The following is a 72,089-nucleotide window of genomic DNA, read 5'->3' on the forward strand; positions in this document are numbered from 1 at the left end:
GGAAAGCAATAGCCAAATTTTGAATATTAAGAACAACGTTTGGTTTGTTGAGATTTCTAATATTTAAATAAATGTAAAATTTAATTAGTATAAAAATAATTTAATGCATACAAAAAAATAACAGGTCAAAGCAATATTGACAGTGAGACAGGGTCTCCAGTAGCAAAGGCATGTTCCACGATCACAAATAATTTTGATTTTCCTTTGCATTTTTTATATGACATGATGCGATTCCCATCTTAAAAAGTAAAAGAGGTTATCATCGCTGGCAAATTCTAGCCGTACCACCACCGACACTCATCAATAAAAACCCTGACCACTGTTGTTGGGTTAGGCGTAAGAAAAAAATATCCTTGTATTCCTCACACTGTCGTAAATGAATTAGCTAATGGATATCACATGTGACAATTTTTAAGAAAATTATTTATTAAATAAAAATATAGTTTGGCAATTTTTAAAGATATATATATATATATATATATATAATTTTTTATGTATAAGTTTAGAAATAAATATATATAATAAAAAGTAATTTGAAATTACATAATATAAAATAATAAGATTAAAAATTATAATGTGATTATATAAGAAATGTTAGTTGTGAATGTATTATTACTCTATTAAATACAAAATCTTAACAATTATTAACGTTTGTATAAAACACTTATAATAAAAAAAAAATTCAAATTTCAAAAATTACATTTGTGGAATTATAAATATAGACAGAAAAAAAAATCCTGAGTTTGAAATCTGGACAGAAATAAAACGGACTTTATTACCTGAACCCGCCCAATTAAATTTTCTTCCTCCTTTCGCCTGCAACTTACTCATGGATCAGAGTTATATTATATTAGTTCGTAGTATAATTTAAAATAATAAATTCAAAAAACTCCTTTCATATTCCTTACCCCTTTTCTTTTTGGGGGAGAAAAGCAGGGCACCAGTATAAAATACCAACCTAAATTACACTTTCTTGCTTTTAAAATATATATATATATATATATATATATATATATATATTTATAAAAAGACCACGAAAAGAAATAAAAAGAAAAAGAGCATTTTACAGATTCTCTAAAATCCCAAGATAATCCTAGTCCTCTTCATCGCCGACATCCTTCGACGACGGCAATGACGACAACGAGGAACTCGAGTTTCTGCAAAACACGGTGCTTTCCGCGTCGTGAACCTCACTCGCAACAAGAAAGTGCCCTAACGAATCCACCAACTGAACCAAATTCTCTTGGCAGAGAAATTCGTCGCTGAAAACCCTCTCCACCTCTCTTCCAAAATCATGGACGAAGACGTGGGTCTTGCCAGCCTTCGTGCTCCGGGCAAGAACCGCCGCCGTGAAGATGGCCGACATCCTCCCGGGCGCCGCCGGAAAGTATCCTCTGGGCCCGTCTACGAGAATGACGTCCCACGCGACTTGATAAATATGGTTGGGCAGATCGTTGATGGCGAGCTTGCATTCGGAGAACAAGAGGTTCTGGACAGGCCGGCAGTCGGCCTGGGTCTGGGAACGGGCCTGGGAGAGAAGCTTGGAGAAGTCAGAGACTTTGGTGGTGAACTGGACGTCGTAGGCTTCGATGCCGGGGTTGGATTGCTCGAACTTGGAGATGGCGTATTCGTTTTCGTCGAGGAAGACGGTGCGGCCCTGGTGGTTGAGTGCGGCCCAGAGAAGGGACTCGTGAGTGAGGCCGAAGACGAGGAAGTTGGGGCGCGGCGTGAGGAGGAGGGCTTTGGAGAGGGCGGTGATCTCCGCGGAGGACATGGGCTTGGCGGTGGTGTTGGAGGCGGCGGCGTAATGGAGGAGGGCTTTAGAGACGGAGGGTGGGAGAGTGGAGAGGGCGGCGGTGGAGGTTGAGGTGGCGGTGGAGGAGATGGTTGTGGTGATGAGGGTGCAGGTGAAGATTAGGGTGAAGAAGAGGAGGAAGAAGAATAAGAGGGAGAGGCGGTGGGAAGAGAAGAGTGTTGTGGCGTTGGTTGGTAGAGGGCTTTGTTTGTGAAGGGAAGGGTGGAGGAGTATGAGCTTGGTGTTGTTGGAATTAGTCTTCATTTTGGAGAAGAAGAAGAAGAAGAAAAGAATGTGTGTAAGTTTCTTCACTTGTGGTGGGAGTGACAACAGATATGAGATGAGGAAGGTGCATTGAAGTTAGGAAGGGACAGAGGAATCGCGGAATGAATTAAGAGGGTCACACGTATCCCCAGACTCCTGCCATAGAACTGTAAAGACCTTGGTCCACTCTTTGTTTAATTTAAACACTACCAACAATATTTTCAAAATACTACTACAACCTAATTAGTGAATTACTAATATGGAATAAGATAATGCATCTTTGAAATGTGTCTGAAACTGAGTTAATGCGATGCATATCGTGCTTAATTGTGACAAAATTGAGCATTATCAACCTGATGGCCGGCAAAGTAAGGAATAATTATCGTTAATGGTTAATGATACAGATGTTGGCAACATTTGGCGTTATCCGTATCAGTTGAAAATCATATGCGCTACCTAACTGCTATAATTTTGATAACCACCTAGTGCCGGAAGTAAAGCGATGTTGATGGCATTGACCAATAACTTCACATTCGCATCCCAAATCACGGGATCCTATAGTTTGAGGATTAGGGTAATCCTGTGGAGTAGGAAACACACATTAATAAAGTCTAAATCTCCTGATTACTATTTGAATTTTGAATTTCATTATTGTTATGGCGCCAATCAAGGGGGAACTTTAACAAATTCTCATTAGACCTTTTAATACATTTTTGTTTGTTTTCTTCACGTTCATCCTAGCAACCTTCCTCCAAGCACTATGTCCTTTTACTCATGTTTGGTTCAACATTAATGGAAGGGTAGTCTTTATTCTAAGTCACATATTTGCACCTTTTCCCACCGCTTGACCCTTTGTTTTGTTCTTCTAACTTTCCTTTATTTTTTTTCAAAGGATCTTACTTTCATTATTCATAATTCACTTTTCTTTCAAATGGATAAATTAAACTGTTTCTACTTTGGAATAAACATCATTTTGAGAATCAAACTAACTAACATATTAAAATATTTAGAATGTACTTCCTCAAAATATTTAAAACTTGTCTAAATGATCTATGTGCTTATCTAGACTCTTTGATGAGAATCAAATAAAGGAGATTTTTATTAAGGGAGGAATAGGACATCCACCCTCACATTTGAAGTTCTTCCTTCTAGTCTTCTCAAAATTAAAAGAAGACATAAAATAAAGTAAGGATCAAGCCTAAAGCCAAAGAAGTCTACAAGCCGTCAAAGAATGTGCTTCAAATAAATATCTCTCTTTATAGTTTCTTTTATAAAATGTAGAATGTTTAAATATATAGTTTTTAGGAAGGTGCTTAGAGGAAACCTTAGATACCTCTTTTGTAAAAGCATCTTTAGGCATTAGTTTAGAATTTTCTAGAAGGTGACTCTTCATGCTTCACTTTAGGTGCTAGAAGTGAGTAGCATGCAAGGGACTTTTGGTTAGCTTGTTTTGTAAGCTTCATGACCAGCCCTTGCTCCTATAAAAGGAGGGCTTAGGTCCTTCATAATGCAGATTTGGAATTTGTAGTAAAGAAACTCTCCCAATTTGGTGATTGAGTGAGTGAGATTTGATTTCTCCTCTTCCTAGTCTCATCTTGAGAGCCTTGGTTCCCTCAAGTGGCGGCAATTCACACTTATCTTGGAGCAATCACACTTCAAGTGGCGTGTTCATCAACCAAGTTCTTCATCCACATAAGTTTCCTCTCTTCTCCATTTAGTTCTTCCATTTCCATGTCCATATGAACTCTAAAACAAGTGTAGTTTCTTTTATTCGGTTCATCTTCCTTTTCTTGCACTTTAGTTCGGTTCTTTTCAATTTCTTACTGTTTTAATTCAGTTCAGTAGCTCATTTTCATGTTTTGTTCGGTTCAATTGCTTTCTTTAGAGTTTCAATCGGTTCGTTTACTTTCTTGTTCAATTTAATCGGTTCAATTGGCAAGAAATGGGTCTTCCATGTGAGTTTGGTGTTTGGTGCAAGTTTTGGTGAGTTCTTGAAACATAGAACATTGATCCATTTCTATTAAAAGTTCCTATTCATTCTCCAACTCAAGTTGATTCCATAAAATGTCAAAGAATCATCTATATCTTGCTATTGGAATCACATCACTCTTACTTTATATTAAAATGTCATCAAAGTAGACGATAATAAATAAATTTACATATATAATTTCTAAGAACATGATTCATTAATCTTATCAAAGTGTTAGGAGCATTCATCAAGTTAAAAGATATGATTAACCATTTATACAATTCAAATTCAGTCTTAAAAGCAAGTTTTCATTCATCTATTTCTTTAATCCATATTTGGTGATAATCACTTTAAAGATCAATTTTAGAAAACATGATTGTTGAAAATGAAGCTTTGATGCCTCCAAATCCATGAAGACAGCTTGAAGACTTTGTTACTGTGTTTAGGGTTTAGTTCTAGGTAATTTAGAATTTGGTAGATCCACTCTTAATCAAATTCACAACTGAATCAATCTGGTTTTAAAAGAAAAATGTTTTTCAAAACTAAGTGAAAAACAACTTGTTGATTTCTCGTTTTAATCGGTTATTTTTCCCTCAGCCTGTGTGAAGGGTTTTTGAACTGTTTTGGTTTTGGTTGGCTTAACTGTCAAACAAATTCAACCGGTTATATCTTAACAGCTTTTCATAAATCTGTTATATTTGTTTTCAGTTATTTACAAACTGGTTTGGCTCATGTTTAACTGATTAAAACGACTAGTTTGATGAACTATAAAGCTAGGATCACCCTTCCTATTTCACACAGAGAGAAAAGTTATTCATAATACATTTTTGTGAAAGTTTAGATTCAAGAAAGCAAGATTGCCTTGAGTTGTGCTTTGGTTAAAAAGTGGATTAGGAGTAACTGTGATTTCCTGTAATCAGGTGTAATCTGTTCCATATTCTCTTGTAATTGTTTTTCAGTTTGAATACTTGTAATTTGTGTATCTGTAAAGTCAGAGGGTTGTTTTGACTGTGTGTGTTAGAAATCAAAGAGGATGTGTGTTCTTGAGTGGTCAAGATCACCTCTGTGTGGTTGTGGTACGTTGTAATCTATTGTTGGTTACCTAGTGGAATACCCAGTGATTTTCTAGGGACTGGATGTAGCTCTGGTAAGGAGTCAACCAGTATAATTGTTTGTGTGATATTCTCTCTCTCTCACTCATTTAAAATCTGTTTGACTTGTGATTTCATCTTTGCTGCCATAAACAATCGGTTAAATCGTATTTTCAACCGATTGTTTTTCTGATAACAGTTTTAATAAATTTGTTTTCTTGGCTGATCTGATTCTTTGATCTGTAAATCATCACTAATCTTCATTCTTAGCCAGTATTTGCGAAAAAACTTTCTTTAAACAATTCACCCCCCTCTTGTTAAGGTCGTTAATTCTAACAATGTTCGCCCCACACAACTCGTCCAACATATCATATAACATAAGGATTGTGTGCCTATATTTTATGGTGATGTTGTTGATGGCCTTATACACATTCTTTAAATCTCGTCTTTCTTGGGATCAACAACATGGGAACAACACAAGGATTAAGATTATTTTATACCCAACTTCTCTTCATCAAGTCACTAACTTGTTTCTCCATCTCTGTTCTTTCTTGGTGGTTAGTCCTATAAGTTGGCTCCAAGAACTAAGTCTATCTAATGCTTTATTCTCCTCAAAGGTGGTAATCCATGGGGCACCTCCTTAGGAAACAAATAACGAAATTTGTTTAAAATATTTTTAATCCTTTTGGTAGAAACCCAAGTTCGTGAATTGTGGCAACATTTATTTTCTTTTTTTTTTTCAAAACTTTTTGTTGAACAACTACATTGGAGGAGATGTAAACCTCCAAACTCTTTTCCTTTTGTCCCTCTATTTTTTTAGAGAGATTTTGACTTAGTTATTTTTCTCTCTCTTTTCCTCTTCTAACTTTGTTTAGACTTATTTGGTCCTCTCTCACTTCTTGAGATATGACAGGACACAAAAAAAAATTCTTCTCCTTGTGATTGAGAGTTATTCTATTGATGAGGCCATCAGAATAGATTGTCATGGTCTTCCAAGTAAGATTTTCCCAACCTCTATAGGGACAATGTCAAACAAAGTGGTGTCTTTATAATGACATGTGGAGATGGTATACTTACTTGTTCTTTAACTACTATTACCTCATCATATTTTATCCACTAAAGTTTGTAAGGTTTAGGATGAACAGTAGCTATTAGGGCTAGCTTGTCTACCAACTCGAAGCTACAAAATTTATAACAAGAATCGCTATCCACAGTCACTGAACAAATGTTTCTAAAAACTTTACACCTTGTGTGTGTTAGAATATATGGCCTTAAACAAGAGAGGGGGGAGGGGGTGAATTGTTTAAGAAGGATTTTCGCAAACTTTGAAGGTATAATGAAAGCCAATGAAGAATCACAGAGAAAGAAACTAAGGAAAGAAATGCACAAAGCTGTTTTAGTTTATTTCCAGAAAATCAACCGGTTGTTTTTGCGATTCAATTGGTTGTTTTTATCAGCAGTTAATAAAAACAACTTAAAACAAATATATGAGAGATCAAGGAAAGAGAGAATCACACAAACAGATTTATATTGGTTCACTCTTACACCAAAAGCTACATCCAGTCCCCAGAAACCACTGGGTATACCACTATGCAATCAAAACCAGATTACAAACACCACACACCAAAGTAATGACCTTGATCCCCTCAAGAAACACACTACCTTTGGCAAATCACACCAAGAGTGTTGATTTTGAACCCCTCAAGAACACACAACACTCTCTGACAACACAAATACAGAAATACAAGAAGGGAATAGAATACACCTAGGTATTACAAAGCTTAAAGTTCAAAATTACAACCCAATCCTATTCAACACACTTAAGAATGATCCAAAGCTCTTTCAAATCTTGGAAAATTGTTTTGATAAACTATTTTTCTTACTCCAAGATTATGCGTAAAACCACCTTTATATAGACCAACCAAGTGGTCAAAAGCATTTAATAAAGGAGCCAAGGTAGTTAGGATCATTTAAAGCATATTAAAACCACTTAACAAAATTCTGTTAAGGTTTTCAGAAAATCAATCGGTTGATTTGTCGAAACAATCGGTTGAATTGACTTGACAGCAAAGTCAAGTTTTTCAAAACCTTTTCAAAAACTACTAAGGTAAAACAACCTGTTGTTTCGAAATTTCAACTTGTTGAAATTTCAACAGCATTTTAGAAAACCCATCTTTTCAAAAGATTAAAGATTCAAATGAACTTGGATCTTAAGGAGTGAATTAAAAAGTTTCAAACAAGTAGACAACACACACCCAACAACAAGGTCTTCAAGCTTTCCTCTTGGATTTGGAGACGTCAAAGCATCTTGTTCAACAGTGTGAAATAGGTTCTCTCTAAGATTGCTCGAGCTCAACTTGTTGGCTTTCAAGTAGCCTTCCCACCATTAATAATTCACCCTCACAAGGAAAAGCTTCACTCTCTGACTTTAGAGATTCTTCTTCACTAGGTGAAAAATGCTTTTCATCTTGGCTCACAGATTCATTATCAATATGGTACACAAGCATTTTATTGGGACACTAGCAACATAGTGTTCCTTTCCCTGACATCTAATCTATTTGGCATTTCTAGATCTAGTGATGGAAACCATCCAGCCTCAAAACTTTCAGCTAAGAAAGATAGAAGATGAGGCCTTAATGAAGAGATTGTAGAGTCTTTTTCTTCTTCTTAGTCATGTATAACTTGCATAGAGTAGTTAGAAATTATTGTACCTTGTATTTTGGGCCAAAGTAGAGTAGGAGTAAATAGAAAAGAGAGTATAGTGCAAAATAGTAAAAGAATGTAGTGGTTGGTGTAGTGTCGAAAATAGTCCTTTTGCCACCATATTTTGAAGGACAACGTCTGGCCATAAAAACGTTGTGAATGTAGTGTCGAAAATAGTCCTTTTGCACTAGTGGCATTAATAATTAGGTGACACTTGTCACACTCTCATTTGAGAGGTTTTGAGTGGCTTTCTACTATAAACAAGTCTCTTGTACATTATTTTTAACATTAATTTGAGTAAAGAAATCTTGTCAAATTTGTTAAAATTATTGACCGAAAACAAGAAGGGGTGAATTGTTTTCATAATCTTTTCGCTAAAGATTCAAGTAAGTCCTGAAATTCTTATAAAATCCATTGATTGAAATAATGTTCATCCGATTAAAAGAAGTGCTTACCAAGAAGAAATAAAAAAAATTAGTTATATTTCTTTGAATTATTTTATCAATCAATTGAATTACTGAATATCAATGAATAACTGCAAGATATTAAAAGTATAGCAATAAATGGAAGGATAGATAGAAGCACATAATGAATTTTATATTGGTTCACTATTGCTCAAAGGTACATTCAGTCCTCAGCCACACTAGTTGATAATACACCAAAAACTAAAGTGATTACAACGTAGTAAAACAAGAAACTAGTTCTCGAACCCTACAAGAACTAATACACAAAATCACTACACAACCCACTATAGAATCTAGACACCATGTCTAAACCAACACAACAATACACACATAAATTTGATTAAGAGTTGAAAACAACTGAGATTCACCAAAAGAACACAGTTTATGGAAGAACTCACATGCACTTTCTTCACAAACACAAGATGATCCAAGAACAAGAAAGATTCTCTCAAAGATTTCAAAATCCAAGTAAATTCATAGTTTTTTTATTTACTGTCGTGATTTCTAAAAACTCATACGATATTTAATTTATATGTTTTTACAAAAAACAGTTAAGACAATTCTAATTTAAAGATAGTGTTCCCACCAGTTGCCCTCGGTTGGACTAGATGGAGAGCTCCGCTGCCAATCTGTCTCCTCTTGGTGCTCTGAAACACTGCTATGCTGAGACAGAGGGGGCTTAAGTATTCATAAGCAATGTACCTTTATCAGGGGTCTCAAGCCCCTTTTAGAGATATCCCATCAACAACTTTTACTAACGAGAATATAATCTCAACATAAAGCATATAATCATAACAGAAAAACCACCTGTTCACGTGCACCTTTTCTTCTCGGTGCTAACAACAAGAAAATATTATGTTACATGTGCACCATTATTCTCAGGTGCTAACCTTATTATTTCCAACTACGTTATTTGTATTTAATTAACATATGTATCATAACCAAAAAATAAAATACTCCTTTTTTGCTAATTATTTTACCCAAGATGACCATCAGCATTTAGGCTGAGCCTACGATATGTGCTCAACCCAAACCGAACTAACCATACCCAAATGCTTGGACCGAGGTCCCAAGCACTTCTGTCCAGTACAGATAGAAACTACTAGTTTTAATAAGTTGTTTTATCAAAATAATTTGTTGATTTCACTTAATATTAAAAATAATAACTTTCAACAAACCAATTTCTCGAAATGATATGTTGATTTTACTCAACAGTAAAAACAATTAATTTTTCAAATCAGATTTTTAAAAACAAAGTTATCTCGTAGAACATTTTCATTTTCCAAAACAAGAATATATTAGAGAAAAACATATATCACAATAACATAAAAACTTAAGTGATTTTCATTTGTTGATTCCATAAACCAATTAGTTAAAATACTCACTATACTCCATAAGACTTTAATTGAGAAAGTTTAACAAACTAATACATGAAACAACTAATTTAAAATTTACTTAGGAGATTTTTCAAAAAACAGTCTGAAACATAAAACTTTGAGACAACTTTGGAACACATTGCATTGTTAAGAAAACAATAAACAAAATACATCAAAATCTACCTAGACATACACACACAATTTTCATCTTCAAGAATGTGCCAACTTCCAATCTTCAAGGGAGGATTTGGATACATCAAATATGAACTTGGCATAGTCTTCAAGGTCTACACAATTGCTAAGACACTTCTACTTGTTCAAAGTTCTCACTAGAGTTGTCTTCATGCTAGACAAATTTTTAGACTCCTCCTAGTAGTATTGGCCTAACCTCACTAAGATTCATCTCATAATTTTCATCCCTTCCAAAATTTCTACAATTCTTCATGCTTTTGCAATATCATTCATTTTTGGTAGAAGATATTAAATCAAAACAATGAAAAAAAAATCTACACATGAGATGCAAAATCGAATTGCATCATAGTAATCATAGCTTTGGTTTAAAATATTAGTTTCTTCTTAAAAAAATTTATAATTTCTGCATTGTTTATATATATTTTTTAATTGTTTTGAATGTTACCGATTGATTTTGTGTTTTTGTTGGATTCAAATTCATTGTTTTTACTTGAACTTTCCGAACTTTTTGATTTTTTTTTCAAATTTTCTTTTCATTTTTGAGTTCAATTGTTAATAGATCATTACCATTTTCTTTAAAGTTAATTTCCATTATCATATTCTTCAAAATTCATTTTCGAAATTTTTTGAAAATTTTCTGTGGTGGGAAAAGAAATCCAGTACTGTGAACAATAATCTGGACCTATTTGTAAAAACTCAAGAGATCTATGATGCGAAAAGAATTCTGGAGGTGCGATCTGAAACGTTTTTCAGGTTTGCTTGAGATTGTTTGTGTACCGCCCTGGTGGTCGGATGCAATGACGTGGCATCCTGTTACAGTGTAGGCGTGTTGACAAGGCGCCAGGTTGACAGTTGGGAAGGAAGTTGGGAGGCACGTGTAGTCGCCGATAGTTAAGTTGGCGTGTTCCGATCTCCAGCTTACCAGAATAGGCGATCGCCAGGTTGAGGACGAAGTCGCCAGATGCAGACTCAGGCGACCAGGCAGTCGGAGATCGCCAGAACAAGCACATCGCCGAAGTTAAAGGAGAAGCAGATTATGAAGGCGGCCGGCGAGACCACAGGGAAGGTGTATGAAGGCCCTACCTCGCCAGTTTCAGTAGAGATCGCACTCCTGAGTTAGCTATGCACTGGGCAGCACCATGCATAGGTAACTTAGCCAGAATAAGAGTAGAAGCAGCGCCAAGTCAGGGAGTCTCCAAGATGATGGCACGTGTACAGTCGGATGCAAGCCACGTGTCCAAGTCTGTAACTGCCAGGAGAGAGAAAACCACCAGGTATATAAGAGTTCCTAACAGATTTTCTAAGGTACGCACGTTCAGTTCATACACTTCACGCTTGCGAGTGACAGAGCTGTTTGTGAGAGAGATTTGCACGGTTCCAGTTCTTAGTATTTGGTGATACCGTCACTGACTTGAGCGTCGGAGTGCGATCGGCCGCAGCGGCGCCGTATCGTTTCTTTGCAGGTTCTTGAGATAGATCCAGAGGAGGAACGGAAGTGAGAAGCGGCGCGCACGTCGATCCTTTGACGAGGCATTCTCCAGCGCTCCGGTCAACAGGCAGATCAGTTTGCGTTTTCATTCGTGTTCGTCAGTGTTGCTGAGATGTTTTTGGTGCGAATCGATTGAGATATTCTTGTGCGTGTTTTTTTCCGTGTTCATCTTGTGTCATATTTGGTTCGATTTGCGGTTCTGTATTTCTCTTCCATTCTAGTTTCCGGTTCAGAAAAAAAAATTATGCTTCTGCGTTTTTACTATTGTGACTGTGCATCGATTCCGAATCACTATATCAAGACATTAGAGTTCATCAGCAGGAGACGGTTTGAAGTCGTGGTGTTAGAACAGTGCCTTCGGTGAAATTTTTCGGTGATATTTGTTGAAGTAATTTGTTTAGCATGAACTGAAAGTGAAACGTAGAGTGAAGATTTTCCGTGAAAATTCCAGTTATTTTTTTCGTTTGATTCTGACGGTGTCGTTTTCGGTTGTTTGTGGTGGAGGAATGACATTCCGGTGATGTACTTTTCGGAGCAGAATCGTTGGCAGTAGACTTCGCTGGAAAAACAGAGGTTTGTTTTCAATTGTTGTAATGCGGGTTCGAGTGGTGAAAATTTAAATCTGTGAAAAGCTGATTTCGCACAGTTTTTTTGTGTGGTAAATTTGAAGTTTCACTATCGTGGCATGTTTGATTTAGTTTTGTGAATCATTCACATGGTCTATATTTTGATTCTGTATTATTAAGTTGAATTTACGGTTCTGTGATCGAGTGAGGAACTCAAAGTGCTTGAACAATTACTGTTTGCTAAAATTACAAAACTACTGAAATTGGTGTAGCTGGAAATTGAAGATTGATTTCGAGTTGCAGTTGTTGCATATTAACCAAATTGGAGACAATTTATGATGCTTTGATCAATCAAGATTTGGAGAATTCGTTGGCAAGCTGATCAGAATTTGGTCTGATAAAACAAATTGAAGCGGTGCAATCAATAATTTGAATATTTCTGCAATTAATGGTCATTAGTGGTCTATGTGGGTTTGATTTAGCATAATAATCTGATAGCCAATGTTTGAATGCCCCTGCTGGATATATTCATAAATTTAATCGTAACAAACAGGTGCTAGTAGAATTTGGAATTGCATTGAAAACAGCAGCTGGTACAGTGTTTTTTTAACTGTAGTAAGTAATTGGTGCAGTTGGCACATTGCATATACGTTTTAATTGGTTGAAGCTAATGCAGTATTTTCCTGCGCCATTTTGAAACAAAGCAGTAGCCAATTTGGTGATTGGGAAAGCAAATGCTGGTGATGTTCTTTTTCGGTGCAGAATTTTCTTAATTATCACTGTTTGTATTGGTGATTCAATTTGGTGCAAGTGTTAGATTCAATTTGGTGAATTTTTCAATTTGAACAGTATGATTAGAATTTCTATGAAAAACGTGAAGTTGAATTTGATTTTGATTTGATTCAAAACATTATTCAAACAAAACAGTAGCTTGGTGCTTGGGTTTTCGGCGCAGTGAAAGTAGTACATTTGAGAAATTGAAAAAATTGTGGGACCCAGTGAGGTGAATCCATCTTATCTACATGATCACGTGAGTTGATATACTTTCTTGAATTTCAGAATTTGTAATGGGATCCACACTAATGACAATTCTTTGACTTAATTTGGTGGAGCTGCACGGAACATAAGTGTTAGAATTGCACGTCCCAGAGGAATTACTTTACTGAAGAGGAGTAAATTGGGCCAAACTACATTGGGCCAGAAATGTTTTTGGTTTCTATGCATCATTGATTTTTTTTTTTTTTACTTTTTGTATTCCAATTCTAGTGCCAGTTTTTAGGTGTTTTCTTTTGAGGGTCTATTTTCTTAAAAGTCATTAATTCTTTTGTTTTTGAGTCTTTTAAAACATTCTTGTAGTTTGTCATAATTTTAATTTCTTGAGTGAACTTTTCTTAATTTTGAGTTTTACTTGATTTTTTGAATTTTATTGGACTCTTGAGATGAAAATTATCTTTACTTGTAATATTTGGAAAATATTAACTAATATTGTTAGATAGCATCTTGGAGAAGAAAAAAATCAAGCTAAGAATGATCACTCTTTAGGTCTGTTTGCTTTAAGTGAAGCATTATTTACCGGGATGGGAGTGCATTGATATCCCTCAATTGCATCCAGTGATGTGTACGGAAGAGGAAGGAAGGAATCAATGTGAACAATATTTCCCAACTCCCTAGCAGGTGTGTTTTTTTTCTTTTTAACCTCGTTTTTGTCTTTGCATGAACTTTTTATTTATTATATAGTTAATAATGTAATATAATGCAAATGAAATAATATTAAAATTTTCTAAATACAAATATTAATTATTACACAAATTTAACTAACACAACTATTTAATGATATTAATAATAAAATGAAATAATAATAATTAATAATAAAATAAAATTTTAATATAACACAAACATATATAGTTATTTATAATAAAAAATTATATAATAATAATAATTATTATTAATATAAATATATTAATACTATTTACATTTAATAAAAAATTATTTTCTAATTATACTTTTAAACTTATAATTATTTAAATTATTTATTTCTATATAACAATTTATTATTTTTACATATATTGATAATTTTACATTTGAATATTTTTTTTTCAAGTAACACGTATTTTATTCGAAAATAATTATTCAATGGACCGAAAATAGTTTACAAATTTTTTAATTAACTCAAATCAACACAACTCATTTCATTATTCAAATATTTTTAAAGGTAAGGGTAAATTTGTAATCTTACATTTTACATCTTTAAAAAAATTCAAAATTCTCTCACAACCATCACATTACTCCCAAACTTTAATAAACTTTCCTCTCACATGCACTCTAACATATCCTAATCCAAACACTCACTTTCTTCACACTTTTATCTCAAATCCTCACACATCTACTCTCTCAAATTCTCACACATTCACTCCCTAATCCAAACACAACCTTGGAGAACAGACAAGTAGAAGCTCAAAATGAAAAGTGATAAACACTTGAGTGGGGGATTTGGTAAGCTACAAAGATCAAACATAAAAGATTTAATTTTGGTAAGATCACATTGTCACGGAACTTTGTGTTAATTTTTTATTTGTAGATTTTGTTTGTTTTGTGATTGGGAAAACGTCTTTAAAGCAATCCCAAAGTTAAACTTTGTAATAGTATACACTCAGTGTTGGGGAAATGCGTCAAGGGGCACAAAGTGTCATTAACATTTTCACTTAGGAATTTCGTCTAGATTTTCTTGCTTTACTTTCTTCTTTTTAATTTCTTGTTTCCTTTTATTTTACTAAAGTCTCTGTGATATCTCTGGTGTATCTCTAAATTTTGTAGTTGACTTTTCTTTGATCTCTAGGAAACCTTGCACACACACATTTAGGGAAAATTGTTTTTGAAGTTTCTTTTCAGGAAAACTGGTTAAGATTAGATATTAGAATGAGCTTTGTCCTTAGGAGACGCATGTACCCTTAGGAGACACATGTACCCTTTGGAATTCGCTCAACCTTTTGATATTTGGATTCCTTTGATTGTTATGGCCACAATCCGCTCAATGTATTTAGATGTGCTCAACATTATTATTATTATTATCATTATCATTATCATTATCATTATTACAATTATTATTATTACTATTTTAATTATTAATGTTATTATTTTTTTTATAAAAGTTTTCATGTTAGGCATTATTATGCAACTTGACATCTCAGCTAGGCTGACACCTCAAGTAACAATAATCATCTGCTATCAAATGAAAAAGACATTATTAAAAAAAAGAGAAAAAACATGGGGTGGCTAGACTAAAACCTATATGTTAACGAAAACGATACATACTAAATGAAAGTTAGACTATACCTATTCATAAAGAATTTGAAGAACATACTAAATGAAAGCCTATTATACCAATGAAATGATTCTCTATGAATAATCCTAAATTAGCCAACTTATTAGCACACACATTCCCTTCACGAAAAATATGAGTAACCCTAAACCTGATTTTCCCACAGTAATTAAGACCAGTATTCCATTGATTACAAAACATCCACGAAATATTAGTCCTAACAGTAAACACAACACAAACCAAGGCAGAATCACATTCAAGCCATACATTAGTAAACCCCATCTTTTGAGCTTCCTCCATAGCATGTATAACGCCATAAAACTCAACAACCATATCAATCTAAACTTCAAGAAGCGCACATAAAGCACCAATAAACTCCCCCATACTCCCACGAAAAATACCTCTACAAGTAGGAAGACCAAGATATCCCCCAACAGCCTCATCAGTGTTAATTTTAACCTAGTCTGGTGAAGGGAACTCCCATCTAACAGGAAGAGGACGAAGAACTTTACTAGTACGAGTATTAATACCAAAAAAACTTAATTACGTTGAAATCCAACATATCATTCTTCATTAAAGCTTTAGACGAATTTCTTATTATACAAGTTAAATCTTTAATTACCGAAATTGCTCTAGAAACATCAATCTTATCCTGAAATCTAGCATAATTCCTCATACGCCATATTATCCAAATATAAAAAGTTATCACAACAAACTTAATCAATTTAACCGAAAGACTATCATCACTCTTAATAAAAGAAAGAAGATCATCCTTATTAGAGAAATGAGAAGTAAGAAAAATTTGTCGAATCCAACTCCAAATATGAAAAGCATTAGAACATTCAAAAAATAAATGCTAAATAGATTCTTCGTTCTTTTCACAAAGCGTACACATAGAACATATATACACACCTTTATTCTGAATATGTTGATATGTAGGAAGCCGCCCATGAAAAACTTTCCATAGTACTAGAGTTTTGGAATGCAGACTATATGAAACTAAATGAATTTACCCCAAGCATAGGGAACTCTTGGTTCCAAGAAAAAAATCCTAGCTGATTTAAGAGTAAAACAACCATACTCATCTAGAATCTAATTAGGAATATTATGTTTCTCCCTAACCATGACATGATTAAAAAAATGAGGCATCTGCTGTAAAGACAATGGAATATTTCAATCATAACCAGTCCAAAACTGAGAGACTGTATCCATAGTGCTAGCACCATCTGATAACCCTGCAATATTTGCTAAAGAAGTAGTAGAACACCATTTATCATTTCAGAAATTAATAAAAGTACCTGTACCAACAGTCCAAGAAGTATAATCAAGTATAGTAGAATAAAATTTCTTAATTCTAGATCAAAGAGACAAAGATCTATAAACCATTCTAAACTCGTATTTTGATTTAAGAACCCTGGTTTTCAGGAGAAAAGACCAAGGTCTGTTGTTATAAACAAAGTTCCAAGCAAGCTTAAGATACACATTATTTTCATGATGAAGGTTAATAATCTTCAAACCTCCATTCTTAAGAGAAAACAAAGCCCAATTAAGGTAGCTATGCCTTTTTTCATAATATCACCAGTCCAAATAAAATTCCAACACCACTGCTCAACTTGCTTAAGAAGTGAAACAAGTCATTTATACATATTAAAGTTATAAGCTAGAAATCCAGTAATCATCGTATTGACCAACTGAAACTGACCTATCATGCTAAGAGATTTACCTTTCCAAGATGCTAGCTTCAATTTGACTTTATCAGCCAAAGGTTGTAGAAATCGACACTTTGGAGCACCAACAAAGATAGGAACTTCTAAATAAGTGAAAGACAAATAATCATGACTACAAGAAAGAATACGTTGAATTTTGGTGACAAATCTTGCATAATTATCCTGGTGAAAAAACTACTCTTAGAATTATTAACATATTGACCAGAAAATTCACCATATGTTTTAAGAAAAATACTCAAATTTCTAAGAGACTTATTATCCGCCCTACAGAAAAAAAATATGTCATCAACATATAAAATATTAGAAGGAGTGAGATAACCTTGCGGACTAGCCTTATGTAGAATCTTCTTATTATTCACAAGCTTCAAGATACCTCTACTAGGAACCTCCTCTGCAAGATAGAAAAGTAAAGGAGACAAAGGATCACCTTGTCTAACACATCTACTACAAGGAAAAAAAACCCACCAAACTACCATTTATTATGATAGAAAGCATATCTGAACGGAGAATTGTACTAATCCAACCGACAAATGAGGGGTGAAAACCAAAGCGTGTCAAAACTAATAATAAGAACTTCCAACTCAAAGTGTCAAAGGCTTTATGAATATCAACTTTGTAAGCCACATTACCTCCTCTAACCTTTTTAGAAATCATGTTAATAGCTTCAGAAGTAATACCAATACAATCCTGAATCTATCTACCTTGCACAAATCCATATTGATTCAAAGAAATGATTATAGCAACCACAAGTGCAAGCCTATCCGCCAATATCTTGGAAATAATCTTAAATTTGAAATTAGCAACAACAATTACCACATTACTGTTCATTCTAGGGATAACCCAGTTTTGTTTAAGAAACTGTTGAACAACATTGCAAACATCTGTCCCAATAATTTCCCAACAAGAATGATACAAAACACCACCAAAACCATTAGGACTAGGAGCACTATTACCATTAAGATTAAAAACAACATTCTTGATTTCCAAAAAATCATGACATTTAATCAACATCATATTTTTCTCAAAGGAAAATAGCTTAGGAATATAAGTACCAATAAAATCTTGCATATTACTTGTATCCTGAACATTAGAAATAGACTCAACATAAAGAATTTTATTGAAGTCCAAAATATGATCCTCAATGAGTTTAGAATCCTCAATAACCTCATTATCAATCTGTAGATGATGAATCCCACTATAATTATTTCTCCTCTTGACCACACCATGGAAAAAAGCAATATTTTGATCCCCATCTTTAAACCATAACATCTTAGCCCTTTCTTTCCAAAATAAATATTGACAGTGAAGAGCATAATCAAGCTCTTCCTTAACAATATTTTCTTGACAGAGAAACCCATAAATATTAGACAAACTACCAGTCTCTAGTGTTTGTTATATACCAAGAAGGAGACCTTGCTTAAGAAGAATTGTATTGTGAACATTACCAAGAGAATTTTTATTCCAGTATCGGAGCTCAATTTTAACCTTTTTTAACTTATATTACAAAATAAACATAAGACAACCAACAACCTTAATAGCCCAAAAATCATGAATAAGCTTCATACATGAAGTGTCCTGAAGCCACCTAGAAAAGAAACGAAAATTGTTAACATTCCTTGAAGAATTACTAGCAAGAATAGGGGAATAGTCAGAACAATTTTTAACAAGAATTTGATAAGTACAAGAATCTCATTCATCTAGACACACTCCATTACATAAAGCCTTATTCATTCTTCTATGAATTCTATGCATTACACCAAGTATAACAAGGTCCAGTAAAAGACATACAAGAAAGATCATTAGTACTAATCCAATCAAGGAATTTATTACAAGAAACCTGATCAGGAGTCACCCCCCTTTGCAGTCATTCGTCGAGAACACAACATTATAATCTCTCGTAATACACCAATGCCCTGTGAAGAAACTAAGATCCCTCCACAAAAACCGTATAACCAAGTATGTGGTAGCACCATGAGCACTTGCAAAGCTAAAACACTTATCATGTAGAAGACAAGTTACAGAAATAAACTAATCATTAACTAAGAAGCTTTGGACAAGATTTGGAACCGACAAACACCAAAGCTTAGCAACTGATACAATCCAAGTAGATGTGAAGATGACCAAGGACTCAAGAAACCATTCACACTATGAGCAGTCATCTCAACAATCAAGTCAAGACCCCACCAAAGATCTAACGGACCTCACCAGAGGAAGAACTGGGCATAGATCAGAACACCAAATGTTCTTTCTTCTGATCTTCTTAAAAATAAAACATGTTGTAAATAATTTGGACTCTCTTTAGGGTCCAACAAGAAAAATAGGCTAGAGTAGGTTCATATAGCATAAAAGGGAGTGTTCTTAGTGAAATGGGCTTGTTCTAAGCCCATTTTTTCAAGACAAGGCATCTAGGTTTAGGAAGGTTGTCCTACCTTCTAGAAGAACTAGCCAAAAGGGTGGTTTTGACCTTAGTCAACCCCTTTGGCCGCCCCACATATTCTTCCCATCATACCTTTTCTCATCTTGTTTTCCAAGACACCCATTCCTATAAATAGGGTGCCTTACTCCATGTATTGACACATTGAAATTAGAAATAAAAAGGAAACTCTGCACAAATTGTGAGTGAAACTTGTGTTCTCTCTGCTTAGGTCTTATCTCGTGAGAGTGAGAGCTCTTCAAGTGGCGGCCTTCATCACTTATCTTGGAGATCCGACACATCCAAGTGGCGTGTTCATTCATTCCTTTCACCATAAGCTTTCCTATCCTTCATCTCTTCTTCCATTTTTCATTACGCCATTTATCCTTGTCTTTATGTTCTTGTCTTGCTTCCATTTTCTCGGTCTCCTTCATTATATTTGCTTCCTTTTATGTTCTTTCATTTCCGCGAAGCATCATCCTCTTCACCATATTCCTTTCTGCCTTTGGAAGTGAACCTTCACACTTACTTAACCACTTGGTTAAGTTTGTGTCCAGTGGGGATCTACCCTAGGTCTCACCCTATAATTGCTAAAATTCAAATCATAAATAAAGTGTCACCATTAAAATGGACAAATCTAAAATCAACTCACATCAGCAACTTTATTAACAATAGGAGATGTAGTCACCAAATGCACATTAACAGGTTTGAAAAGGACATCGAAAGCATCAATGTACGACATCATAGGTTCAACAAGAAAAACAAGGAGGGGTTTATGTAGTAGAAGTACACTAATCAACATCTCCATAGTTGTGTGGTTTCCAAGTCCTCTAACATTCTAGAAAAATGAAGAGACCTTCATTGCAATGTTGTAGAAAGAATTGCCTTAGCAGTTTTTTTAGATTTACTAGTTGATGGAGATCAAGATGAAGAAGAGAAAGAAGCCGAAGATGAAGATGCTCAAAGGATTATTAGCTCACCTTCCTTTTTACCTCAAAGGATTACAAGGAGCAAATTTAAAGAATTAGGAAGTAGTGGTGAAATGTTTTCTCTTTTTGTAGTATCTTTTGTATAAATTTTAAAAATGCTTAATATAGTGTTTAGGAAGGTGCTAAGAGGGAAACCTAAAGATACCTCTTGTGTAAAGCATCTTTAGATATTAGCTTTAGAAAATTCTAGAAAGATATCCCTTCCTCCTTCACTTTAGGTGCTAGAAGTGGAAGAGTTACAAGGGAACTTTAGTTAGCTTCTTTTGTAAGCCTCTTGTACTTTCATGACCGGTCCTTCTCCTATATAAGGAGGGCTTGAGTCTTTCTAATACAGATTTGATATTTTGAGTACAAAAATTCTCCCAAATTGGTGAGTGATTGAGAGACTTGTGTCTTCTCTTATTCTAGTCTTATCTTGAGAGCAATCTTGGAACCTCAAGTGGCGGCATCTACACTCATCTTGAAGCTGAAAGATGAAAGATTTTACATATTATGACATCAATTAAGATCTTTCATAATTCAAGTGTAAAGGAAACTCAAGAAAAGAAAATTAAAGAAAAACATAAAGTCTTATCCTTTAGACAATGTTGTTTTCTCAATGAGCTATAGTGTATGATTAAAGAAATCCACTTGACTTTCAAGATAACTGAGTACAGTAGTGATTTGCAATAGATTGTCCAGATAAAATCTTTTCCCTTCTTAAACTTGGTCTTTTAACTCAAGAGTTCTTGATCCTTTAGAATTCCTACAAAAAGATGAAATCAAGCAACAAGATTTGGTCCCCTTACAAATTTGGGTCCTTTGACATTAATTTGATCATTAGGAACCTTGGAATTTCCTAATTCTGCAGAACCTAACAGAATGACCCCTTTTCATACCATAGAAGCATGTAACAACCGGTTGTTTCGATTTTTCAATTGGTTGTTTTTCTGGCACAGTTGAGAAAGGCTTTGATATTCCATTCTTTTTACTATGTGGATTAAATCCTAAACTAGATTTTCCAAAAACACAATTTTAAGATGTCAGGACAGTCTCAAAGTTGGATTTTCCTTTTGAAAGCTTATCCACAATTTTCAAGAGATAGTAAATCTTTTTTTTCAAGAAATTCACAATTTTCACAAGCAATTGAGTCACACTCGCAAGAAGAGTTCTTGTAAATCAAATCTAGATTTTCAAAATCAATTTTATACTTTTCCAACTCTTCTTCTAGTGCTTTGACTCTATTTTCATGATAATCATTCATACATTTCAACTAGTTGTTCAAGAGAGCCAATCTATTAGCTTCTTCATATGTTTCTTTAAAAGCATTGAAAAGTTGGCTATAATTTTTACTATCAATAGAGGAGCTAGAACTTACACTGCTTGTTTCACTTTCTTGCTTTGTCATAAGACACAAATTTGCTTCTTCTTCTTCACTTGAATTGTAGCTAAGGCAGAAGCCAAAAAGCTCCTGTCGGTCAGGTTTATACGTGAAGCTCGGTATACAACTTGGTTGCCCAATGTCGTTATGGTCACCAAATCGAACGGTAACTGGAGCATCCGCCTTCAGAATCGGGAACCTCCCCAAAAACTTAGAGACAGATTCCTCGGTCGAGAAGGTGGAGGCAATCCAGTCACTTTAAGATCTGCCCAACTAAACTCCACTCGGGAAATAGCTTGCTTGGGGGAGTCCGACCGGTCGACAGCATTGGCTGGATCGTCTCCCTGCAGCACCTTTACAGGGTGCGGCACGTCAACCACATCGACCGAAAAGGAATAAATCGTAGAGGAACCAGAAGACAAAGACAGAGACGAAGACGAAGAAGAAGGATGCACGAGAGGAGGAGAAGGGCGAGAAGCAGAAGAAGAAGAAGTAGGCCGAGACAAAAAAGATATCACTAACCTTACAGAAAGCCGAAACACTGAAACATAGCAATAGGGTGAGGGAATACTTGGGTCTTAGAGTAAATAAAAGAGGGATAACACAGTGTCTAGGCGCTGTTGGGACCACTATTTATAGCCTCCAAAGGCCTCGAGAGATGAAATGTCACAATGATCTCAACTTCTTAGATCTCCCAGATCCAACGGCTCCCAACGCTTCGCGCCCAAAAAACCTCTCATCAATGCGGGTCACATCACGCACGCAGGCGTCGCCTGAAGTCACGTCAGGCATCAGGAACTCCAACATGTTAGGATTAAAGGGCTAACCAAGAGGGGGGTGAATTGTTTAATGAAAGATTTTCGCAAAGGATTGATTAAGAATGAGCCTTTAATGAATTACAGAAAGGAAGATCAGGGCAGCCAATAGAAAAGAGCAATTAAAACAATTAACAAAAAAAGAATCGATTAATGTTTCGATATAATCGGTTGTTTCTAGCACGATGTTAAAACCAAGTATAACAATTTGCAAAGCAAGAATATCAACAAGTTGAAAATATGAAGTAACCGGTTGTTTATGACAGCACAACAAATATCAAACAGTTATTAAAGAGAGAGATAGAGAGATTCACACAAGCAGATTATACTGGTTCACTCACCCCTGAGCTACATCCAGTCCTCAGAAACCACTGAGAATTTCACTATGTAATCAATCACAGATTACAACACATACAACACCACAAAGAGGTGACTTTGAATCCCACAAAGCCTACTCACCCTCTTTGCACCAGCACCCACCTCAAGCCAGAATCACACTGACTTTACAAGATTTTACAATATCAGAATTCAATTACAAGAAACTAAGTAAGAGCAGATTACACCTGACTTTAGGAAATCATAGGGCTCCTAGAATCACTTCTTGAACACTTTCAAAGCCTTTAAGCAATTTTGGAAAAAAAATTTTAAACTTCTCTCTCAAATCAAATTTTAAATCTTTCTCACACTATTTAAAAAGATGAGGGAGAACACATTTTATAGCTCTTAGATATGATCGTTATAGTTAGGTAATCACAAGCCAAAAACAATTTGAAAAGTCAACAAAAACAGGTTTAACTGATTTTTGAAAAGCTGTTGAAGATACAACAATCAACCGGTTGAAATCTCGAAATAACTGGTTGAATGGTAAGTCTGTTGGTCAACCAAGTCAAAGTTAGTTAAAAAAAACTCTCAAACATGTTATGTGTCAAATAACCGATTAAACTGTGAAATCAATCGGTTGTTTATCACTTAGCTTTGAAAAACTCATTTTCTTTTTCAAACAAGATTGCTCTAGCTAAGCTAAGTTTTTTCAAGAATGATATAACACAAAATCTAAACACTAAAAACTAAACCCAAACAAAAACAACATAACATCCAAGCTTCTTCATAGATTTGGGGTCATCAAAGTCTTATGTTCAACATTCTCCCCCTATTTGATGAAGATAAATCCCTAGTTGCTTTGGGATGGTTATTTAGAATTTTGTCACCACTTGCAATCACAAATAAAAGCAGAAAGGCACAAAGTATTTGTTTCCAGAAAAAAAAAGAGCACCATTAAACAGTTTTCACGAACAAACCAGAGTGAAAACCAAAGCATAATATATGTGCAGCAGCATAAGAACAATCGGTTAAAACGCAGGATTAACAGGCTAAAACTATCAGAGAAGCAAAAGTAACTTCTATCTAATGCAGTGATTAAAGCAAAATAAGTGTGCAGATAATAGAAGATTACAACCCAAAAGCATACAAGCTATTTCTCCCCTTATTTTTCTTCACAAATAGACACAAGGAAGGATTAAAAACAGGATAAAGAAAAGATAAATTGTTCATAGAAAAAAAAACCATTTAAAAGAAAATTCTCTAGCCTTAGTCTTCTTTCCCATTTTGTAGCTCAAAAAGTTGATTCTGTACAACTTCAATTTGCCCAAGCAGGTTCAGGAAACGTGCATCCATACCCTGGAATCTCTCATCAAATTGCTAAATCCTGTTTTGACACAACTCATAGAGATTGTTCTAGTTTTCAGCAAGGTTATCCATTTTGTTGATTACTAGCCTCTCAAAGGATTTCATTGAAGTAATCCTTTCCTCTCCAATATCAGCACTTGGTCTAGCATTTTCTGCAGCAACAGGTTCCTCAACATCTTCATCTTCATCTTCAGCTTGAACAACACTAGATGATGCAGCTGGATCTCCATCTTTGCTCACCCAAAATCCATTGATTTTGGTGAACCCCATCTTGCTTAAAGAGCCACTGTTTACCTCACTTGAGGACTTCACCACTTCAGCCAACTCTTCTTCTAAATCCACTTCAAAATACTGAAGAAATTTAGTAATTAAAATGGAATAAGGATAACAAAAATCACATAACCTTGTTGCCTTCTGCATGTGATCCTTGATAATGTGGATCCAATTGAGCTTGATTTTGTTCATAATGCAGCAGATAAGAACCAAGTCTTCCTCTGATAATGTTGAATGATTGCTGCCCCTTGGAGTTAGGATCCATGAGACAATTAAAGCTACCAACCTTTCATTCAATTTTAAGCCTCGAACACCAAACTTTGTTACTCTAGCTTGTGGATTTTTGAGACAATTTTTGTAAAATTGCATTTTGTTGAATTCATCAACAACTCCAGTACCTCTATTAATCCTAAGCCCAGAGAACTTCAGGCCAGTAACGGTTGTCCAGACTTCATTTGTGATTTCCAAGTCTACTCCCTTCACATGAGACACAAGTATATCACCATTGAATTGTAAATTGGTGTAGAAAACCCTTACTAGATCTGGATAGATGTTTCCGGATAGCTCTAGAAAGCGTCTAAGCAGTTGTTCCTTCAGCAATCTCCTCACTTCCATTATTTTTTGTTCCTTCAGCCAGTTGAAGAAGACAACTTTTGGGTGTTGATTACTTTCCTACTTGTTTCATGTAGGTATTTGTTCATCAAATCTGGATCACTTAAGAACCAACTCTCCAGTTTTCCACTCCTTCTCACTGCTCTAGTCTTCATTCTCTTTGAGGAGGGAGGAGTTGATTATATGGCTTGAGAGAAATTAGAATTAGCAATTTGCAGAACATGTTAGTGTAGAGAAAACAGGAAGAACAATTGGTTGTTTTTGTTGTGAGGAAGAACAACCAACTATTTTGAATTTATAATCAAATATTTTGAGAGATCAGTCAAGAATTTTGGCATTTAGTGAGGTAAATTCAAAATAATAAATTCAATGACCATAAAGTTGTTTTCGTTAGACCCAACTAGAAAACACATGCAACCCTTGACCAAGCATTAAAGAATTTTGATTTCCAATACAAGGAAGAATATATTCTTTAAAAAGCTGTAACTGCACAGAGAAACAATGTTCAACATTATAATAAATGCATTATTGACCACAAACGATACTGGGTCAGATTAGAGAATCAAAATCAAATCATAGAGAATCAAAACAGAAAGCACAACAGTACTGTCTGGACTAAAACAATCAATTGTTTCGTAGAATCAACCGGTTGATTTTCTGTGACAGGGATTTTGAATAAGTGAAATCCAAATCCTTCACCAAAGCCCGAAAAACACATATACAGGTTAAGGTACACACCATTTGAATAATATCTGGCATATGCAAATGAGTAACACATTGTAGAAACACAAAATTGAACTTCTGATTGATTGTTCAAGCAAGGAAGAGAGATAAGAATTATTCTTTTTAATAACACTTGTATAGATTTTGACAGACAGTTCTAAAATTCGTAACAGTAGTTCTAACTCAAGCATTTGTACCCATAAAAGTCTGTTTCTACATATTCTTTATTAAGAAAGTACAAAAACTGTTGTAACCATACAAAAAAAAAATCATAACAACATTTTCCAGATATGCCAAGGAGAAAACAATCGGTTGTTTCGTGAAAACAATCGGTTCATTTTCTGAGACAGTATCAAAATATTTTCAAAACAAATAGTCTTTCAAACAATTGTGAAATGCATAATGATATACCTTTGCACAAAGACTATCTCAACAATTTCAGCCAGGAGAAACATGTTTTTAGAAAATCCATTTGATCATGAGACTAATGCATATGATGAGAATATACAACTTACTCTTCATGGTTCATAAATTTTTGATTAGTCAAGACATTAAACATGTTGCATACTTCAGAACCATATTCCACATAATTTTCTTGCTTGAAATAGTTTTTGACAGACTTGCATTTATCCTTTGTCATGTGCTTTAGAACAGCCACAGTCCAGACATCATTATTGATTGTTTTTTGTCAAAGAACCCTGAAAAAAAAAAAAACAAGATCAAGTGGCAAGATTGGTCCCCTAACAAATTTGGGTCCATGAGTGTTAGTAAGATCATTAGGATCCTTCAAAATCTTAGGTACCCATTTTAAAATACCTTTGGGAACATAAACTTTTATTATTTTACAGAATCTAACAGAGGGACCCTTTTTCATGCAGTAGAAACAACAAACAACTGGTTGTTTTGTACTTTTAACCAATTGATTTTTCGTGAGGTTTGAAAAAGATTCTGAAAAGGTAAAGTTTTTGCTTTGTGGGTTAAAACCCAAACCTGATTTCCCAAAAACACACTGTTGAGATGCTAAAACATTCTCAAAATTTGATTTCCCTTTTGAAATAATATCAATAGTTTTCATAGGGTATACAACTTTTTCTTGAAGGGTTTTACAATTTTTACAGCAACTTGAATCACAATTGCAAGAGAAGTTTTTATAAATCAGTTCAAGATTTTCAAAGTCAACATTTGTATTACTTAAATCATTTTCCAAAACTGTGATTTTTTCTTTCAACTTGTTGTTTTCACTTTTCAATCGGTTATTTAAAAAGGCTAATCTTTTAGCTTTTTCATGAGTTTTTTGAAAAACATTTAGAAGTTGAAAATAATTTTCACAATTGTTGGAAGAAGATGCACTTACTTGATTTGATCCAGATTCTTCTTTTATTATAAGACAAACCTCCTTTCTGGATTTTGAAGAGAAAGATTCAGCATTAGATTCTTCTTTGTCCATCAAGACACTCATTGGATTCTTGTGATACTCTTCAAGGGTATTCCACATTTCTTTGGCTGAATTGCATTTTGAAACCTTGAGCAATTCATTAGGATCAAGTGCAGATACAATGATGTTCATAGCTACACAATCAAGATGTTCTCTTTCAGAAGAAACATTTTCAGATGTAGGCATGCGATAGCTATTTGTAATAACATTCCAGATTTTTCTATCTATAGATTCAACAAAGAATTTCATTCTTATGCACCACAGTTCATAGTTCGTACCACAGAACATGGGTGGTTTGTTTAAAAAGGCACCTTCACCAAAAGAAAACTTTTCAGCCATTAAAAAGGATTTAGGATCAAAACTTGAATAACTTTCAAGAACCTTGCTCTTGGTGCCAATTGTTAGGATTAAAGGGCTAAACAAGAAGGGAGGTGAATTGTTTAATGAAAGATTTTCGCAAAGGATTGATTAAGAATGAGCCTTTAATGAATTACAGAAAGGAAGATCAGAGCAGCCAACAGAAAAGAGCAATTAAAACTATTAACAAAAAAACAATCGATTAATATTTCGATATAACCAGTTGTTTCTAGCACGATGTTAAAAGCAAGTATAACAGTCTACAAAGCAAGAATATCAAACGGTTGAAATTATGAAGTAACCGGTTGTTTATGACAGCAAAACAAATATCAAACAGTTATTAAAGAGAGAGAGATAAAGAGATTCACACAAGCAAATTATACTGGTTCATTCACCCCTGAGCTACATCCAGTCCTCAAAAACTGCTGAGAATTTCACTATGTAATCAATCACAGATTACAACACATACAACACCACAAAGAGGTGACTTTGAATCCCACAAAGCCTACTCACCCTCTTTGCACCAGCACACACCTTAAGCCAGAATCACACTGACTTTACAGGATTTTACATACACTTTTACAATATCAGAATTCAATTACAAGAAACTAAGTAAGAGTAGATTACACCTGACTTCAGGAAATCACAGGGCTCTTGGAATTACTTCTTGAACACTTGCAAAGCCTCTAAGCAATCTTGCAAAAACTCTTTTAAAACTTTTCTCTCAAATCAGATTTTAAATCTTTCTCATACTATTTAAAAGGATTAGGGAGAATACATTTTATAGCTCTTAGATATGATCGTTATAGTCAGGTAATCACGAGCCAAAAACAGTTTGAAAAGCCAACAAAAAAGGTTTAACTGATTTTTGAAAAGTTGTTGAAGATACAGCAATCAACCGGTTGAAATCTCGAAATAACTGGTTGAATGGTAAGCCTGTTGGTCAACCAAGTCAAAGTTAGTTAAAAAAACTCTCAAACATGCTATGTGTCAAATAACTGATTAAACCGTGAAATCAATCGGTTGTTTATCACTTAGCTACTCATTTTCTTTTTCAAACAAGATTGTTCTAACTAAGCTAAGTTTTTCAAGAATGATATAACATAAAATTCTAAACACTAAAAACTAAACCCAAACAGCAGCAACACAACATCCAAGCTTCTTCACAGATTTGAGGTCATCAAAGCCTTATGTTCAACACAACAGTCACATTAAACTCAGAAGACCGACCGACACTCAAGATTTAAGACTCTTTCGATCAATTCATCCTCGAGTCTAGGGGGGCAATTGTACTGGTATGAGCCGAACGATCAATACCATGGCTCGACTCCCACAACCGGGTTGACCGAACGGCACACGCCCGTATGGGCCGACCGATACCTTCGGTCCAATTGCGCTCAATCAAGGTCAGTAAAGCTAAACCATCATTAAGAATTAGGTAATACACCTCTAAGTACGATTCACCTCACTAATCCGGTCAAACAAGGTAAGCCCATTAAAATAATATAAATAGTGCACATTCCAAGAAGTAAGTACGTCATTAATTACTGTACTCTGACATCTGAGTGTCGAACCCCCCTTTGCTGACTTGAGCGTCGGAGTGCCTTCTGCAAGTACCCCCATTCGGTATTCTCTAGAAGACCGAGTGATCAAGCAACCGAGACCGGAGGATTAGCGAGGAGTTTAAGAGAGGAAGCTGAAGCATTGACCAACCATCCAATAGGAAGGAGGAAGACGAAGTTTATCAATAGTTTTCTAGATCCCATCTCCATAACAAGAACAATATAGCATAACTACTATAACTAACCTCCATAAATCACGCCTAAACTAACATAGAAGTTACATATTATTAAGCTTAAAACATAATTTAGGTATGCTTTTCAAATGAAACAAGTTAAAGAAGAAGTTAAGTTCTCATGCACGTAGTCATCTTAATGTCACCATGTATTCTAATATAAGATAAACACACTTAAAAATCAAATGATCCAAAATAGTCATACAATCGAAGAACCTTAATAAGATTTGATCAAATCAACCCTCAGATAGCAATTTTAATTTCTATTCATGGAAGGAATATAAATTCAAACTTAAAAATATTTATTTATTTTGATTAATTAGTGTCCAAAAACACTCTTAAAAAACTATCAAAACCATATGTCTTTCAACCTTTTGAGAATTATTCTTGTTCCTGCCATTTGACCTAGCGCAACGTGTTGCCTCGTCACGATCTTCCTCACCAGCTTGACACCACGTGCCCTTCAAGTCCACACCACAGATAACCTCTCTGAGAACCTGAAAACACAAGGTGGCGCCTCTGCGGTCGGTGGCGCTCCGACGCTTAAGTCAGTGACAAGAACACCCAAAAACTGAGAGAAAACTATACTCTGTAGAACCGTACTAAAGTGCACTCAACCTAGAACAATGAGCCGTAATGAAAAACGTACCTCTGCAAATTCTGTTAAGTTTACCTTTATAGCTAGGTTTTTTGTCTCTCCAGGTAGTTACGCTTTGGACGCGTGGCTCGCATCCAACCCTGCACGTGTCACCATCTGGGCTGGGGTAGCAGGTAGTACCCAGCCCTACACGTGTCATCATCTGAGCTAGGGTAACTTGAGCGTTATTTCTATACTGCCAACCCTACATGTGTCATCATCTGGGATGGGGTAACGTGAGCGTTATTTCTGTGTAGTAACCAGTCGCGCGGCTAAGTCTCCTATTCAAGGAGTAATCTAGCACGTAATACACTCTGCAACACCACCTGACAATGCGAGTATCAGATGCAACAAAGTGCACCATCTTTGTGATATCGCTTGTCGCAAATGGCTCCTTACTTATTGCTACGCCATCCATGTTCTAGCTTGAGGAAACCTTGCCACCAGCGAATGTCCACTCTGGGAGTCCTGCCGCTGATGGGCAAGCTGTTCCCTTCAACCCACTCGACCTTCACGCCCCATGCTGTCGTAACAATCGTCTTACTGAACTTACACGCCTGAACGTATTCTTCTGAGCCTCCAACAACTTTAACTAAGTTTACTGGGAGGTCCGGTGATGTGCTCCTCGTGGCAATGTCAGACCACCTGATCTCCCATTATCTAACACGTCGATGACACACAAACCCGGCAACAAACGACCATGTTCACTATAGAATGTCGGTTCCATAAATCGGCGACTATGCTCACTTCTGAACTGTTCATCTTTCTTTCGTCCACATGCTCTGCTGAGCACGCCCCACGTAGTCACGTGCTAGACACGTCATCATACCCGATGGCTTGGCCGGTACACAAGCCCCCCAGTCTTGAGCTGCGACTTGTTCAGCGAAAAGACTAAAGGGTTGAATTTTCGGCGACCTACGTGGCCGTGCGCGTTGGCGCTAATTCTGTTCACTGATTTGACACTTCACCAACCCCTTCGATCATTCGACACGTGGACTTATCAACGACCATTATTCATTGTCGTTTGCGCTTCTCACAACATTCGAAACTCTTCGAAGCTCTTAAACACTTCGCGCCACTTCACTGTTTCATTATCTTCTTCCTCACTCCAAACTCTCGAAACGCTTCAGCGAACGCTTCGACTCCTTCAAACATCCTTTTGTTGAACGCTCTTTTGATCATCAAAAGGTAACTTTTTTCTCACTCCCGTCGATATTTGCTGCATCTTAATCGGTTTGCATCATCCATTAACTGTCTGGAGCATACGTTGTGGGATGTTTTTCTTTGCTTCGCTTTTTTTTCTGCGCTTAGGGTTTCTAACCCTCTCTCTACGAGCCCCCCTTGTTCTTCTGTCTCCTTCTTTTCTGTTGAGTCACTCTATTTACAAACTCTTATCTCTTCCCCTTTTCGTCTTCTTGCAGTTTTTCTGATGGCTCGCTCCAAAGTTACACCAAACCCTCCTCCATCTTCCCGCAACCCTCTGACGAAAACTCGTAGGGCCAACCCTTCCTCCTCCCGCCACTCCCCAAGGGATCCTAACGTCCCTTCGAGCCAGGTCGCGAGACCTGCGTCCTCTCGACCCAGCCAATCGCAGCCAAACCCGCCTCACACCAGCACAGTTGTGAGGTCCCTCCCAGACTACAAGCAACTATACCCTTGGGCCTCTTTAGCTTTGCTGGGTGAGACTTCCTCCATCAACACCGACCGCGACATCCTCCGCCTCCGGAAAGGTGACCAGGATCACCTCTCTTTCAGCAAAGAACACGACGACAAGGTATCTGTGCATCCTTGTTCTCCCGGAGAGCCTATTTGCACTGATAACCAAGGGAGCGACAACGCCCCCTTTTGCTTCGTTTACGCCACGACGTTCAAGAAGGTCAAGCTCCGATTTCCTTTCACTCGCTTTGAGAGGGAGCTCCTAACCGAGCTTGACATAGCCCCCGCCCAGCTTCATCCCAACGGCTGGGCGTTCGTCCGGGCTTACCAGATCATCTGTGAGCATTTGGGACATTCAGCTTCGGTGGATTTGTTCCTCTACCTGTTCAAGGCCAAGAACCCGGGCGATCGTCTATGGGTTAGCTTCAATGGGGTCACTGGGAGGTCCATACTCTCCATCTTCCAACAATCCTATAAGGACTGGAAAGGGAAGTTCGTGCGCGTGTTCTGCAACGACCGAGACCTTACCCTCCTCGACGAATGTCCCTTGTATTGGGTGAACAAGGGAAAGAAAGAGTCTAGCTTCAGGAGGGCTATGGGGCCAGAATAGATGGGGGAGCTCGACAGGGACTTATGTAACTTCTGGAAAGGAGTTGCCTCTTCCAACGTGACCTTGCCCACCTCCTCCATCATCACCTACGAGTTCTTCGAAGGCCAACTGGATGTCCACATAGGTTTGTCTTTAAGTCCTATCCGTGGCTCGAATTCGTCTAACCTTGTTTTTACCTTGGTGTCGTCGTTCTGGTTAGCGCATAGTTTTAACTTATTCCATGCATTGACTTACACTGCTTATTTTCCTATGCCTCATCGACTGTTGAATCTCTGTACTGGTTTGTAATTGTTGGCCTCTTTATGCAGATATGATGCTGGGGAAAGATAGGATGGCTGAGCTGCGCTCCATAGCCAAACTCCACAAACTTGCGGCGGGCTCTCAAACCGTCCCCAACTCCCTCGCAGAAATCGCCGCTGCCCAAGGCCAGTCTCCGCCAGTTGGTCCGTCCAACGCTGCTGCTCTTCCTGCCCCCGAACGAAAGAAGATACCACCCCAAAGGGCTAAGAGGAAACCCCCAGGGTCGTGTCAGACGATGAGGCGGATGAGAGCACCGAGGACGGGCTGATCTGCAAACGCAAAAGGGGAGTTACAACAGAACCACCAGCTGCCGAGGCCGCCCTTCCTGACTATGTCGAGAATCCCCCCAGCGCTTCCACTCCCTTTGAGTCCGCTGGGGACGTTCTCGCCTCAAACGCCTCGGCCGCCGAAGCTGCGCCTGAGCAGCTTGCTGACACCCAAGCTGCCACAGAACTCCCAGCCTCACCACCATGCCTCGAGGCTCCTCTCGCTATCCAACCTTGCGAGGGTGGTGGTGAGCACCAACCCTCAGCTCCTCCAACAACTCCAAGCCTTCCAGCTCCTCTCCAGGAAGCCTTGAAGTCTTTCACCGTGCACCTAAGCGCCATGGTCGACGAGTGTCTTCCCCAAATCGTCGGTGAAGGGCTAAAAGACTCCTTGGACAAGTTCGAGCTTGATAATCGCGTCCATTAGGAGGTGGCGAGCACCGCGAGAGCCGAAGTTGAAAAAAGTCAAGTGTGACATGATGATGCAAGGCTTAGAGTTCTCGCGGGTCGAATACACTCTCAACGAAGAGCTCCGAAGCGTGCACAAGGACAAGAATGAACTGTGTCGAAAACTGCACGACAAGCTTCAGGAGGCCATCGAGTTGGAGAGCAAGCTCGTCCCTCTGAGGGAGAAGGTTGCAAAGTTGGAGGAGGCCCAAAAGGCCGATGCCAAAAAGATGTCCAATCAGGAGAAGAGGTCGATTGAGAGGGAGACCTTTCTGGGAAAGGTCGAGCAAGATCGGGATAAGGCCTCCAAAGAACTGAGCGAAACTGCTGCCGAGCTTGCCCAAGTTCGCGAAGAAAACAACGGGTTCAAGAAGAAGGTCGACGAGCTTGAGCTTGAAATTACCCAGGTTCGTGAAGAGAACAATGGGTTCAAGACGAAGATCGACGAGCTTCAGCTTGAAGCTGCCCAAGTTCTCACCTTCGGCTTTGGAGCGGCTTTGGAGCAGTTCGCTTGCAAATATCCCGACCTTGACCTCTCCGAGTTCTCGGTGTACAACGAAGTGGTGGATGGCAAGATCATGCCTTCGACTTAACTTTTCCGCCTTTGAAACTCTTGTATTTAAATTTGACTTGTATGTAATAACTTTCATTCTGCTCAAACTGTTTGACATTCATGTGCATATATATATATATATATAGTCTTCTAATTTATCTGTTGTGCGATCAACTGGTTTGACTGGCTGGTTTTTACTCAACTCAATGCACTTTGCACACATTGGTACTTAATTTTCCGGAAATCACCTTAACTTAAACAAACGGTTAGTCTGTAGCAATAACGTTTAACGCGAAATCACTTACTTTGCAAAAAGGCGTAGGTCGACCTTAGTATCTGAAATCTCACTCGCCCGATCTGCCAAGGGACAAGCGTATTTCTATTTCAATCTCAAGCCATGGGCTTTTAGCGACACCATTTTCCTTTTAACTGAAAACGTCCCCTACGGGACCACCCCATGACTTTATCTTTGCTCATCTGGAAGGAGAGCTGCCTTTCGGATCTCCCTCTACATTCACCGAGTCTTTAACCTGAGATAACTTAAATCATTGTTCCCTCATCTGGGGGTAGAGCCGCCTTTCGGATCCTTCTCTACCTCCCTGAGTTTTAGAACAATGATTTAGGTGGTGAGGTGTCCTCTGCGAACCTCCCCTAACCACCCTTTAACTTCTAATTTAACTGGTCTTACTAGGTCAATATTGGTGTTTCACTCAAGGGGAAAGGAGTCCCTCCTTTCCCATACTTAAGATTATTAACACCCCTGACTTTTCAGCTTCATCTTGCCTGAACTTATTGATTAAACAAGAATAAGATAAAACCAAACAATTTATATTATTTAACTAAAATAATCACCATCTTTAGTTTCATTTACTCATCTAAATGTGGCAATTAAGTAATAAACATTCCCTTTGGCAGTGACACATTATGTTTAGAACAAATATATACAAACAAGGAAAGTGATTCAAAAGTCAAGGCAAAAAGAAGTTCGTGCTTCTATGGAACTGGTAAAAAGTGGCCACTCCTTTGGAATTCAAGACTTATGTATTTGCACAAAGAGGAATATACAAGCACCTTTTGCACTATTTTGCTCTTGAAAAATGTGAATATTTCTCATCATATGCGGGAGAGAACCACCACAAAAGATCTAATATTGAACCATTTTGCCTACTAGCATTAAGCCTGATATATAAGGGGAGTCCGAAGATTGTCATTGTTTGGTGAGTATTGGAGTGGAAGCAACGCAGGGTCTTTGTAAGCATTCACCAAATTCTCATAAAACTGTGTCATTGTAGCGTCATTTTGGTCTTGCCTATCCTTCTTTATCAAACTCTGCAAACATAAACCCAAATCAGAATCAGGCCTGACATAGAATACAACATGCAAAAACCCTCTATTGTTTCAGAAATGTTAAGGGTAGGTTGGATATTGGAGAAGTATTTGAACATTCAGGTTATATTCATTTGAAATGTACCTCTGCAGAGTATGCAACAAATATGGGAAGGAATCGTTTTCGGCAGTACTCGTTAAAGAGAAGTGTGAGGACTGGTAGAGGCATTGTCAGAGTTGAGGCCATAGAAAGCTTTTTCAATGCAAAGATTCCCACCGCAATAATTTGCATGAGTACGAGAGAAAATATCATTGAATTGTGTATAACAGGCCAAAATTTCCCAGCTGTATCATACTTTGGCGCATATACATTTATGAACTGCATAAGAAATAAGCGGATCATCAAAGTGAGTTATATAGCAATGTATCAATAATCACTTTACAAAACTTTCCTCATTGGAAAAGCAGCTTAATTTCATCTTAATAAAACTATCTATCAACTACTATTATCTCAACACTTTCAAGCATCTACTTAGTTCAATTATTTGACAAAAAGTACTCCTCATCAACATCAACCTTCATAAGTTCAGAAGTACACGTGAACAAATTTTCAATTATGGACAAATTTAACAAACATCAGATTTACTTTTATGTGAAGACAGAAATAAATAATCTCAAAGATACGACTTGAAGTATGATTAATGCCATCATTTTACCTGGTGCTAAATTTATTTACTTTATACAGAATTAGGACCACAAAGATATAACTAATTTTTAGAAGCTTTGGTACCACAATAGAACATAATTATGGAAACTTAGAAATGGTTCTTAAAACCCTTTATATATTGAAAATAATTTGTCTCAATATCCAATTATGAAATTCTCCCTTGTTTCTGTTGGTAGAACCTCGTCCAGGGCATAAAATAAACTCGGAAAATATAATAGTCTTCAAACAGATATAAAAAAAACATTCAAAGAAATGCTAACCTGGTTTCGATATATGATGTAAGCAAGACAAAAGTATGCCAAGAGGAATGGCAAAATTAATGGAGCTAGGAAAAAATATGTAATACCAAGAAGTCCAAAAAAGAGGACCCTCGGAATATCCTTGTGGTATGGAATTGATGGAACTTCAAATTCATCATCGTCTGGACTTGTGAAAGGCCTTGTTATCCAACTGAAAATAAAAGGAATTACGCGGAAGAGTTCTGAAGACACGCTTGTCCATCCTTGGGTGACAACATAGGTAATAAAAAAGGATGCCTACAGTCAAACCAAAATTAATTACATCAGAAAGATAGAAATAACTTTTTGATATTATTCTAAATTGCTGCTTAGGTACATTTGGTTAGGTATTTTTCTTTTATATGTTTATACCAGCACATATGTTAGCTATTAAATGCTTTTATTCTCTCCAGGGTAATTCTTTCAATTGATACTTTCTTTAAATACAGATTTCAATGATAAAGAAACTAGCTGATTACACCCCATGTTGGACTTACTTAATTCCACTTTACTCAGCAAATTCTGATTCAGATTCTTCTGTAGTGTTTTCTACCATTTCCTTCAGCTTCTAATCAAAGTCTTAACCTTCGTGACAAACCCATTTCAAACTCCAAAACTTCTAAACTATCTCACTTGTTGCAGATCCGTAGATGTATTAGCTCTATTATATCAGATACGTGTGGTATTGTGCTAAGTGCAGATCTAGCTCAGACACAAAATACAGCTTATTTTCACATTTTTATGCGGTTACTTGGTTGAGAACAGTTTTGAAGGTTTAGTTAATGCAGTGTAAATTTTATGAGCACTTACGCAGTCTTTTGAGTGTGTTATGAGAGTAACTATCTTAGATATGGTGCCTTCAAGTAAAGTACTATCTTAGATTTGCAAAAAACTGGGCAGCATAACTACATCATTAGAATTCTGTTTATTTTTTTCTACTTTTTTGTTGCATGTTTCTTTTCACTCTAATGCATTTTAATATTGTTTAAGATTATATTTTTAATTCAAAATTTATAAATATTCATCTAAAATGTATAACACATCCCATATTTGTAACAATTGGCACATATTTTTATGAAATACGTATTGTCCAATATTTGTATCGTAGGTGCATCATAGATGAAAAAAAAAGAAACTCGTTTTCATCATGATTTTAGTGTTATGTATAGGATTGCAGAGTGTTGCAACAGAACTATAAAATAGAAAATGTAAAGAAAAGATTACAAACATGTAGTTGGGGAACCCTCCCTTACAAGGTAGCTGTTAAGGGTACAGAACCAAGCAAATTAAGTACTCTACCTAACATCCTATACTAATCTATGTGGGCTTAAACATCCCATATTACTCAACTTTCTATCATAATCTCCAGAAACTAATGTGACTAGTCAACTTTGGTATGTATAAAATAAATGATGCTTAAACGAACACTATGAAGAAGATAGTTGAATGAAACATTTCTGAGTTGCTCCAAAAAAAATTAGCTGCTATTCATGCTAGCCTCAGCATGTGAATATATAAGCTCATACCTGTCCAATTTCAATCCCTGAAGTTAAGGGATCAGATTGATTTATTAATTAATTGTAATTCACTTTTTTTTTTTCATTTGTCTTTATATACTGTTTCCGTGATTAGTTTTGTCAACTCGTTTTACTAAAAGCACTACCTCCATTCCATATCTTTTGACATTTTAGACTTCTTTAATCCCAACATAATTGATGTTTGAGAATTTAAAACTTTAATTAACCTTTTTTTCAACTATACCCTTATCTAATAGCTTCTATAATCGAGAAAAGTAAGTGTTTGCCACATAATTTAGATAGCACACGATACCCTTTCCTTTTTATCCCTACACTGACCCCCTTATTTGAAAAACATTATATTATATAAAAAAACACAGAGATTGTGTGCAATATGAAAAAACTATTAGAGAAATTTACTCTATAGTTTACTACTACAACTAATGATATATTTAATAAGGGCTTTTAATACAAATTTGCATCCACTAAATATTTCTTAATTCGTGTGCATTAACCTTAAACATCTAAAGATTTCAGGAGGTAGTATATAAAAAATCTCTCCTCTGTTATGTATTTCCATGTTTAGGTGATTTAGTGGTGAGATTAAGGAGAATCATTGACAGGCATGTTGCCATGTTCTTTCCTATATATATTTCTCTTTTTTTAATCTTTTGAATTAAAAATGTCAGATATTTCCTCCCTGAAAAATTAGCACTCTCAATGACACAGATTATATTACTAGTATCATTTTCCTTTTGGTTTAATAACAAGAAAGACTTCTGGAGTTAATTTGTTATGGAAGATTTTTAATATACAAATTACAACAAGAGTGGCAGCTGCTTAAGCAAAAGATTAGCAAATTATACATTATGTTAAAAAATCATGTCTAATGATGGTTACATTTCTTTACGTTAATGTTCTCACAAGAGAAGATATGCTGAGATCAGAAAGTTTCCTAACATAAAACGTGGTTCCATTCAAGGCTGTACCATTACTTTGATAGTCCTCACTCCACAAAAAATGGAATTGAATAGAAGTTTCATGATCCTTGACAACGAGAAAAAATGCTCTGTATTGCTATAGATTTTATGTAGCCCTAAAAAATATGTTTTAGGAAAGTTTATAGTGGATGGAGAGAAACATTTTCTAACCTGTGCTGGAACTGTAACTGCCAGCTTCCCAGGAATGTTCTTAGGATCAAGGAGGGCGCTTAGTTTGGATAGAACTGAGCCAGAAAATACAGATGCAAAAAAAACATTCCATATTGTGAACCACAGCACTTTTCTAGATGCACTCATTTCTATATCGCTGTGTGAGATGTATCCTTGAATGGAGGAAAGGAATTTCATGGCCGGAGGCACCACTTTCAGAAACAACTGAAGAATAAGACTGGGAAGGTATCCCGTCACTATTTGACTGAAAAATTTTCTGAAAGCAGATTCACAAAAGGCTCAGTAATTTTGCATTAAGAAATAAAAAATCAAATTACAAAACAAAAGTTATCATGTTAGGACCAAGTCAGAGCAACAAACTTTAAGGGACAAGGGTCTAAAGGTTCATTATAGGAGGAAAAGGGAGGGGTAAAAGGGTAACAGTATAGTAGGATGTTAGGAGAGTTAGTTAATTCAGTAATGTGTATCAATAATAAGGAATCTTTTGGAATATTTAGTAACACTGAACAGATTCCAATGTAAAACAGTAAGCTCCTCTGGGGTTACATTTGTATACATTGGTTCTTAGTTTGTGATTAGTTTTCTGTAATGAAGAGAGGAAATTCAGAATTTGTTTTCCCTGTGTATAAAATTGTTCCTTGTTAGGCTTTGTCATTTTCTACTTTAAAAATGAGGATCCTAACATAGCATGTCAGCAAAATAAAGATGTAGCATAAATAGTGGATATTTGACAAGACAGGAAAAATCAAAATCACATGCAGATATTTGACTAGAAGCTAGAAATTTCAACAATGAGTAAATCTGGAAAGAAGTTTGTCAACAGCATCCACACTGATCTTCAAGTAACTAACATCCTTTATCAATTGCAAAACCCATACATTATATCTACAACCAAGATGAACTGAAAAACAAGGTTTAGCACAAGAGTTCCATTGTGTGGAGGCAGTATGCTAGCAATCTGATTGCAATACTCCTCCTATTCATAGACATCCATGAAACACTCTTTTCTTTCAACCAACAACTGATATCATGGTTCAGAGTTCTGACCCTAGTCCGATATTTCAATTTGCTTTCTGTTTAAGAGTCTGTTTAGATGATTTAATAAGAAAGAGCTTCTACAAATTAGTTTATAAATCAACTAAGTTTAGTTTATGTAAGCTAATTTTTAACTTATGAAGAAATTTATCCCAATTAACCAAAATCAACTTCCAATGTTGTGTTCTTGCTAGGGGAAAGTACGGAGTGATGCAACACCAATGAGTCATTAGCATTCTATATAACATAGTCAAGACACCACCCCAAATCTCAAACATTATAACAATTGATATGAGGGCCTTCTTTTTTATATAACGCTCTTGAGGCTCATTCCTACTCATGTGGGACCAAACTTACACTTGGAATCCTAATATCCAGCTTACTAGTTTTATCTTGTCTGAACCAAAGTGAAATTTTCCTAATGCATTGTACATGCAATGAAGGTAATGTAGCCAAGCATAGAGAGGGGGGTTTGTCATGACCAAATAAATTAATAAACAAGTTAACTTACATGGACAGCATACTTGTCAAGAAGGGAAACAAAATTTCCAATTGACTAAGGTTGGTAAGCCCCTGTACGAATACTACAGGTAAAAGGAATGAAATAGTGAAAAGTGTACACAGAAATACAACCACCAACTTAGAAATCCATCTTCGCATGAATGATTCAGAGAAGAAAGGCCAGTACACATCGCGAGGTTCTGGAGCAAGCTCAGTAATCCAGTGGGTGGGATTGACTGATTGCTTTAAATGAAAAGCAGTTGCAGCACCCAAACGAGACCTGAAGAACACAAAGGCAGCTCGAGATTCCTTGAATATTGAACAAGAACAGAGGTTAGTAGATGTAGCATAGCATGCACTTTATAGGAGAAAAATGTAAATACTTAAATTTAAAACACTACAGAGACTACTTTTAAATTGTTTCTTTTGGGAAAAGACCTGAAAGATTTCCACATACTTCTCCTGCCAATGAAGCCTCTGACTGCTTCAATCTTACACTCTCCTCAATGTCCTCTAGTTTCTTTTGATATTCCTCTATAACATTGTCTTTTCGGCCAAAAAGTCCAGAAATACCACGATTCATACGCTTCTGCTTACTGGGATCTGATCGTAATTGAGTAACTCTTTTATACAATTTTTTGGCCTCGCTCTAGATTAAAGAAATGGAAAGATAGATATATCAGTTGCATAAGTCTCAAATGAAACAGAAATAGAAAACCAGAGCACCTAATCTGATCAACAACATAGGAGTCATGTTCTAAGTATTTAAATATATTACTTTGTATTGCTTTTGTTCTTCCAAGTAACTATCCTTCCTTCTATCATAACTAGTTAATTGTTCTAACCATGCAAACTAGCTACTTTCATTTCTTTTATTTTTCCAAGCAATCCTAAACTACTTCTATCATCTTTTTGTGATTCACTCAGAACTCCAATTTGATTTCTTTGTCAACTATAAGGGAGGGATACATCTTAATGCTTACTAACACGGATACATAGGCAATCAAAGAACAAAACCACAAAATCATGCACACCTTTGAAAGACTAAAACAGAAGTTTCCAACAACCACAAAATATAGGGGTGAAAATCAATTAACAAGAAAGAAAACTAAAATTAAACATGATTCTTACTAGGAGGCTATGGATTTTATTTGTTCGACGAACAACCACGTGTGACAGATATGTAGAAGGATAAAGCTCACTAAAGAATCTCTCAACACTGTAACTGATGCTGCTAGAGGAGGAAGTGGGAATGCTGTGAACTAAAATGGTGAAGTGATGAGGCTGTGGTTCGGAAGAATAAAAGTAAGAAATTCTTCTAGACGATATGTATTTATATTCCTGAAAATAAATAAATAAAAAACAGAAATGAGTTAAGTAATTAAATTGTTGACTCTAGTCATGTGAGCTATATCTAGTTGTACATTTCAATTAATGAAGAAAGTTACAGAGAAAGAAAAAGCCTTGTTGCATTAAGTCTGATGTACAATGCATAAAACTATACACATTGCTGAAGCAGTTACACAAAATATTTCCAAAAGCTAAGAGTTCGTGTCCTTACAAAAAAGAGTAACATGCAAGTGAATCCAGTGACAATATATACAGCACTGAAGTGAACCCATAACCTGAAACAAAATCATAAAGAATAACAATCTCATACAATTCAATCCATAATGAGTCGGCAACAAAAGACCTATGCTAAAAAAAAAACTTCCCAAGGCTTAAGGTAGCTCTCTAAAGCAAGCTCAATTAGAAAAAAATTCTTGAGTTAGTATTCACCAATGAGAGCCACTGTCTACATTTGATATAGTGAACACATCCAAGGAGTTGTTAACAAAGTCCATAATATCAATATCTTTTAGCTGATTTCCCCAACAATTAACTGGAAGAATCACAAGGATCCCAACCATCCCAGCAAAGGTAAACATTTTCAAACTGCACACAAGAAACATGAGAAATCAGTCTACAATTTAAGTAAGAGATGTTATTCAGATGCTTGTTTTGTTTCGTTTTGAAAGGATTGAATATGGAAAGGGGTGACACACAAGTTTACTAAGCAATAAATCATGAAGGTGGATGTAATATCACTTGATAAAGGGAATGATATACCTGAAGGTTATCATGCGCATAAACACAACACCATCTAACCCTGATAATGACAACAGTTCCTCCTCAGAAAGCCTCCATGCTTCTGCAACCCAACCTGCAGAAGGAATTAGTCTTTCTAAGTTGAAACGACTCCTCCTCTTGGATATTCCTTCAGCCAGCAAGCGCGGCACATAAACTTCATAATTGCTCGGTTGTTTCCTTAATATAGAATACAGAGTGAAGAACAACACACACAAAGCGGTGTTGATGCCAACAGATGTTAGTAGTGCCGACACGATCATGTTTGCAAGGAAATCTCAGAAATCAAGAAAATGGTAGCTACTGCAAGAAATACAAACAATGGAAACGAATAAACAAATATTTTTCAGATTTGAGTCCATTGCGCACAAAACACAATACAGCAAAGAACATGAAACAAACTTTGTAAATAAAGTACTTAAGGTTAAAATACCCTTTTGGCTCGTCTTATTCCTTAGTTTCGGTTTGGCCTTTAAAGATAAAAATCAATTTATTTCTTAAATAATCTCTGTTAAGACAAGCTGATTATCCCACTAGTTTACCACGCTATCTTAGTCAACTTGGTAATAAACAATGAAAACTTTCACATCATATTGGTGTTTGTTACATCAGTCAAAGTTAAAAGGGTAGTGCAACAAACTATAGGAAGAACAATTTCACTGGATTATTTGATTACAAACAAAATTACAACTATATCCTAGGTTCAATTTCCTGCATTAAATAATCCAGCAACGAAGTGATAACAGATACAATTGCGCACAAACCAATAACTAATTACTCAAAAGAGAAAAATCAAATTAAAATAAAGAAAATGATCATACTCTTGAAATAGATGTTGAGAAGCCTGAAATGAAAAACTCAGATTCTGAAACTCCCAAAGTATGAGACTTTATCACAATATGATTGGTGTAGTCTCTGAACACCAAAAGTTGAACATACCCAGATGGCTGTATTGGAGAGTTGGAACGAATAGCTGATATTATGTGGCAGGTTTTGCCGTGTTGACTTGAAGTAGAGAGTGAGAAGGAGAAACAGTTGAGAACAGAAAAAGAGTGAGAAGAGATTACTCAAACTTCGTGTTTACGGAAGAATGAAAAATACGCGTCCAAATAATACGTGTGTCAGAAGAACATTGGAACATGGACCAGTTATGCCCACAACCAAACTAAGAAGACAATTGCATCATCGTTTATCGTTGTGCAACTACTTTCACTCTGAAAGTAGAGTTACCTTAACTCCACCAAAGATAAATAAACTCATATATAGATTCTGTTCCTCAACTTTCCTAAGCTTCAAACTCAAAAAAATAGATTTTGATATGCATATGAGAAAAGATATCAATATTATTTGAACCAAATTAAAAGTTTTGGAAAAGAATACAAAAAAAAAAGATTATTTATTTTAAAATAATTTTTTGAAAGAAAAGTCAAGCCAATACTCAATTATTATCAACTAATTAAACATATTTCAAATATAACTTTCAACATAATATTGTGAAAAAAATAAATTATATAAAATTTAAATTAAAAGTAACGTGTTCTGATTAATTAATAATATGAAAAGACTGCCCAAGTTTATGAAAAATTAAATTAATAATACATTTTACCAAACAATGATTAAGGTTTCATGAATTTTACCATTTAATTTTTTTCATGCATTTTACATCAAAATTTCCATTTTTTTTAAAATTGTTAACTCAATTGAAATTTAATGGACCATAAATACATGGAAATTGAAAAAAAAAAAATTATTGTAAAATATTGAAAAAAATAATTTAAAAAATTAAAATAAATAATCAAAGTTACAAATTTTGTTCTAGATAAACTGATCATGTATAGGAATGATGCAGAGGTTTTTAATTTCAGGTTGGAAATTTTATATGATTAATTGATTTTACATTTAAGAATTCATATTTTATTGTGGGAAATGTAGTTGAAAGGTAGGTCGTTATTATAATAATAGTAGTAGTAGACGCTCAACCAATGGCTTGGAATTTTTCAGTCTTTGACCGTTTGCTTAAATATTTTATGCAAAATTATCATTTTCATAATTTCTGAGAGATTTAGTGAAATTACATTTATTTTTTAAAACCAAACTTTCATTTGATCAAAATCTCATAATTCAATAAAAAAAATTAACATTTCATATGCAAAGACAACAAATTAATTAAAAAATAAATAAATTAAGAAAACTTCTTGGAGATTCTCCAAAATTACATTTTCCTAAAAGATGTTTTCTATATTTTTTTAAAAAATTAGTGGCTTAAATGAAAATAAATAAATAATTTATACAAATATATATTAAAAAAAGGGTTGCAAGTGTTACTATAAAAAAAATTATAAATAAAAAATAATTAATTATTGTATTAATTTATTTATGTACTATTTTAAAAATTAAAAAATTAATTAATATATAAAGTAATTTATATTATTAATAAATAATTTTTAAATTGATATCTAATTAATTACTAAGATTTTAACTGCTTAGATACCAATATAAAAATTATTTATTAATAATTGTTCTCGTCGGTTGACTGTCGTGACAAGCTCTAGCTCTGGTCTGTCTTCTCTGAAATTTGTGCTACATCTTGTTGCACTTGAATGTGGCACCGTTTAAACAAAGGGGCTCTACCTGTTGATCACACCCCGATGATCAAGTTAGTAAGTGATGTAAGTTGATTTTAGGATTGTTCATTTTATGGTGTGACACTTTACTTAGATTGAGGTTTTAGGAATTTAAGACTGAAAACCTTAGAAAAATCCTCACTGGACATTAACTTAACCAAGTGGTTAAGTAGATGTGAATGTTCATTTCACAAAGCCAAAGATCAAAAGCAAGATATAGTGAGAATGGATGCAAAACTTGAATGATAAAGACAAAATCGAAAACAATATAATGAAGGAAACAAAGACAATGAACATAAAATGGAAGGCGAAAATGAAGGAGAATGGAAGAAGGAAACTTATGGAAAATGAGAGTGATGTTCACACCACTTGATGGGTGGTAACCATCAAGATGAGTGGAAGGCCGCTGTTCCCGCCGGTTGACCGGGATCGTCTTTGCGTGCGGCTTGTCCCTGCGAGCTAGGGCACCTTCGTCTTGCTCCGTTTGTGAGTACCTGAAAGAAGTGAACAAAGGGGCGCCCTCGCGGTCGTTTGCACTCCGACGATCAAGTCAGCTAGCGAGAAACATAAAAAAAGGGACACACCCTTGAGAGGTGGTCGAGAAAACTGTACTGAATGACTGAAACTGTGTAACTAGAACTGTGTTGTCCTAATTGCCTTGTGCTCACTGTGAGTGCGCCGCGAAGACAACTAGGGTTTGCTCTGTGTATCTGTGTGTATTAGGTTAAAATTCTCCTCCTCTCTCAAGTGCCCCAAGGTTCCTTTTTATACACATCCAGCATTTAAAGCGCGCTGAAGCGCATTTAAAGCGTATAAAAATGTCCCCTGAAACATTTGATATGTAATCTTAAATTAGCGCGTACCTTAGCAAACTTTCACTGAAACCTTTAATGGGCACGTGTGCATTGCCACGTGGCCTTCTGACTTGACCGTTTATTCTGTGCAGAGGGTCCCTCAACGCCGCAACCCAGCTTAGGGTTATTCTATTGTGTGAGCTTCCCTTCGAAGTACTCTCTGGCACGTGGGCTGACTTTCTGGGTACCAACCCACGCTTCCCAATCACTAGTCACTCACCCTGGGGGGCGTATCTACCTTGCTCTCGTACCATGCACGTGGTTCTCCCCTGGTCATGGCCCTCTCATGGGTCGTATCTGTCCCAAGGTCTCCCAGCAGTGGCGTGGGTACTTCACGAGTCAGGTTACCCCCTACTGGTACTAGAACTTATGGCCTTGAAGCCACCTTTCTCTTCTCCTTACTACTGTTTTGTATGGTCGAGGCTCGAAGCCTCTCTGGCGATGTCTTTACTCGGCGATGTCTCTCTCGGGCGACGTCTCTTCTGGGCGATGCCTCTCTTGGGCGACGCCTCAGCGAGGCGATGACTCGAGCGGTCAACCTGTTGACTTCTCTTCCTTGGGTCCCTTGAGGGGTCCCACCATGCGTTGACTCTGACCTTTGGTCAACGCCCGGGGACGGGACGGTACACAAGCCCCCAGTCTTGAGCTGATACTTGTTTCAGCGAAAAGACTAAGGCCTCGCCCCATTATCCACGTGGCATTCTTGCTAACGTGACATTCCTTTGTTCAGCTTGACTTGACACTCTCTGAACATTTGACGCGACGTTCTCTGCGCTTGCGGATGTGACGTTTTAAGTTATGCTCTAATCTTTTGACACGTGGCTTGATCGCACGGCTATCACTTAGCGCTTCTCGCGCTCCTCAAGTTAACATTGCATCTTTCAAAAACGCACGCCCCAAGCCACTATTTCATTCACTCTTCGCAGTCTCTCCACTGTTCATCTTCCCAAGCTCTCTCTGTAACCCTTGCTTTCTCTCTCGCACTTTCGATCTTCGAATTCCCAGATACTAAAGAAAAGGTACGATCTTTCTCCTTCAATTGCTCGCCCTTTAACTCTCGTACTGATATAAGTGCCTGGGACTGCTCATTTCCTTGCATTTCTTATATTTTTTTTTCTCATTTCTTTGTTCCCCCCCCCCCTTTTTTGGACTACTCGTGTGGGTAGGGGTTTTCGTAGGGTTTCTCTCCTCTTTTCTCCTTGTTTGCTGAACTATCTTTTCTTCTCCGTTCTTCAGTTTTCGTCAATGGCACGTACCCAAATGACAGCCAATCCCCCTCCCTTCAACGTTAACTATAAAGACCTATACCCATGGGCTCCGGTCGAACTGCTCGACGAGCGCTCGAGCCTAGTGTCCACCAAAGCTTGGAGGGACCACATAGGGGAGCCAATTACTTACGACCATCGTGCCTTCGGGAAAAGGCACAATGACGACATTGCAGTGCTCCCTTGCACTATAGGGGGTATGCGGGGACGAGCGGGCCAACAACGGGGTACCCTTCTTCTACTTCTACCAAGTCGTCTTCAAGCGTATTGGGATGCGCTTTCCTTTCTCCCGATTTGAGAGGGAGTTGTTGACGAAGATTAATATCGCCCCAGCCCAATTGCACCCAAATGGCTGGGCCTTCGTCAAGGCTTTCGGTGTCTTGTACGGGTTCTTTGGATGCACGCCCTCTGTTGATGTCTTCCTGCACTTCTTTGAGGTGAAGAAGCAGGGGAAGAGTCTCTGGGTGAGCCTCAACAATATCCATGGAAGGGTCCTCCTATCTCTCTTCCAACAATCCTTCAAGGGGTGGAAAGGCAAATTCTTTAAGGTTTGTTGCTCTGACTACGACCCCTCTGCTCTCGACGGCTTTCCCCTATACTGGGTGAAAGAGGTTAAGACCATGAAGTCTAAATCGCTGGATGAACTGCCCTCGACCGATCGAGAGGCTGGTCAGATCTTGACCAGCGTGGGGGGCTTCGAAACCGCCACTTTGATAAATCTAGAGTTCAATGCCGACGCTCTAGCAAAATATATAAGTATGAATGTCCTTCCTTATAACTTTCTGGCCTTTGTTTTTGTTGGATTCTTGCTTGATGCATGATTGGTCTGCTCCTTTGTGCTTTAACTTTAGCTTGTGCCTAACCTCTGCTATATTTGTCTTCTTGGTGTAGATTCTAAGATGGATAGGCAACGACGGTTGCGACTGGCCCAAGTGCTAAAGTCCAAAGATAGGGCTTTGGCGTCTCCGCCCTCAACCTCTTCCGCACCTCCATCTTCTCCTAACCCCCAACCTCAACCTGCAACAACACCAACAACTCCAACAACCCAATCTTCTCCCCATCCACTTCCAAGTTCACCACCTCCTATCGTAGTTGCGCCTCTCGCGCTGGTCGAGGCGGGTGCTTCCTCAGCCCCCCTTGACAAGGGTAAGAGGGTGGTTGAGGTTGTTTCTGATGATGAGGACTCTGCTGAGGGGCAAGTCTTCAAGCGACAGAGAACCCAACATGCCCCTCAGATGGTTACCTCCGCTACTTCCTCCTCTCATGGGGCTGAGTCCTTAAGGGAGGATCCACCGAGCGCTACTTCCCCTCCTCAATCAGTGCATCAGGAGAGAGGGTTTGAAGCTGAACCCGTAGGCGTTCTTCCACCTGCCCCAGAACTTCCTCTTCCCATGCAAGAGTCATTAAGGGGATTTCTGAGCATGGGATCTCCTGGTAGCCAAACTAAAGAGCCGCAGAGGGAGAGCATGTACTATTACATGGGCCTCTTCATGTCTTGCGCCTACACCTGGCACAAACAATCCAGGGCCAAAACCGCCCAAGCTTATGCCTTCCAAGCTCTGAAGAAGGAAGTTGCTTCTCTGAAAGAGGGGAAGGAGAGGCTGGCTGCCCATTGGGGGCGTCAAGAGGGTGCATACAAAGAGTCACTGAGGGTGGCGCAGAAGGCGAAGGAGGAGGCCAACAAACGGCTGCACGAGGTGGCTCAAGCCCAGGCAGGGCTTCTCAATGAAGTGGTCCCCCTTCACACAAAGATCGCTGATCTTGAGGCGGCTGCAGAAACCTCTAAGGCATATCAGAAGAAACTCGAGGACCAGTGTGTGGACCGGGAGCAGAAGCTGGGGAAGACGGAGGTCGCTCTTGCGAACAAAACTGATGAATGTTCCCAATTAACCACTGAGAATGCCTCCCTCCAAGCCAAAGTCCAAGAGTTGACCTCTGCCCTGGCCTCCAAGGACCAAGAGATGACTGCTCAAGCTGCCAACTTCAAAGTTGCGGAGGAGAAGCTGATAGGGGAGGTTGCCACCGGTTTCGCCGATGGGTTCGCAGAGGCCCTTGTTCAAACTGCCTGTGCAAACCCCGGCATCGACGTCTCTGGGTGCAGCCCCTTCAATGAAGTGGTCGACGGAAAGCTTGTGCCTTTGGAGGCCTCCGAGGAATAACCTTCTTCTTGTTTCAACAAAAACATCTAATGTGTACATAGTTACCTTTTGTTTAACTTGTAATCGTTATGAACCTTGACTCGTAATTTTAACTTTTGATTTACTTTAATGCCTACTTAAACTTTATCTTCACATTCTTGTCCGCTTCCAACTTCTCTTGCACTTTTATCTGTTTCTGCTTCCTTTTCTATATCAAAGGCCCAATTGGTACTTGCCTTCAATGTATTTCTTGGTTGCTTCGCTTTTACTCTTTAGGTAGCGCGTGTCTCTCCCTCTTATTCTTTCTTCTTAAGGCGTGAGGCACACCCTTTAATGACTCATGCTTCTGCGCTTTTTCTTCTTAATCTTCAAATTTCCTTTTTCCTCTGAACTTGTAAAATCTTCAACCTGCTTCCTACTTACCTTTCTGGGTCCCCTTACAAATTTGGGTCCGTTTGACTTTTCTTTGCAGTTAGAAACATCACATCCCTTAGGAATCCATTTCATAAAACCTCTTGGAACATAATATTTTCTAATTTTACAGAACCTAACAGAGTGGCCTTTCTTCATGCAGTAAAAGCATGTAACAACCGGTTGTTTCGTCTTAACAATCGGTTGTTTTCCTGATTTTCTTGAAAAACTTTTTGAAAACCTATCTTGCTTGTTCTGTGGATTAAAGTCTAAACCAGCCTTTCCAAAAACACAGCTTTGAGATGCCAAGACATTCTCAAAGTTTGATTTCCCCTTTGAAAGCTTGTCCACAGTTTCAACAAGATAGTGAACCTTTTTCTCAAGATTTTCACAATTTGTGCAAATAAGAGTATCACACTTGCAAAAGGCATTTTTGAAATGATTTTCCAATTTTTTAAAATCACTTTTTTCTTTTTCCAGATCCTCTTCAAGTGATTTAACTTTCTTTTCAAGCCAACTGTTAAGATCTTTCAATCGGTTGTTTGAAAGAACCAATCTATTAGCTTCATCATGTGTTTCTTGAAAAGCTTCAAGTAATTCATCATCATTTTCATTTAAGGAAGCACATGAACTTACCTCACTTGAGCTGCAAGATTCATCATCATTTTCAGCTACCAAACATATGTTTGCTTTTTCATCTTCACTTGATGAAGAACTTGATGATGACACCTCATTTTCATCCCAAGCTATATAGGCTCTTTTTGTCTTTCCTTTCTTCTCCTTGTAACTAGTCTTTTTCACTTTGCTCTTGTTAGGACAATCTGCCTTTATATGACCTTGCTCACCACAACCAAAACAAGTATAGTTATTTGAATTGAATTCATTGGGTTTCTTGTTTCCATACCTATCCTTGTTGTTGTCTTTGTTGCGGTTTCTCTTTAGGAATTTGCTGAATTTTCTTGACAGTAAGTTAAGGTTTTCCTCATCACTATCATCACTTGAATCTTGCTTTCCCTTGTGTTTGGATGCTTTCAAGGCTATGCTCCTTGTGTGCTTATCTTCACTCTCTTGAACATTGAGTCTATTCATCTCTAGCTCATGTTCCCTAAGCTTTCCAAACAAAGAAGCAACAATTAATGATGTTAGATCTTTAGATTCGGAAATAGTAGTTAGCTTTGGTTGCCATGCTCTATCAAGACATTTCAAGATCTTGATGTTCAGTTCTTCTTTATCAAAGGTCTTGTCTAGGCTCATAAGGTGATTGATGATGTGCGTAAACCTTTTCTGCACCTCAACAATTGTTTCTCCTTTAAGCATTCTAAACATCTCATACTCTTGGATGAGAGCATGCTTTCTAGCTCTTTTCACCTCATTTGTTCCTTCATGAGTGACTTCCAAAGTGTCTCACATTTCTTTTGATGATTTGCATTGCCAGACCCTGAAAAACTCATCAGAATTTAAAGCAGAGGTTATAATATTTTTGGCAATGCAATCGAATTTGGCCTTTTTGCTTTTTGCATCAGTCCATTGAGACCATGGCTTCTCAATGACAAATCCATCCTTTTCAAACTTTGGGATAAAATGACCATTTTTCAATTGCATCCCAAATTCCTTTGTCAAGAGATTCCATAAATATTTTCATTCTTACTTTCCAAAACTGGTAGTTGAAACCACAAAACAAAGGTGGTCTGTTAATTGAAGCACCTTCCCCAAAAGGTAGTCTATCAGCCATTTAAAAAGATTTTTAGGATCAACTTGAATAACTTTCAAGAACCAAGCTCTTGATGCCAATTGTTAGAAAAGATGGCTTTAAACTAGAGGGGGGGGGGGTGAATTGTTTAAAGAGGGTTTTCGCAAACTTTTCAAAAATAGAATGAATTTATCTCAGGAACCAATTGATTCAGCAATTCAGTTAGCCAAAGCAGCAAGCAAAAGTTGTAGTACCAGAAAAACAATCGGTTGTTTCGTAGAAACAATCGGTTGTTTATACCAGCAAACAACAAATAAACTGAATTTAAAGAGTTAGAGATAGAGAGATTGTACACAGTTGTTTATATTGGTTCACTCCAAACCAGAGCTACATCCAGTCTTCTCAGAAACCCTGAGGAAATCCACTAAGTAATCACCACTTGATCACTTACACAACAACCAAGAGAATGACCTTGAACACCTCAAGAAACACACTCTCCTTGGCCAACACTAAGATTGCTGATCTTGAACACCTAAGGAACATACAACCAATCTCAGCAAACACAGAAACGAATTGTTCAACAGAGTACAAGGATTACACTTGTTACAGAAGATAATCTGAAATCAATACAAGCAGAATCATATTCCAACACTTTGATCAATCTCAAACTCTTAGCAATCTCAGCACTTTGAAAAACTCTTTGGAAAAACTTTGTCAAAGATTCTTAATTGTCAAATCTGTTTTCCTGAATTTCTTCAAAGATGTAGTTTGTTATCAAATCTTAACAAACTCTTAAATTGCATTAAAAGATTGGTCAAAGCATTTAATGACTGGAGCGTAAGCAGTTAAAACATTTAAAGCTCAGTCAACGAGAAAACAGTTTTTCTGTTATGGCCGCAAAACAAACAATCGGTTGTTTCCTCGAATCAATCGGTTGTTTTGGTACTTTAACAGTTCAACCATTCAAAACAGTTTTCAATATTTTTCTCAAAACATCTAAGTATAAACAATCGGTTGTTTCAACAAAAGAATTGGTTGTTTTAACTTAGTTTGAAAACATTTTAATTTCACAAAGATTGAGAATGCTAATGCTTTAGATTTAATCACAGAATGGATTACAACATATAAACTACCCCAGAACAAAGCTTAAACCAGCACAACAGCATCAAGCATAGCAGAGGCTTCAACATCCTTCAAAGGATTTGGATTCTTCAAAACATGAACACCACTTGGTTCAACAAAAAATGGGCAGCCTTAGGGTTTGACTAAGTCAAGCCCGCATCCTAGGCTTGTCCTTCTAGAAACTAGGTCAAAATGTCTTCCAAAAGGGCTAAGAACAAGCTAAAATGCTACCCACACCCTCTATTATGCTAAAAGCACCTTATTCTAGTCTATCTTTGCTATTTGGACCCCTGAAGTGAGCCCAATTTATTTACAACATATTTGTATCTTATAAGAAGACCAAAAGGAAGAACTTGAGATGCTCTGGTCTTTGTCCATTTCTCCCTTTGGTGAGATCTTCACTTGAATGTTGAGATGACCTTTCATAGTGTGCATCCTTAGTCATCTTCTTGTTGCCTTGCTTTGTATCAGTAAGAGCTTACCAAAATTAAAGAAGTATTTAGTTTCAATCTCAGAAACAACGTACCTTTACCTGGGGTCTCAAGTCCCTTTTATAGCTTATCTCTTGTAACAACTTTCTCTTATGAGAATCTAATCTCAATCGAAAGCATACGTAACAAAAACCATTTTGTTTATGGGCACCTCTACTAAGGGTGATACAACAGAAAAGAATTGATCCTGCCTGTTGACCAGGACGCTAGAACCTTGCCTCGTCAAACCTGGATCGACTTCTGCGCCGTGTTAGCCTCTGTCCTTCACCGTGATTCACCTCAAGAACCTGCACAAGATAGAACGACGCCGCTGCGGCCGATCACGCTCCGACGCCCAAGTCAGCGACTGAACCACCAAATACTAAGAGAAAACTCAAGAACTCTAAGGAACCGTGCAAAATTCTCTCTCAGCGTACTCAAAACTCGCAAGCGTAAATAAGTAATCTAAACGTGCGTACCTCAGAAGTTCGTTAGAATCTCTTATATACCTGCGCACTTTCTCTCTCCAGACAGTTATGTTGAAGCTGAAGGAAGCTTCTTCCCTACCAAGGCTTGATGTGTGTTTGATGAAGAAAATGGCTTGGGTGCTTTGAAGATTGTAATAGGCTTTTAGATTCATATGTAATTAGGCTTGTAAGTGTGTATGATTGCCTTTTGCTGTGTAACCTATCCTAGATGCCTAACCAAGTCTAGATCAAGCACATGGTGTGGTTAAATGGTTTTTGAAAAGTCTTTTGAAATGTTTTTAACAGTTTTAAAACAGTACACAAATAAATCTGTTTTATGGAGAAAGAATCTGTTTATTTCCTCTCTGTTAAAAAGGCTTTCGTTTAATGGTTTTTGAAAAGCTTTTTAAAATGGTTTTAACAGTTTTAAAACAGTACACAAATAAATCTGTTTTATGGAGAAAGAATCTGTTTATTTCTTCTCTGTTAAAAGGCTTTTCTAAATTTCTGTTAAGGCACCAAGGGAAAGCTCAGTTCGTTATTTCAGTTAAGCTGAGCTGGCCTGTGTGTGATACTTTAATCTGTTTTACTGTGAAAGAACAGGTTTATTCCTTGGTGAGTTGAAAGGTTTTTCACAAGTTAGTTAGGGCTCCAAAGGTACCACTCAGACAGTTATTTCTGTTAAGCTGAGTTAGCAGTTTTCACAAATAAATCTGTTAAGATTCAAAACTGAATCTGTTGTTTTCTTAACTGCTTTTCAACTGTTTTTTGAAAAGAAGTTAGAAACTGTTTTCTATATAAAGAAATGTCTCTCTCACATGAAAGAGTGCTGAGGAATTACGCTTTTAACAGAGATCAAACAATTTCCATGTGAGAAGAAGGATTAAAAAGAGTTTTTGAAAGGTTTCCAAAGAGATTTTCAAGTGTGCTTGTTCTAGGAAACCTTGAATCTTGGTGAAGGTGCTGGTGCAGTTTCTGCAGCAAATTGAACTACTGGTTTTGAGTTCTTGCATCTTCTTTTCAGGTGTAATCTTTCCTTTATTCTGTTTTGTAAAGGTGTATGTGTTAGTCACTCCTTGATAGGGTTTCTTGGAGTGCAAGGTGTGCTGGAATAGGGTTTTTCAGCATTGTGTGTGTTGTTCTTGTAGGGTTCAAGAACTGCTGGTTTTGTAAGTAATTGGCACTGTTTTTTTAGTGAATTCCACCTTGGGGTAAGGTGAGACTGGATGTAGCTCTGTATGAGTGAACCAGTATAAAAACGTGTGTATCTTGCATTCTCATCCCTGCACTCTTTTCTGTCTTTGCTTAATCCTGTCAAGAACTAAATCTGTTCTTTTTAAATTGAATCTGTTAATTCTGGGTTAAGTGAAAATCGTTCTTCCTGTCTTGTTAAAGGTTTCTGATCATAAACAAGGTTGTTGCATATAATGGCTTAAGTGAATTGTGAACAAACTGACCATTCATTAAAACCTGTGAAAGGAACATTTTTCTTGAGATCTTGTGTTGTGTAATTTTGGTTGATCTCTAAGCATAGCTATATCCTTTATCCTCACAATAATAAGCTGATCTGGTTCTGTTCTGATTCTCTGTTGATCACAATTTTACAGTGAACAAAATTCAGATTGTGCCAATACTGCTCTGAAAAATCAATCTGTTTCATGTAAAAACAATCTGTTCTTTTTGCCTCTGGAATACTGAAAAATTGTGTGTTCTTGCGAAAATTTTATAAGCTCAATTCACCCCTCCCCTCTTGAACTTAGACACTAATAGACCCAACAATTGGTATCAAGAGCTAGGGCTTGTATTTTGCTCAAGTGTGTGTATGATGTCTGAGTTTAAAATGCCTTTTGCTGAAGGTGCATCTATTAATAGACCTCCTATGTTTGGTGGTGTTAACTATGCTTTCTGGAAAATCAGGATGAAGATCTTTATGGAATCTATTGACATGGGAATCTGGGATGCAGTGGTCAGTGGACCTTTTATACCTATGCAGGTTGTCAAAGATGAAACAATAAAGAAGCCTTGGTCTGAATGGAGTGAAACTGAGAAGAAGAAGGCCCAATATGATTCTTTAGCCAAGAATATCATCACCTCTGCACTGAATATGGATGAGTTCTTTAGAGTCTCTCAATGTAACTCAGCAAAGGAGATGTGGGATGTACTAGAGGTGACTCATGAAGGAACTGATGATGTGAAACGGGCAAGGAAGCACTCACTAATTCAGGAGTATGAGCTATTCAGAATGCAATCTGAAGAAAGTATTGCAGATGTGCAGAAACGATTTACACATATTGTAAATCACCTCATTGGCCTTGGTAAAGTCTTTGATAAGGAAGAGCTCAACATAAAGGTATTAAAATGTCTTGATAGGAGCTGGCAGCCTAAGGTAACAACAATCTCAGAATCCAGAGATTTATCCAAGATGTCCACTGCTGCACTTTTTGGAAAGCTGATAGAACATGAAATTGAGCTGAAAAGATTGAAAGAACAAGAAACAGTGGAAAAGAAGGCCAAAGGAATTGCTCTGAAAACTACCATAGAACATGATGCAAGTGAGGAAGAAGGTGATCCAGAACATGATGAGACTGTGAGTCTGCTCACCAGGAAATTCAGCAGATTTCTTAGAAAGAAAAACCGTGACAGAACTCAGCAGAGAAAGAGGTATTCCAAACAACCTATTGATTCAAATTCTTCCAATTACACGTGTTTTGGATGTGGTAAACCAGGTCATATAAAAGCTGATTGTCCAAACAATCAAAGTAAAGAAAAATCAGCAAGCAAGAGGAATGACAAAGGGAAAGGTAGAAGAGCATATATCTCATGGGAAGAAAATGATGTATCCTCATCTAGTGATTCTTCAACTGAAAGTGAAAAAGCAGATCTTTGCTTCATGGTGAATGATGAGGGATCCAACTCTGACTCAGTAAGTAATTTCTCCACTGATTCTGAAAACTATGATCAACTGCTATTAGCCTTTAGGGAAACACATGATGAAGCAAACAGGTTGGCTGTTATGTGCAACAGATTAAATAAAGTAAATAAGGTACTTGAACCAAAGGTTAAAACTCTTGAAGAACAACTGCACAAAGCTAAAACTGAATTAATTAGTCTTGAATTGACATGTTTGCATGCATCAATTAAAACTTGTGATAATTGCAAAAAGCTGGAAAAACAGGTTGAGTACTTGTTAAAAACACTTTCAAATTTCACTAAGGGAAGAGAAAATCTTGAAACCTTATTAGGTTCACAAAATGCTGTTTTCAATAAAAATGGTTTAGGATATAATCCTGGAATGAAAGGTAATGTGAAAAAGTTGTCATGTTTCTTTGTTCCTTCCAAAACAGATTTTTCCTCTTTTAGTAATTCAAAAACAATGCATACTGCAACATGTTTTTATTGTATGAAATCTGGTCATGTATCTAGAACATGTAAGGCTAGGAAATATTTTGTTCCTAAAGGTTTAGCCAAATGGCTTCCTAAGGAAAGGTGTTAATCATGCTGGACCCTAGACTAAAAGGGTACCATATGTGCTAAATCTGTTTTGTTGCAGAAAAACAGCAGGAGAAACCAGTGGTATCTAGACAGTGGCTGCTCAAAGCACATGACTGGTGATGTGACTCAGTTTATAAATCTGAAACTCAAAGCTGAAGGGCATGTCACATATGGAGATAACAATAGAGGAAAAATTCTTGGAAGAGGAGATGTTGGCACTAAAGACTCAACTACAATTGAGAATGTTCTATATGTTGAAGGGCTAAAACATAGTCTTCTAAGCATTAGCCAGCTGTGTGACAAGGGATACAAGGTCAATTTCGAAGCAAATACTTGTACAATTTCAAATGAAAATTCTGGTAAGGTGCTGTTCACTGGAAAAAGGGTAAACAACATTTATCTCCTAGACATTATTAAGAGCTGTTCTGAAAATGAGTGTTTGCTATCTAAAAATGATGAGTCATGGCTGTGGCATAGGAGACTAGCTCACATTCACACAAATCACTTGAATAAGCTAAAATCTAAGGAACTTGTTTCTGGCTTACCAAACATAAAGTTTCAAAATAACAGGTTGTGTGATGCTTGTGTAAAGGGAAAACAGATTAGAACTTCCTTTAAGTCAAAAGATGTTTTGTTTTAAATAATGGTAAGGATAATCTAGGGAAGTTTGATCCTAAATCAGATGAAGGAATACATATTGGTTATGCTATAAATGGTTATGCCTATAGAGTATATAACAAAAGATTGCTTGCTGTTGAAGAATCTATACATGTTGTGTTTGATGAAACAGATTTTTCTGTGCCCAAATCTGTTATGGATGAACCTGGTATGGATGATTTAAGAACAGTTATACAACAAAATCAATCCAGTGAGCTTGATGCTACTAATCCAAATTCTGTCAAAGAATCTACTGTGAATGCAGGACTGCCTAAAGAATGGAAAACTCCAAGGGATCTCACTCTTGACAATGTAATTGGTAAAATTGAGAAAGGAGTCTCAACAAGGAATTCACTCAACAACTTCTGCAGAACAGTAGCTTTTGTGTCACAGATTGAGCCTAAAAGCCTGGAAGAAGCACTGCAAGATAGCAATTGGATAACAGCAATGCAGGAAGAGCTGAACCAGTTTGAATACAATGAAGTGTGGACTTTGGTTCCAAGGAAGCATGAGATGAACATCATAGGAAACAAGTGGGTGTACAGGAACAAGATGGATGAACATGGAGCTATCACTAGAAATAAAGCAAGACTGGTTGCTAAAGGGTATAACCAAGAAGAAGGTATTGATTTTGGTGAAACCTATGCACCAGTAGCACGTCTTGAAGCTGTCAGACTTCTTTTAGCATTCTCCAGCATACAAGGTTTCAAGCTGTTTCAAATGGATGTCAAGAGTGCATTTCTAAATGGCTACATCAATGAAGAGGTGTTTGTATCTCAGCCTCCAGGGTTTGAAGATCACAAGAATCCAGAACATGTGTTCAGGCTTAAGAAAGCCTTATATGGATTAAAGCAAGCACCTAGGCAATGATTCTGATTTTGCAGGTTGCAAAGTTGATAGGAAGAGCACAAGTGGGACTTGTCACATGCTTGGATCAAGTCTAATCTCTTGGCATTGCAAGAAGCAAGCTTGTGTTGCTCTCTCCACAGCAGAAGCAGAATACATAGCTGCTGGAAGTTGTTGTGCTCAAACCTTATGGCTAAGGCAGCAGCTAAGTGATTTTGGTATTTTGTTAAATAACATACCTATAAAGTGTGATAATACAAGTGCCATAAATTTGTCTAAGAATCCTGTCATGCATTCTAGAACTAAACATATTGAAATTAGACATCACTTTTTAAGAGAACATATAGCTAATGGAACATGTGATATACAATTCATTGGTACTGAGTTTCAATTAGCTGATCTATTCACTAAGCCACTTGCTAAAGACAGGTTTCACTTTCTTTTAAATGAATTGGGTATTATTAGCTTGAATTGTCCTCTGCAGTGAAAATTTCAATCTGTTGTTTTATGTTTTAACATGTTTCATTCCCTGTTTTAGAAATCACAACTGTGACTAGGAAAGAGAAAGATTTATTTTTTCTCTCTCTCACTTTATTGTTGACTGCTTTTACGGTTATTAACCAGCAGGCCTATGCCAATTAGCTTGTGGGTATCCCAACTGATTGGATTGTGTGTAAGTGCAACAGATTTGATTTATCAAATTGAAATCTGGTTCCAATATATTCTTGTGCAAATCAATACCTGAATCTGCTACACCACAGGAATAAAATCTGAAGCATATCAAATTGATTTTATTTTCAATCCATAATTGCTGAAATCTGATTTAATTGATTTTCTTTTACAATTGGTGATTTCTAAAATCTGATTTAAGCTCTATATAAACCTTGCTCAAATCAGTTCTCTCTCATACTTTCTCATTTGTGCTATAAGCTGTCCAGGTTCACACTTGCTTCACCACAGGTTTCGTTTCTGTTCTGAGTGATGATTTGTGCTGTTTTTTTTCTTCTAGAATTGTATGTTAATAAACTGGTGCAGGGAAAAACAGATTGAGCATGGCATCCTCATCACACAGAAGGAAGAAATCCAAGGAGCAATCCAGCAGCAACCAAGGCATTCTGGAGAAATGGTTTGCTGGAGATTCTGAAGCAATGACAAGATACATTCATGAGACAAGCAGGAAGCAAGTCAATGCACCCAAAGTGTTGGAATTTTCCTGGCTGAGAGAAGAAAATCTGACTGAAGCAAAGACCTTGCTCAAGCATCAAAAGCTGAAGAACTTTCTAGAGATGACTGGAAATGTATATCCAGATTTGGTGAAAGTTTTCTACAGCAACTTGGTTCAAGATGGCAAAAATCTGGTCTCCCATGTGAAAGGTGTGAAGCTGAAGATTACAAGGGAAATATGGAGCAATGTGGGAGGAATCAAATATTCTGGAATGAAGGTAAGCAAAGGGAACACTGCTGGAATCTAGGGATTCAACAAGATGCAGTTTTACAGAAGTTGTGTGAGGAATCCTGCTGAACCAGTGGCTAGATTTCATGCTGGAAATCTCACAATCATTCCAAGACTCCTTGCCTACATCATTGCTTGGCAGCTTACTCCAAGAGGAAGTAATCATGCAACGCTCCATGAAGAGGACTTGATTTTACTATACTGCATCATGAATCAACTCAAGGTAAATTGGGTAAGTACTATGGTGGAGCATATGCTCAAATCCACAAGGTTACCAGACTATCGCTTTCCATATGCAATTTTTGTGTCAAAGCTAATTGATTACTTTGAAGTTGACACTACAAATGAAAGAAATGACACAATTAAGGCAGCAAGTGAGATAGACAACTCCACTCTCCTCAAGATGGGATTTCAAAAGGAAGATGATAGCTGGATATTCAGAAGGAATGCTGCAAACAGAGCTGAAAATGAAGCTGCTGATCCAGAAAATGAAGAAGAAAATGCTGATGGAGTGCAGAACATGGATGCATCACCAGTACACTCTGCTGGACATGAGGATATTGCTGCTACAAGCCAAAATGCAATGGTTGCATATGAGGCACCTGAATACAGAGGTGAACCTTTGTCTATGTTTGAAAGACAAGTGCTAAGCAGGCTGGACACACTCACATATGAGCAGAAAGCACACTATGAGATGACCTACGCTAGGTTTCAACACTTGGATGATCAACTTGAAGGAGTTCAGGTGCAGCTAGCTGAGCTTTATTACAACAACAAGTGATCCTATTTCTAAGTCTTTATCTTTTATATGTTGTTGAGCAATTTGGAATTAATCTGTACTGTTTCGTTTCTGCACTGGTTTTTAGTTGTTTTGTGATTTGTAATGAACCTCTATGGTTTATTGGTTTTATTTGAACTGTTATGTATGGCTATTATTGTTTCTGTGGTATTTTGTGCTCCCATTCTGTTTGATGAATCCAAAGGGGGAGAAGAATAGCCTAGAGAACAGCCTAAGAATAGCCTGGTACAGATTCTGCAGATGATATTCGCAGTGACTGCTGATATGATTCAGATGTTGAATCTGCAGGTATATCATTTCTAAATCTGTTGTTCTGCTTTAACACCTGTTTTCTGTGTATATGGTTCTGTACAGACTTGGTCATGATCTCTCTTCAAAGCTGTGCAAAGCAAAGGGAATTTGTCTCCATCAAACAGGGGGAGATTGTTGAAGCTGAAGGAAGCTTCTTCCCTACCAAGGCTTGATGTGTGTTTGATGAAGAAAATGGCTTGGGTGCTTTGAAGATTGTAATAGGCTTTTAGATTCATATGTAATTAGGCTTGTAAGTGTGTATGATTTCCTTTTGCTGTGTAACCTATCCTAGATGCCTAACCAAGTCTAGATCAAGCACATGGTGTGGTTAAATGGTTTTTGAAAAGTCTTTTGAAATGTTTTTAACAGTTTTAAAACAGTACACAAATAAATCTGTTTTATGGAGAAAGAATCTGTTTATTTCCTCTCTGTTAAAAAGGCTTTCGTTTAATGGTTTTTGAAAAGCTTTTTAAAATGGTTTTAACAGTTTTAAAACAGTACACAAATAAATCTGTTTTATGGAGAAAGAATCTGTTTATTTCTTCTCTGTTAAAAGGCTTTTCTAAATTTCTGTTAAGGCACCAAGGGAAAGCTCAGTTCGTTATTTCAGTTAAGCTGAGCTGGCCTGTGTGTGATACTTTAATCTGTTTTACTGTGAAAGAACAGGTTTATTCCTTGGTGAGTTGAAAGGTTTTTCACAAGTTAGTTAGGGCTCCAAAGGTACCACTCAGACAGTTATTTCTGTTAAGCTGAGTTGGCAGTTTTCACAAATAAATCTGTTAAGATTCAAAACTGAATCTGTTGTTTTCTTAACTGCTTTTCAACTGTTTTTTGAAAAGAAGTTAGAAACTGTTTTCTATATAAAGAAATGTCTCTCTCACATGAAAGAGTGCTGAGGAATTACGCTATTAACAGAGATCAAACAATTTCCATGTGAGAAGAAGGATTAAAAAGAGTTTTTGAAAGGTTTCCAAAGAGATTTTCAAGTGTGCTTGTTCTAGGAAACCTTGAATCTTGGTGAAGGTGCTGGTGCAGTTTCTGCAGCAAATTGAACTACTGGTTTTGAGTTCTTGCATCTTCTTTTCAGGTGTAATCTTTCCTTTATTCTGTTTTGTAAAGGTGTATGTGTTAGTCACTCCTTGATAGGGTTTCTTGGAGTGCAAGGTGTGCTGGAATAGGGTTTTTCAGCATTGTGTGTGTTGTTCTTGTAGGGTTCAAGAACTGCTGGTTTTGTAAGTAATTGGCACTGTTTTTTTAGTGAATTCCACCTTGGGGTAAGGTGAGACTGGATGTAGCTCTGTATGAGTGAACCAGTATAAAAACGTGTGTATCTTGCATTCTCATCCCTGCACTCTTTTCTGTCTTTGCTTAATCCTGTCAAGAACTAAATCTGTTCTTTTTAAATTGAATCTGTTAATTCTGGGTTAAGTGAAAATCGTTCTTCCTGTCTTGTTAAAGGTTTCTGATCATAAACAAGGTTGTTGCATATAATGGCTTAAGTGAATTGTGAACAAACTGACCATTCATTAAAACCTGTGAAAGGAACATTTTTCTTGAGATCTTGTGTTGTGTAATTTTGGTTGATCTCTAAGCATAGCTATATCCTTTATCCTCACAATAATAAGCTGATCTGGTTCTGTTCTGATTCTCTGTTGATCACAATTTTACAGTGAACAAAATTCAGATTGTGCCAATACTGCTCTGAAAAATCAATCTGTTTCATGTAAAAACAATCTGTTCTTTTTGCCTCTGGAATACTGAAAAATTGTGTGTTCTTGCGAAAATTTTATAAGCTCAATTCACCCCTCCCCTCTTGAACTTAGACACTAATAGACCCAACAAGTTACACATCTGGACACGTGGCTCGCATCCAGCTGTACGCGTGTCACCATCTGGAGCATCCTTGACTTGGGCGCCACTTCTTACTCTTCAGGTTTTTTGGCTAAGTTACTCATGCATGACACAACTCAGTGCATAGTTGCCTTGGAGCGTGATCCCTTCTGAGTGGCGAGTTCGGGTGCCTTCGTACACACCTTCCCTGTGGTCTCGCCGGCCGCTTTCACGATCTACTTTACTTGCTTCACCGTGTGTGTTCAGGTAAGCTATCTCTCGAGCTCATCCTCTGGCCAGCTAGGAAATGACTATCTGACTTCATCTTCGGCGATGTCCTTGTTTCGGCGATCTCTAATCACTTGGTCGCCTGGGTTCACATCTGGCGACTTCATCTCCAACCCGGTGACCGCCGGTTTAGGTATGCTAGAGATCGGAGCACGCCAACTTAATAATTGGCGACTACATGAGCCTCCCGACTTCCTTCCCTTCTGCCAGCCAGGTGTCCCGTTCAACACGCCTATATAATAGCTCGATGCCACGTCATCACTTCCGACTACCAAGGCGGTAAAAGAATCTTATCTCTAATGAGAGCATAAAATAACAACAAAAAAACCCCTGCTAACGGGGCACTAGTTATCTTCAGGTGCTAACTGCAGGAAAATATTCTGTTTACGTGGGAACCTTTACTCATGGTGCAACGTTATCTTTTACTATGCATGCAACTTAACCACTACGTGCCCTAAACGCACACTTAGGTTAAATTATATTTACGTGACTTAACCACTATGTGCACTAACACTCACCCTTAGGTTAAGAAATATCTTTTACTAATAACCTTATATTAGCATATAAAAATATTAGTTCAATTATTCTCCAACGGGCTTACTAACATAACTGGGCCAAACTCATTACCCACTTTATAAGTCCAACAGCCGAGCTGACCTACCCACACCGTGCACCGAGCTCCGACCACTGAGCATTGAGCAACTTTGTCCAGTACACAAGCCCCCCAGGCTCGAGCTGAGCTTAGCTAAGCGAAGAGGATTTTCGAGTGCTCTGGCGACTTACGTGGCAATTTCTCAATGGGTAGGTAAGGCGCGGTGCACGAAGCGTTTTTGAGGTGACGTCTCACCACACTTAATCTCAAATGTACATGTGGCACTCCCATCAACGGCGGGAAAGTGGTGTCGCTTGATATTCCCATACATGTATAAGCCAACGTTTGGAAACTCACTACTGCTCACTGTTTCATTTCTTTAACTCTTGCAAAACCCCCCACGCTCTTCAAATTTCCTCTGCACACTCCTTCGAGCACCCAGAAACCTTCATCATCTTCGACTGCTTATTGCAAAAAGGTACTTCCTTTCAACAACTCATCACTTTACACTTGCATCACTACTTGATTAAAGCATTCGTGATTATAATGACCATATTGCCTGAGCCGGGGTTTGTCTGGATTTACTCTTTTCTGTCCATGATCATTAATATATTTTTTGATTCTTTTGCTTGAATATGGAGTGTATCTTTGTCCATGCATGTGATTTACTTGCTTTGCCTGGCCTGAATCTGTTTTGTATTATGCTTGTGTTTGCATTTCTAGATATACCTCTACAATGGATTACAAAGCTTTGACCCCTAGGCATCTCCAAACCTCTTAGAGGAGACCTCAATATACACTTCCCGTGAGTGTATAATGGTCCTTAGAAAGAATGAATGCAAGTCTGGCAAAGAGAATGATAAATCTCTTAGGACAGTCTCATGTACGGAGGACGAACCCGTTTGCTGTGATAAGTCCTTAGATCCTCATGGTCCTTTCTGTTATTTCTATAACACCATTTTTAAAAGGATTCTTCTTCGTCTTCCTTTATTCAATTTCGAAAAAGAACTCCTTACCGAAATCAATGTAGCCCCTGCCAGCTACACCCAAATAGCTGGGCATTTGTTCGGGGCTTCATTATCCTCTGCACATAGTTTGGCCTTTTGCCATCTATTGAAATCTTTTTGTATTTCTTTGAGGCCAAACACCTAGGCCGCCAGCTTTGGGTATCCTTCAATGGGGTGTCAGGAAGGGCATTGATGTCGCTCTTCCAACAGTCCTATAAGGGCTTTAAAGGTAAATTTTTGAAGATATGCTGCAACAAAAGGGATCCAACCCTTCTAGATGGTTTTCCTTTGTACTGGACTGAAGAACCACGTTTCCAAGGTGCTCGGTGCTTGGAAGATCTGCCTTAACGCGACCAGGAGGTCTGCCAATTCTTGTCGAGCTTAAAGGTGGTCTTCGACACTGCCTTTCTCATAAGCAGAGAGTTCATCCCCGGGGCTCTAAAGGCTTATATTGGTACTTTTCATTCCCTACTCTTGATATGACTAACCTTGCTATTGTTGTTAACTACTTCTTGTCCTCTTTCGCAAATAGTATGTTGGCTAGGATTGACAAGAAAGAGTTGGCGGAGAGGGCCAAGAGGATGAGGCCGGCTACTCAAGCGCCCCAGGATCTTAAGCTCAAAGCTCCAACCACTGTCGTTCCAGCCTCTACCGAAGACGATGAGGAAACCAATTTTGGATTAGTCTTCAAAATGAAGAGGAAAGCCAAAGCCGCTACTGAGCATTCCCACTCAAATGAGCGTGCTCCTTCCTACCGCGCTTCCTCAGTGAGTCCAACCTTGCCACGCGACACGATGGTTGTGCAAGAGGATGAGGGCACGAGCTCTAGGGGAAAGGGTCTATGGGACTTTGACTTGGACGTCCCATTCTTCCTCGAGAAACCCCTTTGGCACAACGAGGAGAAAGAGAAACTCATGACCCTCAGGGCAAATCTCTTGGTGCACGAAACCATGAGGCAACTGGGGAAAGCCCTCACTGCAAGTTGCTTGGTCGTCACCAAGTTAAAGGATTGGAGAGGGTCGGCAGACCAAAAGGCTCACGAGATTTCTGAGCTTCGTAAAGGAATAAAGAGTCTTCAATAGGAGCTTCAGCAATCCAAACTCATACCTTAAGAAAATGAAGCCCTCTTGGCTGAGAAGGCTAAGGAGGCCGCAAGCATAACTGAGGAAAAGCAGAAAATTTAGGCATAGCTAGAAAAGCTCAAGGAAGAACTAGCACAAAAAGATCAGGTCCTCGCCAAAGAGAAAGACACCTTCAAGAACGACGTCGTTCAATCCTACCTTGTAGGGTTTGAGGAGGTTGTCGAGCAAGCATCGGGCCTTCACCCCAAAATCGATTTCTCCCAACTTGGCCCGGGTAAGATTGTGGTCAATGGGCAGCTTGTGGAGGAGTAGCCTTTGATGGAAAAGTGTGTGCCTTCATGACCAAATTCTTTTCTTAGATTTTGGAGAAGATTAGCAGAAGCTTCAATGGAAGAGATGAACAAGGATGGTTGATATAAAGCTATGGATTCCTTGAAGGTGCATGACAGGTAGGGAGAGTGATTGGTTGGGCCATATCACCAGAGATAGGTGAAGAAGAAGATTAAAGTGTTTAACCTAGAGAGGCAAGACAAGGGAGTGAGAAAGGCTAGAACCTTTAGCAACAATTTCACTCATTCATTAATCTTAGAAAAACTGAGAGCCAAGCACCTCAATATATAGGAGAGAGGGCTGAAAATTTTGGAGCCAAAATTTAAAAATTCAAAATAAAAATCTCAATGAGAAGGTGTCATGTGGAGTCATGCTTTCCATGTTTAGCTCACACCTTCCATGCTAAATTCTCTCCACTCATAGGTTGCCATGTGGACGTCCATGTGCTCCATGCCAAGGTGATTTTCGTTCTCCAATATACCCTATACTTTTTAGGGTTACATTGGGCTCAAAGAAGCTCAATTGTTACCCTAACTAGTCACTTTTAACCCTAATTAGACCTATTTTACTATTGGCCTAAATACAAGCCCAAAACCTATGCTACTTGGCCCAAATATTTGGTCCAATTATTTTATGCTACTAGGCCAAATACATGGCCCATGAAATCCTAAACAACTTTATACAATTTTTTTAAGCTAAAGCTTGGCCCAAAAATAATGTTGACTAGTCAGCAGAAACTCAGTCTTCTTGTGTTGTTCTGACCAAAGCTCTAGTTTATGTTTTAATGAGTTGGAGGTCTTCTTGGATATGTTTGTACATTCTTTCACCCTAGAGTTGTCCTCTTGATTGGGCCTACAAAAATAAACAAAAGCCCAATTAGACCCACATTTGCAATTAAATCAATAAACAACCTCTAGGTCTTCATCCTCCTTATTATGTGGTTGTGTGTGGTTGGGGGATTTGCCATCATCCCCTCCTTCATGAGAGGATCTGTCCTCATATCTACAGGGTTGATCTTGAACATCAGCCTTATTCCTGCTTTGAAAACTATGATCGTCCTCTAGGATCGAATGTCCATCTATTGGAGTCATCAAACAAATCAAATGAGTTAGTTTCATCAGTTGTATAAAAATCAGTCTTATTAAGTTGCCATTCCTCTTGTTTTTCTATTGTTTTTGGCAACTTTTCACAAGATTTCTTTATAGAGGAGTACATAATTTTCTTTTCTAAGTTTTTCCTCCCTTGTTCTAGATTTTTATTACTAGACTCTTTGGCACTATCTTTTAGAAGAGCTAGTGATTTTTCAGTTTTTATTTTATGTTTTAATCTTATTTAACCATCTAACACCTGAGAAGGTGTTAAAGGATAAATAAGATATTTATTTTTTTCATGTGTGAAAGTAGTCTCGTTGGTACGACCATTATGCATGGAGATTTTAGCAAATTGTCATGGTCGTCTCAATAAGACATGACAAGTTTCCATAGGCACTACATCACATAAAATTTTATCTTTATAGATGCCTACAAATAACTCGACCTTCACTTGTTGGTGATATCTTAGCATTTAATCAAAATAAGCTACTACATATTTACCTATGCAATTCCTAAGGACATGATTCAGAAGCCTCATGAAAGTGCTAGGTGCATTAGTGAGTCCAAAAGGCATCACTAACCACTCGTATAATCCAAACTTGGTCTTAAAAGCAGTTTTCCACTCATCACCCTCTTTAATTCTTATTTGGTGATATTCGCTTTTGAGATCAATCTTGGAAAATATAGTAAACTCATGCAATTCATCAAACATATCATCAAGTCTAGGAATTGGAAGCCTATATTTGATGGTGATATTGTTGATGGCTCTACAATCACATCACATTCTCCACTTTCTATCTTTCTTAGGCACCAACAAAACATGTACAACACAAGGACTTAGACTCTTTTGAACCCAACCCTTTTCCAAAAATTCCTGAACTTGTGATTCTATCTCCTTAGTCTCCTCAGGATTAGTTCTATAAGCCGGTCTATTTGGTAGACTAGCTCCCATAACTAAATCTATTTGGTGTTCTATACCCCTAAAAGGTGGAAGTCCAATGGGTCCTTCCTTAGGAAATACATCACCAAATTCTTTTAAAGGTCTTTTGACTTGAGGAGGTAGCTCACAAACTTAAAAATGTGTGGTAGTGCATGCAAGTGCTCATTTACAAAAAAAGAAGGCATGGAGGTTGTTCAGATAGAAGTATATTTTCAACTTTATTATTTTTTTTTTCAAATTTTTCTTCCATCTGAATGACCTTGTGGGAAGGTGCACTATTTTCCCACACCTCGACATTGTCCCTAAGGACTTTCTTTTGATTTTCTAATAATATTTTCTTTTTCTCATTTTCTATTTTTTGTTTCATTTGTACTTGGTCCTTTACCACTTGTGAGGGTATTAAAGGGTAAAGTACAAACTTCTTTTCCATGTGAGTAAAAGTATCTCGTTGGTAAGACCATTATGGATGGTGTACCGTCCCGTATCAGGGCGTTGACTAAGTCAAGGTCAAAGTCAACGACTGGAAAGTCAAGGTCAACTCAAGGTGTCGCCCAGGTGTAGAGACGCCAAGAGGAAGCGTCGCCAAGGCAGGACAAGGCGTCGCCAAGGCAAGGCGTCGCCTGGGTGGAGGCGTCGCCAAGGCAAGGCGTCGCCTGGGTGGAGGCGTCGCCCAACCAGGGCGTAGCCAGATCAAACAGTGTAAAAGTAAGGCAATCACGGTGTGGTTCCCCGATACCCATGGGTAGGAAAGACCATGGAGGGAGCGACACCGTGGGAAAGCCTCAGGTCCCGATATCTCGGGAAAGTGATAAAGAGAAAGAAAAGGTGGCTTCAAGGCCATAGTGATAACATCAAGGTAGGGCAGCCTGACTCGTGAAGTACCCCTGCCACCCAGAGACGCTTTCGGGACAGATACGACCCAAGAGGAAGGTCACGCCCAGGGTAAGCGGGTGCAGGGTACGAGAGGAAGGCAGATACGCTCTCAAAGTAAGTGGCTAGATACTTGGGGGCATGAGTTCGCACCCAAAAAGTCACCCCTAGCGCAGTAGCACTCCCAAGCAGGAGGACTCACACGTAGAGACGTCCCCAGATGGGCAGAAGCGCCCCCAGATGGGGTCATGGCGTCGTGAGGCCCTCCACGTGTACGACAGCCATGCCGGAATAGAAACACCCTCTAGTCAGGTGCCAGGTAATTAAAGATATTCAATACAGTTTCCCTTTCGGGCATTCAGGTACTATTATGGCTCCCGAGCGTTTCAACGTCTTAAATGCGCTACGTTTCGTAATCAAGCGCTTTAATGAGTGCGTTACGTTTGAGATTAAAAGCGCTTTAAGGCGCTTTAAATGCTGGGGCAGTTTAAATAGCGCTGAGAATGTCGGAAAATGGGTTGGAACCTTGGCAAATTTACGAGAAACTCTTTGGTTGCTTGCCCGTACTTTAAGGTTACGTACAAGTGACTGGAGAATATTTTTGCCTGAAGGAGACAACACACACACACATATACACAGTTCTTTTACCACCTTCAGAGTGCTACACGCGGTGCTCAGATACGTGGGTGGACAGTTTTTGGTGTTTCTTGCTGGCTGACTTGAGCGTCGGAGTGCACACGGCCGCTAGGGCGCCTCTTTGTCCTCTTTTTTACAGGAATCCACGGGCAACCAGCGGGAAGGAGTCCCCAGCTGACGGTTGAGGTCGTGCACGAAGACGTCCCGGTCAACCGGACGGAACAGATGGTTTTCTTATGAAATTGCCATGGTCTTCCCAATAAGATATGACAGGCTTCCATGGGTACTACAACACATAAAATTTAATCTTTATAATTCCCCACAGAAAGTGATGGAAACCAAGTAGAGGACGCCCAAGCCCATGACACCCAAGGCCAAGAAGGGGCCCAAGCCGAAAGAATCACTAGGAGCATGGCAAGAGCTTTGGGACAAGAGTATCACAAGATGACTCTTCTTATTTCTATTGTATAGAGTAGGGGTGCGGATATTAAATAAATAGGTGTGAATGTATTAGAGAGAGTCACATTTGTCCATGTGACTTAGTAGGGGGGTGTAGGTGTCATATAGGAGGTGCCAAAACTAGGAAGGAAGTCACACCTTCCTCATGCTCTAGTTGGGACCATTTTAGTGTCATTTAGGAGGAAATTTGCATTTGATTTAGCTTCTCATTTCAGCACCTCTTAGGCTATAAATAAGGTTCTTGCCTTTGTAAATTTCAGAATTGGAAATTAGATGTAGAGAAACTCTACTCAAGTTTAGAGAGAATTGTGAGTTTTGTTGTCTCCTTCTTCCCTTGCCTTATCTTGTGTGCCAATGGATAGCTTCAAGTGGCGGCAACCTTTCACTTATCTTGGAACAAGACTCCAAGTGGCGTGATGCAGTTCCAAATTCTCAATCCAGCAAGCTTCATCCAATAAGTGTTCATTCTTTCATCTTTTTGCAATTTCAATCGGTAGTTTGGTTTGTTTTAGTGATCTTCATCCTTTTCACCGTTTGGTTTTGTATTTCTTAGCTTGTTCTTCAATTTCTGTTCGGTGTTCTTGTGTTTCTGTTTTTCAATTGCGCATTATATCTTGTTCCATGGAAGTGTACAAGGAAATAACACTCTTATTGAGTTTGGATCATCATTTTGGAAGGCTATGACTCCATTGATGACTCCTTAAGCTTCCTTGATTCCATTTCTGTTTTCAGCTTGTTGTCTTGTGGTTTTTAATTTCGTTTCCTTTGTTTTTAAGCACTCTTTGATCCTTAAATTGTTGTTAATCTTCTCATATAATGTTGTATTGAAGAGTTCAAAAGTGTCCATGTTCAATCCAACTCATATCATGTGGTATCTAGAGCTATGGTTATGTGCAAAAATTTTTTTGAGTTGCTGGACACTTTGATTCTGTTTTGTGATTAGTAATTCTGTTTTTAGGCTTAATTTGAGTTTTATTGCTGTTTTCTTAATTGTGCCTATCATGTGTTTGTCTTTTCCTTTTTGAATTGTCATAGTCATGTTTTTCCAAGATTGTCATCACTTATTGTAGTACTTTTATTACATTTATTGTTTCTTGCTTTGGTGTAATACAGTTTCTGAGTTTAATTCTAGATCCTTTGTGCATTTTCTGTTTTAGTATTGAGTTCATACTTGTATTTTAGACCTATACAAGTTCTTATACATCATTTCCATTATGTCTTTGCTAGTTCTTAATTATGTTTTTCATTCCTGTTAGGATTCCTCTGTTTTTCTGAAAACGTGCTTACTGTTTCGATTTATTGCAATTGATTTACTCACTGGAAATTTCTGAAATTCTGGATTTCTGTTCTTTAAAGTTCTATAAAAGAGTAGAAAAAAGAAGTACTTCAAAATTCCAAGTACAAAAAAAATGATAAATCAAAAACAAAAAGTGTGCAATTCTGCCGAAAAAAATACGGTAATCTGGCAGTGATTTTGAAAAATTTATCTCAATTAATTGGCTTACTGTTTTTGAGTAATTCCAGTGCCATTGTTGAGCTAAGATCTTGAACTTTCTGTGGTTAAAATTTCATAATCCAGTTCACTTTATATCGTTCCAGTTAAATCAGTGAACATCAAGCACGATTTGCATAAAAAAATATTTTCCAGTAGTTCTGTTTTTGTTTTCTTCATCTACTCTAGTGCTTTTCTTTAGGACTCTTTTGTGTGCCTTCTTTTTTCATTGAGTTCCTTACTTTTCTTGCTTGTCTTTTAATTCATATTCTTTTCCAGTTTTGTCATATATTGCATTTTGTTTTGGTTTAGCTTTTCTTGCTTATAT

General features: G+C 37.5%; 3 protein-coding genes across 6 annotated transcripts; all 3 read right to left on the minus strand.

The window, feature by feature from the left end:
* Nucleotides 1-876: 876 nt before the first annotated feature.
* Nucleotides 877-2,237, minus strand: LOC137810811 (protein IRX15-LIKE). The gene has a single exon (XM_068612263.1). It carries the CDS (start codon nt 2,057-2,059, stop codon nt 1,094-1,096), a length of 966 nt encoding a protein of 321 aa, XP_068468364.1. The 5' UTR covers nt 2,060-2,237; the 3' UTR covers nt 877-1,093.
* A 14,164-nt stretch (nt 2,238-16,401) lies between these two features.
* Nucleotides 16,402-18,224, minus strand: LOC137809106 (uncharacterized). The gene is made up of 4 exons (XM_068610247.1): nt 17,657-18,224; nt 17,275-17,346; nt 16,952-17,038; nt 16,402-16,463 (listed from the first exon to the last, which is right to left on the minus strand). The coding sequence occupies exons 1-4, from the start codon at nt 18,222-18,224 to the stop codon at nt 16,402-16,404; spliced, it is 789 nt and encodes a 262-aa protein (XP_068466348.1).
* A 16,465-nt stretch (nt 18,225-34,689) lies between these two features.
* On the minus strand, nt 34,690-43,891 carry LOC137810813 (CSC1-like protein At1g69450). Of its 4 annotated transcripts, XM_068612264.1 has the most exons (11): nt 43,387-43,891; nt 42,548-42,868; nt 42,218-42,373; nt 42,000-42,063; nt 41,570-41,779; nt 40,896-41,087; nt 40,449-40,747; nt 38,882-39,158; nt 36,196-36,471; nt 35,354-35,587; nt 34,690-35,211 (listed from the first exon to the last, which is right to left on the minus strand). In XM_068612264.1, exons 2-11 carry the CDS (start codon nt 42,826-42,828, stop codon nt 35,056-35,058), a joined length of 2,145 nt encoding a protein of 714 aa, XP_068468365.1. In that variant the 5' UTR covers nt 42,829-42,868; nt 43,387-43,891; the 3' UTR covers nt 34,690-35,055. The 4 variants fall into 4 exon arrangements, with proteins under 4 accessions (XP_068468365.1, XP_068468366.1, XP_068468367.1 ...); XM_068612265.1 differs by lacking the exon at nt 42,218-42,373 and having other exon boundaries at nt 43,387-43,883; XM_068612266.1 differs by lacking the exon at nt 41,570-41,779 and having other exon boundaries at nt 43,387-43,883.
* Nucleotides 43,892-72,089: the final 28,198 nt, after the last annotated feature.

The sequence above is a fragment of the Phaseolus vulgaris genome, chromosome 2, assembly GCF_000499845.2.
Source record: "Phaseolus vulgaris cultivar G19833 chromosome 2, P. vulgaris v2.0, whole genome shotgun sequence".
Classification (NCBI taxonomy): Eukaryota; Viridiplantae; Streptophyta; class Magnoliopsida; order Fabales; family Fabaceae; genus Phaseolus; species Phaseolus vulgaris.

Excerpts from the sequence above, each read along its gene's own strand:
- LOC137810811 (XM_068612263.1), bottom strand. The coding sequence starts at position 2,059 with ATGAAGACTAATTCCAACAACACCAAGCTCATACTCCTCCACCCTTCC.
- LOC137809106 (XM_068610247.1), bottom strand. The coding sequence starts at position 18,224 with ATGTTATGGTTTAAAGATGGGGATCAAAATATTGCTTTTTTCCATGGT. Across the intron at positions 17,347-17,656 it reads TCAATATGGATTTGTGCAAG|AGGAGGTTCCTAGTAGAGGT; the intron begins GTAGATAGATTC and ends TCTATCTTGCAG. Across the intron at positions 16,464-16,951 it reads GAAGCTAGCATCTTGGAAAG|GGTTATCAGATGGTGCTAGC; the intron begins GTAAATCTCTTA and ends CAAATATTGCAG.
- LOC137810813 (XM_068612264.1), bottom strand. The coding sequence starts at position 42,828 with ATGATCGTGTCGGCACTACTAACATCTGTTGGCATCAACACCGCTTTG. Across the intron at positions 41,088-41,569 it reads ATAAAATCCATAGCCTCCTA|AGCGAGGCCAAAAAATTGTA; the intron begins GTAAGAATCATG and ends TCTTTAATCTAG. Across the intron at positions 36,472-38,881 it reads CAGTTACAGTTCCAGCACAG|GCATCCTTTTTTATTACCTA; the intron begins GTTAGAAAATGT and ends GTTTGACTGTAG.